Source organism: Barbus barbus (genome assembly GCF_936440315.1).
Source record: "Barbus barbus genome assembly, chromosome: 42".
In the NCBI taxonomy this organism is placed as follows: domain Eukaryota; kingdom Metazoa; phylum Chordata; class Actinopteri; order Cypriniformes; family Cyprinidae; genus Barbus; species Barbus barbus.
The window spans coordinates 6,496,524-6,568,612 of record NC_136720.1 but is presented as its reverse complement, the minus strand read 5'-3'; the positions used below and the strand labels follow the sequence as shown (position 1 = coordinate 6,568,612).

General features: G+C 40.1%; 1 protein-coding gene across 2 annotated transcripts; it reads left to right on the top strand.

The window, feature by feature from the left end:
- Positions 1 to 25,576: 25,576 nt before the first annotated feature.
- On the top strand, positions 25,577 to 50,471 carry LOC306861152 (cysteine-rich with EGF-like domain protein 2). Of its 2 annotated transcripts, XR_013783453.1 has the most exons (12): positions 25,577 to 25,934; positions 26,370 to 26,452; positions 26,664 to 26,774; positions 28,771 to 28,862; positions 29,611 to 29,787; positions 32,025 to 32,123; positions 38,225 to 38,308; positions 38,843 to 38,938; positions 40,747 to 40,830; positions 41,058 to 41,153; positions 50,191 to 50,301; positions 50,453 to 50,471. XR_013783453.1 is itself a non-coding variant. In XM_079403261.1 (11 exons), the coding sequence occupies exons 1-11, from the start codon at positions 25,806 to 25,808 to the stop codon at positions 48,399 to 48,401; spliced, it is 1,131 nt and encodes a 376-aa protein (XP_079259387.1). In that variant the 5' UTR covers positions 25,577 to 25,805; the 3' UTR covers positions 48,402 to 49,114. The 2 variants fall into 2 exon arrangements, 1 of the variants encoding a protein (XP_079259387.1); XM_079403261.1 differs by lacking the exons at positions 50,191 to 50,301; positions 50,453 to 50,471 and adding an exon at positions 48,322 to 49,114.
- The last annotated feature ends 21,618 nt before the right edge of the window (positions 50,472 to 72,089 follow it).

The window sequence follows — 72,089 nt, the reverse complement described above, 5'->3', positions numbered from 1 at the left end:
AGCAGTCGAAGGCGGGGGCCTCGACGACCCAATCCCTGGACACAGAAGCTAGCTCTAGGGACGTGGAATGTCACCTCGCTGGCGGGGAAGGAGCCTGAGATTGTGCGTGAGGTTGAGAGGTTCCGACTAGAGATAGTCGGGATCACCTCTACGCACGGCTTGGGCTCTGGAACCACACTCCTCGAGAGAGGATGGACTCTTCACCACTCTGGAGTTGCCCATGGTGAGAGGCGGCGGGCTGGTGTGGGTTTGCTTATAGCCCCCCAGCTCAGCCGCCATGTGTTGGAGTTCACCCCGGTGAACGAGAGGGTCGTTTCCCTGCGCCTACGGGTAGGGGATAGGTCTCTCACTGTCGTGTGTGCCTACGGGCCGAACGGCAGTGCAGAGTACCCGGCCTTCTTGGGGTCTCTGGGAGGGGTGCTGGAAAGTGCTCCAACCAGGGACTTCAATGCCCACGTGGGTAGCGACAGTGACACCTGGAGGGGCGTGATTGGGAGGAACGGCCCCCCTGATCTGAACCCGAGTGGTGTTCAGTTATTGGACTTCTGTGCTAGTTACAGTTTGTCCATAACTGTAACTAGCATTCTGTGCTAGTTACAGTTTGTCCATGTCCTGGTGCCAATGCACGTGGCACCAGGACACCCTAGGCCGTAGGTCGATGATCGACTTTGTGGTCGTTTCATCTGACCTGCGGCCGTATGTCTTGGACACTCGGGTAAAGAGAGGGGCGGAGCTGTCAACTGATCACCACCTGGTGGTGAGTTGGATCCGATGGCGGGGGAGGAAGCTGGACAGACTTGGCAGACCCAAGCGTACTGTGAGGGTCTGCTGGGAACGTTTGGCCGAGTCTCCTGTCAGAGAGATCTTCAACTCCCACCTCCGGCAGAGCTTCGACCGGATCCCGAGGGAGGCTGGAGATATTGAGTCCGAGTGGACCATGTTCTCCACCTCCATTGTCGAAGCGGCCGCTCGGAGCTGTGGTCGTAAGGTCTCCGGTGCCTGTCGAGGCGGCAATCCCCGAACCAGGTGGTGGACACCGGAAGTAAGGGATGCCGTCAAGCTGAAGAAGGAGTCCTATCGGGCCTGGCTGGCTTGTGGGACTCCTGAGGCAGCTGACGGGTACCGACAGGCCAAGCGAACTGCAGCCCGGGTGGTTGTGGGGGCAAAAACTCGGGCCTGGGAGGAGTTCGGTGAGGCCATGGAGAAGGACTATCGGCTGGCCTCGAAGAGATTCTGGCAAACCGTCCGGCACCTCAGGAGAGGGAAGCAGTGCCCTACCAACGCTGTTTACAGTAGAGGTGGGGAGCTGCTGACCTCGACTGGGGATATCGTTGGACGGTGGAAGGAATACTTTGAGGATCTCCTCAATCCCGCCGTCACGTCTTCCATTGAGGAAGCAGAGGCTGAGGGCTCAGAGGTGGACTCGTCCATCACCCAAGCTGAAGTCACCGAGGTAGTCAAGAAACTCCTCGGTGGCAGGGCACCGGGGTTGGATGAGATCCGCCCTGAGTACCTCAAGTCTATGGATGTTGTGGGGCTGTCTTGGATGACACGCCTCTGCAGCATCGCGTGGCGGTCGGGGACAGTGCCTCTGGGGTGGCAGACCGGGGTGGTGGTCCCTCTTTTTAAGAAGGGGGACCGGAGGGTGTGTTCCAACTACAGGGGGATCACACTTCTCAGCCTCCCTGGGAAAGTCAGGGTACTGGAGAGGAGAATACGGCCGATAGTAGAACCTCGGATTCAGGAGGAACAGTGTGGTTTTCGTCCGGGCCGTGGAACACTGGACCAGCTCTATACCCTCTACAGGGTGCTGGAGGGTTCATGGGAGTTTGCCCAACCAGTCCACATGTGTTTTGTGGATTTGGAGAAGGCATTCGACTGTGTCCCTCGCGGCGGCCTGTGGAGGGTGCTCCGGGAGTATGGGGTCCGGGGTCCTTTACTAAGGGCTGTCCGGTCCCTGTATGACCGAAGCAGGAGCTTGGTTCGCATTGCCGGCAGTAAGTCAGACTTGTTCCCGGTGCATGTTGGACTCCGGCAGGGCTGCCCTTTGTCGCCGGTTCTGTTCATAAGTTTTATGGACAGAATTTCTAGGCGCAGCCAGGGGCCGGAGGGTGTCAGGTTTGGTGACCACACGATTTCGTCTCTGCTTTTTGCAGATGACGTTGTCGTGTTGGCTTCATCAAGCCAGGACCTTCAGCAGGCACTGGGACGGTTTGCAGCCGAGTGTGAAGCGGCTGGGATGAGAATCAGCACCTCCAAATCCGAGGCCATGGTCCTCAGTCGGAAAAGGGTGGTTTGCCCACTTCAGGTTGGTGGAGAGTTCCTACCTCAAGTGGAGGAGTTTAAGTATCTTGGGGTTTTGTTCACGAGTGAGGGAAGGATGGAACGGGAGATTGACAGACGGATCGGTGCATCTTCTGCAGTAATGCGGTCGATGTACCGGTCTGTCGTGGTGAAGAAAGAGCTGAGCCGCAAGGCGAAGCTCTCGATTTACCGGTCAATCTACGTTCCTACTCTCACCTATGGTCATGAGCTTTGGGTCATGACCGAAAGGACAAGATCCCGGATACAGGCGGCTGAAATGAGCTTTCTCCGCAGGGTGGCTGGGCGATCCCTTAGAGATAGGGTGAGAAGCTCGGTCACTCGGGAGGAGCTCAGAGTAGAGCCGCTGCTCCTTCACATTGAGAGGGGTCAGCTGAGGTGGCTCGGGCATCTGTTCCGGATGCCTCCTGGACGCCTTCCCGGGAAGGTGTTCCGGGCGCGTCCCACTGGGAGGAGACCCCGGGGAAGACCTAGGACACGCTGGAGAGACTATGTCTCCCGGCTGGCCTGGGAACGCCTCGGTGTCCCCCCGGAAGAGCTGGAGGAAGTGTCTAGGGAGAGAGAAGTCTGGGCATCCCTGCTTAGACTGCTGCCCCCGCGACCCGGCCCCGGATAAGCGGAAGAAGATGGATGGATGGATGGTGTCAAGACTCAATTTAAATTTCAGAATTTCAATTTAAATATTATTTTGATGCATTACATTATTAAATTTAATTGGATTAAAAAATGACTCCTATTCACGGGACTATTATGAATGGATGATTGTTTTTAGATATGGTAATGGGTGATTGTGTTCATGTGCCTAGCCTGTCCACTTTGTTTTTCAACGCAGATACGCTATATTCTGTGAATGTGCGAAACGTATTAGACGGCACTCACAAAATGAGTTTATGATTATGAAAATAAATTCAAGTAACATGATTACAAAATACCTGTTTGCAGTATAAAGCTGCATAACGGACTGTTTTTGTACACCAGGAGCCTCGCACATTAAAGGTAAAAGTGTCCCGGCCACTGTTGCGATAAAAAAAAAGTGTATGCGCACAAAATGCAGCCACTACTGTAACTCACGGATGAATAATAATAATAATAATAATTCGTTATATTTATATAGCGCTTTTCTGGGTACTCAAATCGCTTTTACAATGTGAGTGTCACGGTTCACTCATTCATTGTTTCCTCCTTGTCCCGTGTATTGTCATGTGTGTGCGTGTAGTACGTGTGTGGGCGTGGCCGAGCCATCACCATTCACTACACTCAGCTGAGCTTCGTTAGCAGCACCAGCTGCAGCTCCTTAACTCACCCATAAATACTCACCAGTTTCTCCTCTCCTTTGTCAGATCGTTTTGGATGTCTCCCTGCGTTTGTTCTGTGACTTTCACGTGTCCTCCGTCCTCCGTCAATTCGTCTGATGTCAAGGTGTTCGTCTGGTGTTGGTGTGTGTCTACGTTCGTGTTGGGGATTCCCACTCATCGCCACGGATCCGTCTCGTCACCACCACCCTGCTGTGTTGCCCATCCGGTCCCTGTGCCATCAGCCATCAGTCATCAGTCATCAGTTGTCAGTCATCAGTCGTCATTGCTTCCTGATTGTCTGTTATCTGTCTGGCTACAATTTCACCTGCAATCGCTTCCTCATCTCTCCGGGTCATGACAGAACGATCTGACCATCCCATGGAAGCGGCGGGCGCTTCAGCCACAGCATTAGAGACATTTATTTTGCAAAGCATCGACAGAATGAACTCTCAAGAGGCGAGCCTGAGTAACACTGGCCGTGCTATTCAGGCTCTGGTGACACAGGTGTCCGAGCTCACCCAGCAATTCCAACAGCTGCGAGCTCCCACTGCGCCACCCACACCACCCATTGTCTGAGCTTTACGCCGGGGAACCCAGATTTTGCAGGGCATTCCTGACACGGTGCTCCATGCACTTTGCTCTGCAAACCAGAACATACAGCACAGAGCAGAGCAAAGTGGCATTTGTGTTGACCCTGCTGACTGGAAGGGCAGCACTATGGGGAACAGCGGTGTGGGAGAACCGGGATCCTTGCTGCACCTCGTTTCAGGCACTATCCGAGGAAATGAAGCGAGTTTTCGATCGGGCCGTCACCGGAAGAGAGGCGGCCAGAATTCTCGGAGTGTCGCTGGAACGAGGAGGCGCAGTGGGATATGTTCCTGCATGGGCTGACTGACCGCGTCCAGAGAGAGATCTACGTCCTGGACCTCACCACCACACTCAATGAGTTGATAGACTTGGCCCTTAGAGTGGACGCACGGCTCACCAGAGCGGAGCGACGCGTCCCGGCCAGCCGAGTCCCTGGTGGGTCTGAGAGTCACTGAGTCAACGACGGGGACGTGGTCAGTCCCACCCACAATCACGAACCCATGCAGGTAGGGCGAGCTCGGCTTTCCCGGGAGGAGAAGGAGAGGCGGAGATGCCTGTCTTTGCTTGTATCGTGGAGGGGCAGGTCACTTACGGGACAGATGCCCGGTAAAAGACCAAGCCCGATAGTAAGTATGAGGTTACTATCGGGTGGGATCTCCGCAGAGAAGACCTCATCCACATCATCGACCCTCCTTCCGGTTAGACTGAGATGGGCAACACATTCACTCAACTGTCAGGCTCTACTGGATTCCGGGGCTGAGGGTAATTTTATGGACCAGACATTTGCACACAAACTTCAAATCTCCACCAAGTCCCTTACTCACAAGATTTCTGTTCACGCCCTCAACGGTCACGAATTACCCCCCATTTCCTCCACCACGGAACCCATCACTCTCATCACGTCAGGCAATCATTCAGAGACTATCTCCTTCTTAATCATGGACTCCCCCCTTGCACCCGTCGTGCTCGGCCACCCCTGGCTCCTCAATCACAACCCCAAAATAGACTGGCGTCAGAAATCCGTCCTAGCTTGGAGCAAGAATTGTTATGAGTCCTGTCTGGTGTCTGCCTGTCCGTTGATTTCTGTTTCTGTGTTTCAGGAGGAGGCGATGGATCTGTCTAACGTGCGAGTACCAGGACCTGAGGGAAGTGTTCAGTAAGTCTCGAGCAGCTTCTCTTCCTCCGCATCGTCCTTACGACTGTGCCATAGATTTACTGCCAGGTACGTCTCCGCCTAAGGGCAAGTTATATTCGCTTTCTGTTCCAGAAAGGGAGGCTATGGAGAAATATATTTCTGATTCTCTAGCTTCCGGGTTTATCCGCCCTTCCTCTTCTCCGGCGGGGGCGGGGTTCTTTTTTGTGGGGAAGAAGGATGGGTCCCTGCGTCCTTGTATTGACTACCGAGGGTTGAACAACATCACAGTAAAGAATACTTATCCTTTGCCATTGATGTCTTCAGCCTTCGAGAGGTTGCAGGGAGCATCCATTTTCACAAAATTGGATTTACGTAATGCCTATCATTTGGTCCGCATAAGGAAGGGGGATGAGTGGAAGACTGCTTTTAACACCCCTAGGGGGCACTTTGAATACTTGGTCATGCCCTTCGGGCTGTCCAACTCCCCGGCGGTCTTCCAGGCACTCGTCAATGACGTGCTGCGAGATATGGTAGATCAGTTCATATATGTCTACCTGGATGACATATTGATTTTTTCTTCGTCTCTCCAGGAACATGTGCAGCACGTCTGGCGAGTGCTTCAGAGGTTGCTAGAGAATGGGCTTTTTGTCAAGGCGGAGAAATGCGCTTTTCATGCACAGTCTGTTCCTTTTCTGGGGTACATCGTGTCGTCCGAGGGAATGCGCATGGATCCTGAGAAAGTTAAGGCTGTGGTGGAGTGGCCAAGCCCTGATTCCCGTAAGGCCCTACAGAGGTTTCTGGGCTTCGCCAACTTCTACCGGCGTTTTATTCGCAACTTCAGCCAACTAGCCGCGCCTCTGACTGCCTTGACCTCCCCCAGAACTACGTTCAGGTGGTCTAACACAGCCGAGGCTGTGTTTACCAAACTCAAGGGCCGCTTTGTTTCAGCCCCCATCCTCATAGCCCCTGATTCCTCACGTCAGTTTGTGGTGGAGGTCGACGCGTCAGAGGTGGGGGTAGGCGCAGTGTTATCCCAGCGCTCTTCCGCAGACGGCAAGATGCATCCCTGCACGTTTTTGTCCCATCGTTTATCACCGGCCGAACGCAATTACGACATTGGTAACCGAGAGTTGTTGGCAGTCAAGTTAGCCTTGGAAGAATGGCGCCACTGGTTGGAAGGATCGGGGTACCTTTTATCGTCTGGACCGATCACAGGAATCTAGAATATATTAGAACGGCTAAAAGACTGAACTCCAGGCAGGCTCGGTGGGCACTTTTTTTTGGACGTTTTGATTTCTCCCTCTCGTACCGCCCAGGTTCCAAGAACATCAAACCTGACTCTTTATCACGCGTTTTTGACAATTCCGAACGCCCGTCTACTCCCGAGTGCATTTTACCCGAGACTCTTTTTGTCTCCACACTCACATGGGAGGTCGAGTCGAAGGTCAAAACGGCCTTAGAAGGGGTAATGCCTCCGCCCGGTTGCCCACCGAATCGGTTATTTGTGCCGGAGGGATTACGGTCCGACGTTATTCAGTGGGGGCATTGTTCCAACGTGGCTTCCAGGAGTCATCCAGGAGTCAATCGCACTAATTTTATAGTTAAGCAACGATTCTGGTGGCCACGTATGGCTCGCGACATTCACAGTTTTGTTTTGGCTTGCTCGGTTTGTGCCACTGGTAAGACTTCCAATCGACCCCCAGATGGGTTACTTCAACCGCTGCCCGTCCCTTCGAGACCCTGGTCCCATATTGCGCTAGATTTTATTACCGCCCTCCCGCCCTCTCAGGGCAACACGGTCGTTTTGACCGTGTGGTGGACCGGTTCTCGAAGGCGGCCCATTTCATACCCTTGCCCAAATTACCCTCAGCCAAGGAGACAGCGTTGACAGTCGTAAACCACGTCTTTCGCTTACATGGCCTCCCGGTGGACGTGGTTTCCGACAGGGGACCCCAGTTTGTGTCCAAATTTTGGCGAGAGTTTTGTAAATTACTGGGAGCGACTGTTAGTCTGTCCTCAGGGTTTCATCCCCAGAGCAATGGCCAAACCGAGAGAGCCAACCAAGATTTGGAAAGGGCGTTGAGATGTTTGGTCTCCAAGAATCCTTCCTCTTGGAGTCAGCAACTGTCTATGGTGGAGTACGCCCACAATGCGTTACCAGTGTCGTCCACGGGCCTATCTCCGTTTGAATGTAGTTTAGGTTACCAGCCACCAATTTTTCCCAGTCTGGAATCCGAAGTCGCGGTCCCCTCCGCCCACGCCTTTGTCCAGAGGTGTCACCGCACTTGGACTAGAGCCCGTGAGACTCTACTCCAGGTGGGGGCGCGCACCAAGGCTAAAGCCGATCGCCACCGGTCGAAGCCTCCCGTTTACGTCGTTGGTCAAAAAGTGTGGCTTTCAACCAAGAACATTCCTCTCCGCTCCGTTTCTAATAAACTTGCTCCCAAATTCATTGGCCCGTTCACTGTCACCAAGATCATTAGTCCGGTGGCAGTCCGCCTCAACCTTCCTCCGGTGTACAGGAGGATTCACCCCGTCTTTCATGTATCCAAAATTAAACCCGTGTTTCATTCTCCCATTAATCCGCCAGCCCGGGTTCCCCCCCCGCCGCGACTCGTAGACGGGGAACCCACATTTTCGGTAAATCGTATACTGGACTCAAGGCGGAGGGGACGCGGATTTCAGTACTTGGTGGACTGGGAGGGTTACGGTCCGGAGGAGAGAAGTTGGGTACCTGCGAGAGACATACTGGACCACTCTCTGATCGATGATTACAATCGACAGGTAGGGGAACCTGGGAACGCCAGGAGGCGTTCTTAGGGGAGGGGTACTGTCACGGTTCACTCATTCATTGTTTCCTCCTTGTCCCGTGTATTGTCATGTGTGTGCGTGTAGTACGTGTGTGGGCGTGGCCGAGCCATCACCATTCACTACACTCAGCTGAGCCTCGTTAGCAGCACCAGCTGCAGCTCCTTAACTCACCCATAAATACTCACCAGTTTCTCCTCTCCTTTGTCAGATCGTTTTGGATGTCTCCCTGCGTTTGTTCTGTGACTTTCACGTTTCCTCCGTCCTCCGTCCTTCGTCTGATGTCAAGGTGTTCGTCCGGTGTTGGTGTGTGTCTACGTTCGTGTTGGGGATTCCCACTCATCGCCACGGATCCGTCTCGTCACCACCACCCTGCTGTGTTGCCCATCCGGTCCCTGTGCCATCAGCCATCAGTCATCAGTCGTCAGTCATCAGTCGTCATTGCTTCCTGGTTGTCTGTTATCTGTCTGGTTACAATAAACCTTTGTTTCACCTGCAATCGCTTCCTCATCTCTCCGGGTCATGACAGTGAGGGGGGGATCTCCTCATCCACCACCAGTGTGTTGCATCCACCTGGATGATGCGACGGCAGCCATAGCACACCAGAACGCCCACCACACACCAGCTTATTGGTGGAGAGAAGACAGAGTGATGAAGCCATTCAGTAGATATGGGGATTGTTAGGAGGCCATGATGATCAGAGGCCAATGGGCGAATTTGGCCAGGATGCCAGGGTAACACCACTATTCTTTTTCGAAGGACATCCTGGGATTTTTAATGACGTAATTGTCAGGGCCTCGGTTTAACATCTCATCCGAAGGATGTGCTTTTTGACAGTATCCCCATTACTATACTTGGGCGTTAGGACCCACACAGACCACAGGGTGAGCACCTCCTGCTGGCCTCACTAACACCTCTTCCATCAGCAACCTAGTTTTCCCAGGAAGTCTCCCATCCAGGTATTAACCAGACTTAACCCTGCTTAGCTTCAGTGGGAAACCAGTCTTGGGCTACAGGGTAAATAAAATACATGGCTGCTGGTAAATAAAGGCTGTAATACTAATGTTGTCCAACAGAGGAAAGCCACAGGATAAGAAATCTTCTAATCTTTTCCCCATCTGAATGATTCAACATGTACTATAACATGAATAAACATGTAGTAAATAGACAAACACATTCATATCTCTTTGTCTTTAAGCATGTTTCATTGAAAATTGTTGCATTTGAAAAATCCTTTGGGGCTGTCGTGGCCTAATGGATAGAGAGTTGGACCTGTAACCCGAAAGTCATGGGTTCAAGTCTCAGGTCTGGCAGGAATGGTGAGTGGGGGGAGTGATCAGCGCGCTCTCCACCCTCAATACCACAACTGAGGTGCCCTTGACCAAGGCACTGCACCGCCAACTGTTCCGTGTGTGTGTGTGTGTGTGTGTGTGTGTGTGGGGGGGGGGTTTATGAGGACACAAATTTGTATAATGACATGGGTATGACAGAGGTATTACAATATGAAGGTGGTTTATGAGGACACTGCCTATGTCCCCGTAATTCAAAAGGCTTAAGAAACATGCTAAATGGTGTTTTTTTGAAAATCTAACAATGCACAAAGTCTCCTGTGAGGGCTAAGTTTAGGTGTAGGGTTGGTGTAGGGCAATAGCACACACAGTTTGTTCAGTATAAAAACCATCACGCCTATGGAGAGTCCCCATAAACCACAAAAACCAACATGTGTGTGTGTGTGTGTGTGTGTGTGTGTGTGTGTTTGCACTTGGATGGGTTAAATACAGAGCACAAATTCCGAGTATAAGTCACCATACTTGGCCACATGTAGGTCACTTCACTTACTTTACATTTGATGAACCTGACTTACTTTACTGACCTGCACATTTATATTTATATTTTTTATCTTTTATTTTATTTTATTATTTTATTTTTTCTACTTTTCTTTTTCTTAATATTTGTATACTTTATAATTGCACTGTCCTTGGAGCGGACCTGACCTACATTTCACTGCTGGTTATACTCTGTATAATTGTGTATGTGACAAATAAAAATCTTGAATCTTGAATGAAACAGCTATATTGCAATTGGTTTGACCATTTGTATCAGCCATTGGTGCTTGGACCCCAACGACCACTGCTTGCAGCTTTTTAAATCTTTTTCTTTCTTTCTTTTTAATGCACAATTTTTAAATTTTCCTGAATTGGCGAGTCTATTGGTTTGGCTTTCTGATAGCATTAACAATCACATCCTCTATTTTGACTGTTTTCAAGTCTTATTAGGTTTGAAATTACCCAGATTGTTTTGGATAGTTTGTGGAGTGCCAAAACTGTTGCCACAAACCGATTGAGGTACAGAAAATCTACAGTGGAGTCGAACTGAGCTCAGTCTTTCCTGGCTAGCCACTAAATACTTTCATTTTCAGGTCTAAGATGCATGAACTGTTTTCCCCTTCATATTTACCACAATATTTTGATAATGCCCAAATAATGAATGAGAACACATACTACCCACACTCTCCCATTGATGCATAGTTTTGTGCATTCTCTGACATATGCACTCCTCAATTCTTTACTCCTTATTTTATATAATTTATGCTACCCTATGTTTCTTAATGGACAGGAAAGTCAAATCACCTTTTTTTATATAGCACTTTATACAATACAGATTGCTTCAAAGCAGCTTTACAGTGGCAAACAAGGGGGGGTGGGATGATTCAGTGGTGCAAACAAAATTAAATTCTGCTGTAAAGCAGCTCTAAAAAAGACAATAGTAAACAGTCATTATTCAGTTGAAATCAGTTCAGTGTTGAAAAGTGTCAGCTTTGCTCATGTTTTACATGGATATCATTAAAGTTAAAGTTGATGTCATCTGATGATTCCCTACTAGCAGTTAAAAAAGGGAAATCCTGTCAAAAATCAGAATCAAACTTGGAAAAATAAATAAATAAATAGTGCATTTAGTGCATATTAATTTATTGTTTTCTGGTATGGCAGCATCACTTGTGCTCATCATACTTCCAGATCAATACAACAATTCTCATCTGACCTTCACTATATTTGAATTAATGACTATTATTTCTGTTTGTAGCTTTCACACAGTTTAATACATAGTGCTAACTATTTTATATGATATAAATTAAAGAAAATAATTAAAATAATTGACAGCATAAAAAGCACGCAGTTCTTAACATGCTGATTATTAATCACGCAGGTTTTAATTTTATGGTGCTTATAAAAAGACAGATCGTCTGCAACTTAATTACATATATTTATAATTCAGCCTATTTTGGACACACAAATACTAATCTCAGATAATTCGGACAGCATGCGAATTGTGATGTAGGCTTACAAATATCTTTTTTTTTTTTGATTGTCCCGTACGTGGCGGCATTTCATTGGCTCACAAGTTGATGGCCAGGAGAACTCTCCAATTACATAAAGACACAATGTTACCGCAAGGCTGACGCGGGCTCTCCGCATCTCGCGCCAAACTCAAGCTCGGTCTGTCAGCTGCCTGCTCTAGGGAAAAATGGCGGAAACTTCAGTGAGAAATCGGAAAGGATCGGCGGTGAGGCACGACTGCTCCGTGAATGGAACAGAGAGGATTGAGTGGGGGGATAGTGAAGGGAGTATGGAAGTAGAAAGCGAAGAGGAAAGTGATAAATCTTTAGGAAATGGATGGAAAGAAGTAAGGAGAAATCGGGGAGAAAAACGAAAGAAGAGGAGCGATGTAGAAGAGTCTGATGACAAGAGTAGAGAGAGCATAATATGCATTGTTAGGTTTGGAGATCAGATTGGGGTAAGCAAAATTAATCCATTAAAATTGACCAAGATAATAAATAGAGATATAGGAAATATTGAGTTCGCTAAAGTTCTTTCTGATGGAAATTTGCTAGTTGGATGTAATAAAGAAGAACAAGCAAATAAGGCTCTCAAATTAAAAGAGGTAGGAGGGATTAAAGTTGTCAGCACAAACAGAGTTGGAGATAAAAGTAAAAGTAAGGGGAGAAAAGGGATCATTTTTGGTGTTCCTCTCAATATAGGATTGGAAGAGTTGAAAGATAATTTAAAGGGAGGGATGATAGAAAATGCGCGAAGAATAAAATCAGGTGCAGATGGAAACAGAAGAGACACTGAAACAGTAGTAATAGAGTTTCAAGGGAATGAAATTCCTAAAAGAGTAATGTTGGGTGTGATGAGTTATATTGTAAGAGAGTATATACCAGGTCCAGTGAGATGTTTTAAGTGTCAAAGGTTTGGGCATGTTGCTAAAAGGTGTGTGGAACAGTGTAGATGTGCTCGCTGTGGAGGAAATCATGAATACGGCAAGTGTGAGGAAGGAGTACAACCAAAGTGTTGCAACTGTGGGAAGGATCATAGTGCAGCATTCAGAGGATGTGAAGTAATGAAAATAGAGATGGACATTCAGAAAAGGAGGGTGGAGAAGAAGATAACTTATGCGGAGGCAGCAAAACAAGTTAAAGGACAAGCTAGAGAACAAAGAGGTCAGCCAGGAGTTTCAGATGAAGGAAATAAAGAAGTTCCAGGAGAAATAATGATGATTGAAAAGAAGAAATTAGTAACATTTATTGCAGGAGTTATAAATAGTACAGCTGGGATTGAATCAAAAACACAAAAGACACAGTTAGTTGTTATAGCAGCAATACGTCATCTTGGAATGAAAGGCTTGACTTGGGAAGAAGTTCGAGATGAACTTCAGATAAGATCAAGTCAAGAAACTAGATTGGACACATAAATGATAACAATATTTCAGTGGAATGCAAGATCTCTTATAGCAAATGGTAACGAGTTCAAGCATTTTATTGAAGAGTTAAGTATTAAACCAGATGTAGTATGTGTTCAAGAAACTTGGATGAAAAGTTGTTTAGATTTTGTTTTAAAAGGGTATAGTATAGTAAGGCGCGATAGAGAAGAAGGGAATGGTGGTGGGTGTGCAACATTTATTAGACAAGAAATATCATATAGAATACTGGGAAAAGGAAGGGATCAAGAATATATTGCTGTGGGGATATGGGGTAGAAGTCAGGAGATAATTATCATAAATTATTATAATCCATGTGTAGCCTGTCGATTTAGACAATCAAGTTTAATTTGATATTTTTTTACGGGTAAGGAAAAATGTTTTATAAACTGTTAACTTCAGCAAAACTTGTTTTCAATGTTCTATTTTCAATGGTTCCGGTCGGTAGTTCCTATTAATTGTTGTATGTGGGGCTTTAATTAGTGGCACACCAAAGGAAAATATATCGCTTCTCCTTTAAGCGTTCGCGCTCAGACGCATGGTGTATGCAGATGGGGAAGCAGAGGTAGTTTTTCTCTCTCATATTTGTCTTGCATTTATTGTATTTTTGTAATGTAATCACTATGATTATGATGTTAAAACACTGTTAAGAGTTTATTTCATAATGTGTATCAGTGTGATTAGCTTATTTTCTTTGAAAGTGGTTCTTTTAACGGTGCTAAAGTTAGCGCCTCATTTTCACGTGCATCTTTCAATGCAGGAATGAGAGAGTAGGCCTTGCGATGTCTGTGTACTAATCTTGCCTCACTACTCTGTTTAAGGTATGTTGTTTCGATTTGTGATTATTAATTTGACTGTTTACTATGTAATTTGTGAATTTAATTTGATAATAGTGTACCTCAGTATATATTAGAACTATTTTCACATTAATTGCCTTGTGGTGTACTTCATGCAATGAGACTGTTTGCGTGGGGAAAAAAAAATGCTTTATTATACACAGTGGTTCAACAATAAGATTTTGATGCAGTTAAGAGATTACAGTATATGTGAGAATATGTGCCTCTCTGAATTTAAAGCATAATTGTATGTTAACCTTTACAATTATGTTAAGCATTCTCCATTTATATTTCCTATGTGTGCTATCCTGTTATGTGAGGAGATTCAGCGCCGACATTTACACGTTAAATGCTATGTATCGCTTCTCCTTTAAGCGTTCGCGCTCAGACGCATGGTGTATGCAGATGGGGAAGCAGAGGAATGAGAGAGTAGGCCTTGCGATGTCTGTGTACTAATCTTGCCTCACTACTCTGTTTAAGGTGAATAAATTCCACGTGTCCATTACCCCATTTATTGTGTGGTCGTGTTTCCATGGTGTCCGGAGGTTACCACTTGAAGTCTGCTACATAAAACTGGTGCCGTGACCCGGATCCACTTGGTCAGCTGCAGCCGATCGCCGGGGTCAAGCAGTGTGCTGTGACGTGTGCATGCTGTTCCGCGTGGCCAGAGGATCTACGCAGCGGATATTCAAGTGACGTTATTCAGACTTTCATACACACACAACACAAGCTTACCTGTCCACAGAGTCCCATTTAATTCCAGACTGTGTCGTACACTTTAAACGTGTGTGCATTTCAGACATTTGCACATATTGGACGTTGAACATTTATATTTACCTTCCCTTGAAGAATGTGAGTTCTTCTTAAATTCTATATTTTCATTGGGTGTTTTGCGTATCTGTAACCACTGCATATTTACCTAATTCACAAATTTGTGTTAATTCATTTGGGTTTCAATTTTGTCTTACCATTCAAAATGGCCGGAAGAGGTCGAGACACTTCTGATATATTCACTCCATTAGCTGGGAGGGGTAGAGGTCTGTATAGTGTAAGAGAGAATACGGGGGCACTACCAAAACTGTTATTCCCAAGTACCTTGTCAGAGCCAGAGGTAAATCCTCATCCAGAGTTAGCACAGCCAACGTGTTCCACCCCATCTGATCCCAGCCCCAACGTCACACAGCAGCTACGAGAGTTAATAGGAGAGCTGGGTAGTCAGATTGGTGAGTCCATAATCAGCCATTTGCTAGCCAGTCAGAGTGTAGTCAGCCCGTTACTTACAAGTCCACCAGAGCTGACCAAGAATGTGCTCCAACCTGAATCCCCCAAAGTCAACTTTATAGTGAGGTCTGACATCAAAGAACCACCCATGTTCAAAGGAGACAAGAGTGACAAGTACACAGTACAAGAGTGGATAGATGTTGTAGAATTGTACTTGCAGAAAAGCAGTTGCCCCGAAGCGGAGAAAGCCGACACTGTCATGAGTCACCTCTTAGGAAGGGCTAAAAATATAATCAAAGTGGGACTAAAAAGCACAGCTTCTTCTAGTCCAGCTAGTGTTGAGAAAATTTATGACATGTTGAGACACTACTTTAGCGATCACCCTGTGTCACTTTTACCATTGGCAGATTTCTACGCAACACAGCCTAAAGCTAAGGAAAGCCCCGTAGACTATTGGGTGAGATTGAACTCCGCAGCTGAACGAGCCAATGGTCACTTAGAACGTAGTGGGGGTAACATGGAGAACATGAGTGCGGAAATAGCCATGATGTTCATACGAAACTGCCCTGACCCAGAACTGTCCAGCGTGTTTAAATGCAAGCCTATGAGCAAATGGTCAGTCGAAGAGATACAGGAGGCTATTGATGAACATCAGAGGGAAAGTCAGTCTTGCAGAGTTCCCAGTACAGTTATGCCTCGCACCTTTCAAGTATCGACAGCTACCACAGTCCCTAGCGTGGAAGTCGTGGAAGGTGAGATCACTGCTATCAATGCCGCAGCATGCACTCCAAGTAACCATCTTAAGACGGGTGATGCAGTCAATCCTGATGCATTAGAACGTGTCCTCAGCATGTTAGAGAGAGTGCTTGAGCGGACTAGTCAGCCAGCACATAGGCCTTCAAGGCCCTTCCAAACACATGGAGCTCGCATTCTGTCTTGTCGCATCTGTGGGGACACAGCACACTCCACTCGCTCACACTGCATGCGAGAGAAGCGGTGCTTTATCTGCATGAGGGTTGGACACCAGCGTAAAGACTGTCCTAACGTTACAGAACCAGCTTCCCAGCCGAACATGGTGTCTCACGCACAGGAAAACTACCCTGCTCGCATTGGGGAGGGGACTATGTGAGCAAGAGTAGTGAAACCCTCAGCAGCGAAGATGATCTTTTGAAATATGAAGAAAGCTGCAAAGCAACTCCTGATAAAAGTGTCTTATATCAAAATGTGATGAAGTTGGAAAGAGCTGACAGCCTGTTTTACACCGATGTTGTCTTTTCAGGGGCCCAAGTTACATTGCGTGCACTGCTTGACAGTGGGTCTATGGCCTGTACCATGAATGTGGAGGCTGAACGCAAGTTGAAGAGTGCAGGAGTTGTGCTTGCACCCAGTGAAATGCACCCCGACATCATCCTTGTTGGTTGCGGTGGTGTCAGCATTCAGCCTGAGAGTATTCACCAGCTTGAAATGGAAGTGTATGGACATGCGGTTAGTGTTCCCACTCTCGTCGTTCCTGGTCAGCGAGACGAAATGATCTTGGGCACTAATGTTATCAAATACATCATCAGCCAGATGAAGAGTACACACGGGTATTGGCGTGTTCTAAATCGACCTGAAAGTTCAGGAGATGAAGATATTATGCAGTTTTTGGACATGTTGTCTGGCCTCCACAGGTGGAAAGGTACTGAAATGCCCAGCAAGATAGGAACGGCTAAGCTCACCCAAGCCATAGTGCTGTGTCCTCAGCAAGAACACCTCGTCTGGGGACGGCTACCCGCTACCGCACCTGTTTCTGAGGGAAGTGCTGTCCTTGTCGAACCTGCAAAGTCACAGCCTCATAAGAACATTGTCATTGGGCGAGTGGTAGCATCCATGAGTGATGACAGAATGGTGCCAGTCAAGGTGCTGAATGCTACAGACAAGCCCATAACATTGCGGAGGAACACCAAGTTGGCTGACGTATTCCCTTGTGTAGCTTTGGAGGACTTGGACATCGGTCCCCAGCACTTAGCCAGTTATGAGCTGAAAGTCATGAACCAAACTACAGGTGTTGCAGTCGCTGACAGTACGTCCCCTGATTCAAATTTCTGCGATAGACTGAGCAAATTCGGTCTAAGCGACCTTGATGTTGAGTCTTGCCAGGTGTCACCGCATTGGAAGGAACAACTTGTGCAGCTGATATGCAAATATGAGGATGTGTTCTCAAAGAGTAAACTAGACTGCGGCAAAGCGAAGGATTTCTTTCACCGTATACATCTTGCAGATAGTCGCCCCTTTAGACTGCCTTACCGACGTGTGCCACCAGCACATTACCACAAGCTCAGACATGTTCTTTCAGAAATGGAGGAGCTTGAGATAATTCGTAAATCCTCTAGTGAGTGGGCCTCCCCGCTGGTGCTCGTCTGGAAGAAAAGCGGAGATCTACGCATTTGTGTCGACTATCGATGGCTGAATGCCCGCACTACTAAAGATGCCCATCCTTTGCCACACCAGGCAGATTGTCTAGCTGCGCTTGGCGGCAATGCCATATTCAGTGCTATGGATCTTACCTCAGGATTCTACAATATAGAGATGGCTGAGGAAGATAAAATATTCACTGCGTTTACGACACCAATGGGACTCTATGAGTTCAACCGGCTCCCTCAAGGTTTGTGCAACAGTCCTGCAAGTTTTATGCGTCTCATGATGGGCATATTCGGGGACCAGAACTTTCTCACTATACTCTGTTACCTAGACGACCTTCTAGTATTTGCACCAAATGAGAGTGTGATGATGGAGAGGCTTGAGCTGGTGTTCAGCCGCCTGAGAACCCATGGTCTAAAACTTGCCCCAAAAAAGTGCCACCTGTTACGTCGGAGTGTACGGTTCCTAGGTCATGTTATTGATGAGAGAGGGGTAACTGCTGATCCCGACAAAGTTCAAGCCATTACAGCGATAACCGAAACGGACCTTATGATGGAAGATGGGGTTACGCCATCTCAAAAAAAGATAAAGTCGTTCCTGGGTATGGTTATGTTTTATCAACGATTCATACAGAACTGCTCTAGCATAGCTAAACCCTTGTTCGCACTGACTGCTGCACCGAGGGGACAAAAGAATAGTAGAACAAAGCCATCTGCCTTCAGGAAGCTGAACCCAAGCGATTGGAAGAGGGAACAGCGTGACTCCTTTAATCAGCTAAAGTCAGCCCTTTTGGAGTCAGTGGTGCTTGCACACCCAGATTTCAACCGCCCATTCATCCTGTCAACAGACGCCTCTTTGGATGGATTGGGCGCTGTACTTTCTCAAGTCCCGGAAGGCGAAACTAGAGCACGTCCTGTCGCTTTCGCTAGTAAGGCCCTTTCACGTGCCCAAAGCAATTACCCTGCTCACCGTTTGGAGTTCCTTGCCTTAAAGTGGTCTGTCTGTGACAAGTTCAGCCACTGGCTGAAAGGCCATTCCTTCACCGTCTGGACGGATAATAATCCGTTAACTTACATCTTGACGAAGCCGAAGCTTGATGCGTGTGAGCAGAGGTGGGTCGCCAAGTTGGCACCATATGACTTTAGTATCCAGTACATCCCCGGGAACAAGAATGTGGTGGCAGATGCCATGAGTCGACAACCTTTTGTCCAAGGACGTGCAAGTCGGAGGTTGGTAACAGAACCTTACACGAAACTGTTGGAGGAGGCCAATCACTTCAAAGAAGACGTAGTACAGCATGCTTTCAGAATCAGTGCTAAGTGTCAGAATGTCGAACCTCCATTCTCTGACCATGAGCCAAATGGTTTCTCGTTCTCCTCGGATGAAGTGTCGGCCATACTGATGAACCAGGTAGAGTGGAGTGCAGGGCCAAAGGGAGAAGTGCATTGTTGGCTGGTTCAGGATGTGCAAAATTTGGTTCCAGCTGGTCAAAGTGCGCTGCCAGTGTTTACACTGAAAGAGCTTCAGGATAAACAGTCAGAAGATCCTGTTTTGGCTCGAGTTCTTTCTTATGTCTCCCGTGGCAGGAGGCCATCAAGACGTGAGAGGACAAAAGATTCGCTAAAGATCCTGAAGACTCTTAAACAGTGGGAGAGATTGAAAATGTTGGATGGGGTTTTGTATCGTCTGTGCAAAGATCAGCTAACAGGGAAGAAACGTTGGCAGTACGTCGTCCCAGCTTCACTCACCCAACAAGTCCTGCAAGGAGTACATGATGATGCTGGTCATCAGGGCCAGGCCAGAACACTTCATTTGACCAGGGAAAGATTCTTTTGGGTAGGCATGGAGCGAGATGTCAGAGAGCATGTCAGATGCTGTAAACGCTGCGTGGTGAGCAAGACACCTGAGCCAGAAGCAAGAGCCCCACTCGAGAGTGTTAAGACAACCAGGCCTCTAGAGTTGGTGTGTATAGACTTTTGGTCTGCAGAGGATTGCAGAGGTGGAAGTGTTGATGTGTTGGTGATTACAGACCATTTCACTAAGATGGCACATGCCTTTGCATGCAGGAACCAATCAGCCAAGCAAGTAGCTCGCCAACTGTGGGACAGATATTTCTGCATCTATGGATTCCCAGAGAGGATCCATTCAGATCAGGGTGCAAACTTCGAGAGTGAACTGATCAAGGAGTTGATGCAGCTTGCGGGTGTCAAGAAGTCGAGAACGACGGCTTATCATCCTATGGGGAATGGTCACACTGAGCGGTTTAATCGCACACTAGGCAGTATGATACGAGCCTTACCCCCAAGAGTTAAACAAAAGTGGCCTCAGATGTTACAAACGCTGACGTTCACCTATAACTGCACCGCTCATGAATCAACTGGTTACGCACCATTCTATCTGATGTATGGAAGGATCCCTCGACTGCCAATAGATGTTATGTTCCATAGTGTTGGAAGAGATGACGACATCACAGACTATGGCAGCTACATTGCAAAAATGAGAGATGATCTCAAGGAGGCTCTTAACCTTGCTCAGGCTAATGCTAGTGCAAGTCAGCAACGACAGACTGAATTCTACAACAGGAGGGTAAAGGGATGTGACATTGAGGAAGGAGACCGAGTACTGTTAGCCAACAAGAGTGAAAGAGGACGGAGAAAACTGGCTGATAAGTGGGAATCGGTGCCCTATGTGGTGGTTTCTAAAGACCCCAGATGTCACACTTATCGTGTTAAGAATATCAGTACAGGCCAAGAGAAGATAGTACACCGTAACCTTATTTTGCAAGCCAACTTTCTGCCTCTTGGGGAAGGCGAAAATGAAGATGAGTCTTTCCACAATGACTCGCTAACCAGCCAGGAGCAGTCAGGTGAAGCTACGACACAGAATTCTGCACCGGGGAGTGACCTTCCTGAAACAGAGCGTACTGCTGAGTGGGTGGCTTCCTTACCTGACACAGATGATTCGGTAGAAGAGCGATTAGATGCAGGAGGACAGGAGAGTGTAATGGATCCTGGAAAGCCTGAAAGTAATTCATACGACTCTGAACCAGGGTCTGAAATCAATTGCCCTCAGTTCGACTCTCGAGTCATCCCATCAAATCCAACCGACTCACAAGACCAAGTACGTTCAGTTGATGCAATGCCGGGTGCTAAAAAGCAGTTGAGATCCACCAGCACCTTGTCCATTTCCAGCGCTCCTCCTAATGTGTCTGAAATAGTGACCCAGGTACGGACACGGGTTGGTAGGTTAGTTAGACCTGTGAATAGACTGATTCAGAATATGACTCAGAAAACAACTCACAACGCAGTCAAAGATGTTTCTAAGTCCCTTTTGTTTTAAGTTACATGGGCCTAGTTATAAGAATGTGAGGCAACAAAAAGAAAAGGGTAATTTAAGTCATATTGAGTGGTGTATACGGCACCTCTTTAGCAAAAGAATATCTGAGAGCCTGATCAACTTTCTTTTGTTCTTTTTCCCGTGAGTGTCGGGTGACATGTATGTTGCATGACAGAATGGTGTTGTCAGTGACAAATTAATTGCCTTATTTGCTCCCTTATTCAACTGACAAAATGTAAGCACAAGTTTTGTGAAGTTAAGGAGGGAGTATGTAGCCTGTCGATTTAGACAATCAAGTTTAATTTGATATTTTTTTACGGGTAAGGAAAAATGTTTTATAAACTGTTAACTTCAGCAAAACTTGTTTTCAATGTTCTATTTTCAATGGTTCCGGTCGGTAGTTCCTATTAATTGTTGTATGTGGGGCTTTAATTAGTGGCACACCAAAGGAAAATATATCGCTTCTCCTTTAAGCGTTCGCGCTCAGACGCATGGTGTATGCAGATGGGGAAGCAGAGGTAGTTTTTCTCTCTCATATTTGTCTTGCATTTATTGTATTTTTGTAATGTAATCACTATGATTATGATGTTAAAACACTGTTAAGAGTTTATTTCATAATGTGTATCAGTGTGATTAGCTTATTTTCTTTGAAAGTGGTTCTTTTAACGGTGCTAAAGTTAGCGCCTCATTTTCACGTGCATCTTTCAATGCAGGAATGAGAGAGTAGGCCTTGCGATGTCTGTGTACTAATCTTGCCTCACTACTCTGTTTAAGGTATGTTGTTTCGATTTGTGATTATTAATTTGACTGTTTACTATGTAATTTGTGAATTTAATTTGATAATAGTGTACCTCAGTATATATTAGAACTATTTTCACATTAATTGCCTTGTGGTGTACTTCATGCAATGAGACTGTTTGCGTGGGGAAAAAAAAATGCTTTATTATACACAGTGGTTCAACAATAAGATTTTGATGCAGTTAAGAGATTACAGTATATGTGAGAATATGTGCCTCTCTGAATTTAAAGCATAATTGTATGTTAACCTTTACAATTATGTTAAGCATTCTCCATTTATATTTCCTATGTGTGCTATCCTGTTATGTGAGGAGATTCAGCGCCGACATTTACACGTTAAATGCTATGTATCGCTTCTCCTTTAAGCGTTCGCGCTCAGACGCATGGTGTATGCAGATGGGGAAGCAGAGGAATGAGAGAGTAGGCCTTGCGATGTCTGTGTACTAATCTTGCCTCACTACTCTGTTTAAGGTGAATAAATTCCACGTGTCCATTACCCCATTTATTGTGTGGTCGTGTTTCCATGGTGTCCGGAGGTTACCACTTGAAGTCTGCTACACATGTAAAAAATTGGAGCTAGAGAAGCTAAAGGAAGTACATGGTCAAGATAGTCAAAGAGTGATATGGTGTGGGGATTTTAATGCACATAATACCCTATGGGGAGGAAATTACATTAATGCCAATGGTCAAGTAGTTGAGGAATTAATAGAGGAAAGGGAGTTGGTGTGTTTAAATGATGGGAGGGGTACAAGGATAGATGTTTGTAAGGGAAGGGAGTCAGTATTGGACTTAACACTAGTTTCGAGTAATCTGGCCAGTAAGTGTAATTGGGAAGTTTGGGGGGAATCTAGCATTGGGAGTGATCACTACCCAATAGTTATAACATTGAATATTGAGATGGAGAGAGCAGAAACGCAAAGAGGAGGAAAATGGATATTTGAAAAAGCAAATTGGGATAAATTTGAGGAAATGTGTGAGGAAAAAATGGATGCAATTGATTCAAATCAAGATATTGACATCTTTAACGGAAAAGTGTGTGCAGCAATATTAGAGGCAGCATCAGAATCAATTCCAAAAAGCAAAGGAAATATAACAAAAAAAGCTGTTCCTTGGTGGACAGACCAGTGTAGTAAAGTTGTGAGAGATAGAAACAAGGCTTTTAAACTTCTTAAGAAGACACATAATTATAATCATCTAATTTTATTCAAAAAAGCTCAAGCAGTTGTGAGGAAAACTATCAGGCAAGCTAAAAGAGGAAGTTGGAGAGATTTTTGTAGTGGAATTGGAAGGACAACTCAAGTAGGTGAAGTGTGGAATATGATTAAGAGAATGAAAGGTATTAAGAAAGAGTGGGATTATCCAGTGTTGGAGTCAGAAGGAGAAATAGGTATAACAGATAAAGACAAAGCAGCAATGCTAGTAAAAACATTTGCAAAAATACATGGGTCAGGGAACTTAAGTGAGGAAGGTAAGAGGAGGAGAGAAATAACAAAGAGAAGAAATATGGAAGAATTGGTAAGGAATAGGGGAATGGAAGATCAGCCAATTAACTTCCCACTCAACAGAGATGAATTGGTGAGAGCTATTTGTAATAAAAATAAAAAATGTTCATCTCCAGGTAAGGACCAGGTCGGATATATAATGATGAGACATCTGAAGGATAGGGCTCTGGGGAAACTTTTAGAGTTATATAATAGAGTATGGGAGGACGGAAGACTTCCTAAAGTTTGGAAAGAAGCAATAATAATACCAATAAGAAAGCCAGGAAAAGATCCGTCAAAACCCTCTAATTACAGACCGATAGCTCTGACGTCGAATATTTGTAAAATTATGGAAAGGATTATTACGGAAAGGTTGACTTATTTACTGGAAAAAAGAGGATTACTGTCAAATTACCAAAGTGGTTTTAGAAAAGGAAGAGGAACAATGGATTCTATTATATGTTTAGAAAATGAAATTAGACAAGCACAGTTAAATAAAGAATCAGTAATAGCAGTATTTTTGGATGTTGAGAAGGCTTATGATATGATGTGGAGAGAGGGGCTATTGATAAAATTAAGAATGATGAATATTGGTGGAAAAATATACAACTGGATAAAAGATTTTTTGGAGAATAGAAGCATCCAGGTAAGAATAGGAAATGAAGTATCGAATGTATTCCAGATAGATAATGGTACTCCTCAAGGGAGTGTAATAAGTCCACTATTGTTTTCCATAATGATCAATGATGTGTTTAATCAAGTAGAACCAAAGGTAGGTAAGTCTCTGTTTGCAGATGATGGAGCTCTCTGGAAGAGAGGAAGGAATATTTTGTATATTAATAGGAAGATACAAGAGACTGTAAGGAAAGTGGAAGAATGGGCTTATGATTGGGGGTTTAAATTCTCAGTGGAGAAAACTAAAACACTAATTTTCTCTAGGAAGAGGGTCGTTCCAGAAGTGAGTTTGAAGATGTATGGGGAAACTTTGGAAAGGGTGAATGTATTTAAGTTTCTAGGTATGTATTTTGATGCAAAACTTACTTGGGGTGAACATATAAATAAAATAGTAGAGAAATGCCAGAAGGTGATAAACATCATGAGATGTGTAAGTGGAGTGGAATGGGGGGCAAGTTTTTCTTCTTTAAAAATAATTTATATAGCACTGATCCGGTCAGTGCTTGACTATGGTTGTGGAGTTTATGGATCGTCGTCAAAAAACCAGTTAGATAAACTAAATAAAATTCAAGCTCAAGCGATGAGACAGTGTTGTGGAGCAGTAAAGACTACACCTATACCAGCGTTACAAGTCTTGGTAGGAGAGATGCCATTAGAAATTAGAAGGAAACAATTAACGGTCAATTACTGGGCGAATCTCCAGGGGCATAAAGATGATCATCCTACAAAATTGGTGGTACAGAATTGTTGGGAGCAGAATGAAGGATGTAGAACAAGCTTTGGGTGGAGTAGTAAAATATATGCAGAACAAATACAAGTAAATAACATCAAGATGAGCCCAACAGTTTTTATTCAGGAAAACGAACCATGGATATATGTAACGCCTCAAGTAGACCTGCATCTGTTAGAGGTTAAAAAAACAGAAAGAGAAGCTGACCTGGCATCTGTGTTTTTAATATATACCAGAAAGCAATACCCTCAGCATATACAAGTGTATACAGATGGATCAAAAGATCCAGAAAGTCAAATAACTGGGTCTGCTTTTTTAGTCCAAAACAGCGGCTACCAGGGTATCAATGGAGTAAAGCGAACTTCTAATCATTTGTCAGTTTATACAGTAGAAATGATAGGAATGCTGTTGGCATTGCAGTGGATAGAGGAACACAAACCTGGGAATGTTTTAATTTGTTCTGACTCAGTTGCAGTCTTAAAGAGTTTGATATCTTTTAAATCAAGTCACCAAGATATTCTCTTTAGTATTCTACAAATTCACTCAAGAATTGTTCAAAATAAAACATTAGTCAGGTTTATTTGGGTCCCAGCACATATAGGAATAAAGGGAAATGAAGAAGTGGATAAATTAGCAAAGCAAGCATTACGGAGAGAAACAATAGAGATACAAGTCCCATTAAGTAAATCAGAGATTAAGGTTTTAATCTGGAATGAAGTGAATAAAGAATGGCAAATTAAGTGGAACAATGGGGAAAAGGGTAGATTCCTTTATAGTTTAATAAATAAAGTAAATCAAAATATAAAGTGTATAGGAAAGTCAAGGAAAGAGGAGGTCATCTATAACAGAATACTATTAGGGCATTCAAATTTAAATGGCAATCTTAAAATATTAGGGAAGCATCCAAATGGATTATGTGAATACTGTAATGTTGAAGAAACAATACCTCATGTATTTATTGATTGTAGGAAGTATGAGCAAGAAAGAGGAAGAATGATAGAACAATTAAGTAAAAATAGAAGTCAGGATTTAAATTTTAAGGTATTAATAAAATGGGCGAGTGAAGTAAACAATAAAGCTTTCTATGATTTTATTAGAGAGACGGGATTGATTAACAGAATATAAAAATCTGTTCCACACTCCGGAGCAGAAGGTGGCGGTAATGCACCTATTTTCGTTGGTTGCCAGCCGCCGTTAAAAACCAAGAAGAAGAAGAAGAAGAAGGCTGACGCGGAAATCCGAATGTCTAGCTGGTGAGAGGGCGGCATGGAAATTTCTGAAAATGACAATCTACATATCGTTATAATAAGCGTGTCATAATTTCAGACACTAGATGTTGATTCAGAGCATCTTAACTGGGTGGATACAATCTAGAAAAACAGTGTTTTCTTACTGGGCAACCTTTGAGCTAGACAAGAAAGCATGTTACGCTCATATAGTATTTTTCTCTTGAGTTGTATTATTTTGTTTCTACCACTTGGATCTGTGAATACAAAGGACTTTAACGCATTATGCTCAACATGCAGACAATTAGTCGACAATTTTGACAAGGTATGTCTGTATGTTTCTATTTATCTTTCTATTTATCTATCGATCTATCTTGAAGAAAAATAGCATCTTTAAAGCAATTAACTTTATTAAATAAAGTTTGTTAGTTATAAAATGGTAAAACAATACATTTTCCGTTCAAAACTGTGCAAAAAGTGTCTGAACGTTGTCATACCTTAGTACATGTCCATATGTGACACATGTAAACTAGAGGGAAACTGATTTCATACATAAACTACATATCATATTCGAACCAGTTATTTCTGCACAAATGGTTCAGAAAAGTGTTATTTCTTAGAGTCTCTTGCATCACTTGTTTACAAATATTACATTGATATCATATAGTATTGACATTTAGACCTGTTTAAATGTGATGTACTGTAAATGTCTGAATACTTATTAGGGTCACTTTAGATATAACGTATTCATTTTTGCCAGGGTCTGGAAAAAACAGCAAAGCAAAATTTTGGTGGTGGAAACACAGAATGGGAAGAGCGAAAACTCTCCAAATATGAATTGAGGTGAGAAGTAAGAAAATTTGATAATGTGACACACAACATCTTAAAGCAATATTTACTTGCATGCACTAATGAAATATTTAAATGCACTTCTTCTAGTTCATTATCTTGACCCAGACTGGTTGCAATTCATAAATGTGTGTGTGTGTGTGTGTGTGTGTGTGTGTGTGTGTGGTTTTTTTTTTTTTTTTTTTTTTTTTTTTTTTTTTTTTAGTGAGATTAGGTTGACGGAGATACTGGAGGGCTTGTGTGACAGCAGCAGTTTTGAGTGCAACCACATGTTGGAAGAAAATGAGGAACACTTTGAGACGTGGTGGTTCAAGAGGTCAGAAACTCAAATGGAGAATTTATAGCATAATACCTGAAGACTTCATTCTCAAGGCTGAGGTATACTTCATTTTTCTGCGTGCCGTTATGTCTTGTGCACTGTTGAATAGGCAAGCCTTTCTCAGCATACTTCATTTGACCGTGCATGGGCTGTTTTTTACTGCATCTCTGGTGGCCAGTATAAGTATACTGCTCTGAAAGACAAAGTAGCAGCATCCATATACTAGGGTAGGGTGACCAACTGTCCTGGTTCCTCCTCTCCTGTTCCTCCCAGAATTGGAAGATACAGGTGCATCTCAATAAATTAGAACGTTGTGGAACAACTCCAATTGTGAAACTCATGTATTAAATTCAGTGCACACAGACTGAAGTAGTTTAAGTCTTTGGTTCTTTTAATTGTGATGATTTAGGCTCACGTTTAACAAAAACCCACCAATTCAAACTCAACAAATCTCAACAAATTAGAATACTTCATAAAATCAATTAAAAAAAACATTTTTTGTGACTTTTTGGCCTTCTGGAAAGTGTTCATTTACTGTATATGTACTCAATACTTGGTAGGGGCTCCTTTTGCTTTAATTACTACCTCAATTCGGCGTGGCATGGAGGTGATCAGTTTGTGGCACTGCTTATATGGTATGGAAGCCCAGGTTGCTTTGATAGCAGCCTTCAGGTCATCTGCATTGTTGGGTCTGGTGTCTCATCTTCCTCTTGACAATACACCATAGATTCTCTATGGGGTTCAAGTCAGGCGAGTTTGCTGGCCAATGAAGCACAGTAACACCATGGTCATTGAACCAGCTTTTGGTACCTTTTGGCAGTGTGGGCAGGTGCCAAGTCCTGCTGGAAAGTGAAATCAGCATCTCCATAAAGCTTGTCAGCAGAAGGAAGCATGAAGTGCTCTAAAATTTCCTGGTAGATCGCTGCGTTGACTGTGGACTTCAGAAAACACAGTGGACCAACACTAGCAGATGACATGGCAGCCCAAATCATCACTGACTGTGGAAACTTCACACTGGACTTCAAGCAACATGGATTCTGTGCCTCTCCACTCTTCCTCCAGACTCTGGGACCTTGATTTCCAAATGAAATGCAAAATTTACTTTCATCTGAAAAGAGGACTTTGGACCACTGAGCAACAGTCTAGTTCTTTTTCTCCACAGCCCAGGTAAGATGCTTCTGACGTTGTCTCTGGTTCAGAAGTGGCTTGGTAGCCCTTTTCCTGTAGACGTCTGAGCGTGGTGACTCTTGATGCACTGACTCCAACTTCAGCCCACTCCTTGTGAAGCTCTCACAAGTGTTTGAGTTAGCTTTGCTTGACCGTATTCTCAAGATTGCAGTCATCCCTGTTGCTCGTGCACCTTTTCCTACCCAAATTCTTCCAATCAACTTTGCATTTAATATGCTTTGATGCAGCACTCTGTGAACAGCCACACCTTTTAGTAATGACCCTCTGTGATTTACCCTCTCTGTGGAGGGCGTCAATGTTCGTCTTCTGGATCATTGCCAAGTCAGCAGTTTTCTCCATTATTGTGGTTTCAAAGAACAAGAGATGCCCGGAATTTATACTGTAGGGATGGTCATTAATTGAAACTCAAATGTAAATATTCTAATATTTTGAGATACAGATTTTTGACATTCATGAGCTGTAAGCTCTAATCTTCAAAATTAAAACACAAACTTTTGAAGTGATTTACTTTACATGCAATGAATCTAAAATATATGAAAGTTTCACTTTTTGAAATAACTTGGAAGAAAAAATGAACTTTTTCACAACATTGTAATTTATTGAGATGCACCTGTATGTGCATAAGGACAGTCTGTGTGGATCCTCTTGATGACATAATTTATGCCTTGCACACTGTGCGATACAATATGGCACGCAGACAATGTCTGTATACTTTGGGCTTCAGTCTCATTGTTGAAAGTATCCATTTAATCAAATTAATAAAAAGAAATCTAACTTTTCTATCTTGTTTGCATTTTTGTTGCAGGAAAACAAAACACCCTGATCTGTTCAAGTGGTTTTGTATAGAGACCAACAAACTGTGCTGTCCAAAAGGCTTATTTGGTCCTGACTGCAACAGTAAGTGAACTAAGTGTTGAATTAACACATTTTTAATAAATATACAAATGCTTAGCCAAAGCATTGCAAGTCCACAGTCCTTTGTAGATATTTAACGTGTTTTTGCATTACTGTGACCGTAACAAACTACAGCATTGAAGAGGGACAACACAATTAGTACTTACAATTCTCTGTTCCATTAAACTTGATTCACGTAGCCAGCTATAAGCTATGGAGCCCTTAAGGGGACGTGCTGATGGAAATCATTGAGATTGAGGAAGCTATATTGCAGTGCTTTTGCATGCAAAATTGACTGGGGTAATGCAATCCTTTTACTATCAAAAACAAAACTTTTTTTTTTTTTTTTTTTTTTTTTTAAACAAATGCAAAGTTTCTTGGGGTAACGTAAGCATTGTGTGAGGGAATGCAAAAAGTAATTTTTCCTCTTGTTACATTTCACACTGACTACCACAGATTTTCAAACCAATATGGAAATAAAGCTTACCACTGAAAATCAGCTTAAAAAGTTGGTTGATGGAACTCCATCCTTATGTCTTCTGTTGCACCCCTTTACGGCAACACTGTGAATCCAATGCATACAGTATATGCTTTGTACAAGGCATTGTGCTGTGATTATAGAACACATGGATTTAAGCTTGTAAAGCTAGAAGCATTTCCATTCATGTACACGCATTGTTGCAGACTTTAAGGCACTGTTTTGAGATTATGAAAATTTGTAAAATTGTCTTTTGTTTTGCATTATTTTAAGCTTGCATTGGAGGAGCTGACAAACCATGCCATGGTAACGGCAAATGTGATGGAGATGGAACAAGGGCTGGAAATGGGAAGTGCAGTTGTGATGAGGGATATGAAGGGGAGTTGTGTCTGGACTGCAGTGATGGTTATTTTAGTGCACAGAGGAATGATACATTCTCCTTGTGCAAAGGTACACATCAAATAAACTTGATGAACATCTTATGTTTCATAGTTATTACTAGGGGTGTGCAGTGGAGCTAATATCTGTATTTGTAGCAGTCTAAAAAAAATTTGTATCCGTATTCTGATAAAACTAGAAATAGGGGAGACTTCACTGGGAGTTCGTAAAATTACATTAGAAGTCTGTTTTAAATGTAGTTTTGTCTCTTTTATAGCTTTCATTTGACAGACATGCCTTGTTGTATAAAAGATAATGTGTATATACAGGTGCATCTCAGAAAATTTGAATATGGTGAAAAGTTCTTTTTTTTTTTTTCTTGTAACTTATTTCAAAAAGTGAAATTTTCATATTTTAGATTCATTACATGTAAAGTAAAACACTTCGTTTTTTTTTTTGATGATTAGAACTTACAGCTCATGAAAGTCAAAAATCAGTATCTCAAAATATTAGAATATTTCCTGATCAATCAAAAAAAAAAGGATTTGCAAAACAGAAAAGTTCAAGTTCTTTAAAGTATGTTCATTTATGCACTCAATACTTGGTCTGGGCTCCTTTAGCACAAATTCCAGCATCAGTGAGGTGTGGCATGGAAGCGATCAGCCTGTGGCACTGCTGAGGCACTATTGAGCCTTCAGCTCATCAGGATTGTTGGATTGACTGTTTCTCATCTTTCTCTCGAAAATATCCCATAGATTCCATATGGGGTTCAGGTCAGGCATGTTGGCTGGCCAATCAAGCACAGTAATATCATGGTCAGCAAAGCACTTGGAAGTGGTTTTGGCACTGTGAGCAGGTGCTAAAATCCCGCTGGAAAAGGAAATCAGTATCTCCATAAAGCTTGTCAGCAGATGGAAGCATAAAGTGCCCTAAAATTTCCTGGTAGACGGCTGCATTGACTTTGGACTTGATAAAACGCAATGGACCAACACCAGCAGAAGACCCCAAATCATCACTGACTTCGGAAACTTCACACTGGACTTGGACCTTGATTTCCAAATGAAAAGCAAAATTTACTTTTATCTGAAAAGAGGACGTTGGACCTCTGAGCAACAGTCCACTTCTTTTTCTTCTCAGCCCAGGAAAGACGATTCTGTCGCTGTTTCTATTTCAGAAGTGGCTTTGTAGCCCTTTTCCTGAAGATGTCTGAGCGTGGTGACTCCAGCTTCAGTCCACTCCTTGTTAAGCTCTCCCAAGTGTTTGAATCGGCTTTGCTTGACCGTATTCTCAAGCTTGCGGTCATCCCTGTTGCTTGTGCACATTTTCCTACCCAATTTCTTCCTTCCAGTCAACTTTGCATTTAATATGCTTTGATACAGCACTCCTTGAACAGCCACCCACAAGAGTAATGACCCTCTGTGACTTACCCTCTTTGTGGAGGGTGTCAATGATCGTCTTCTGGACCATTGCCAAGTCAGCAGTGTTCCCGATTATTGTGGTTTCAAAGAACAATTCACCATATTCAAATTTTCTGAGCTGCACCTGTATATCAATATATGCCAATATTATTCTTGTTGTTGTTGTTGTTGTTTATTTTTTCAGAAGAACTTTGTTTACAGTGTTATGTCTGGACAATTGTCCACAACCTCAAATACTTTTTCTGAAATAGTTAGAGAATAATATTCAGTGGCTGAAAACTACAAATAACTCTTACTATGCATAATACAAATCTGAACAAATAGAAAATACATTAAATTATGGACCCGCTCTAAAAGAAATTGAGACAGAACGTATATCACATCGATTTTACATGATTCCGTATCTTAATTCATATTACTTAAGCTCTGATTTCTGAAAGACAGCAACACTGCTATTTTATTTGCAATTGTGCTGTTCATTTTATTCAAAGAGTTTGCATTCATTCAATTTACACACCCGTTCTGTAGTGAATTTAGAAGTTTATGTATAATATTGTAGTATCCCTGGCTCACCTGTTATCCAGCAAGCACAAGTCGTGACAAATATTTTTTTCTATTATTTGTTAGAATTCATTATTCGTTTTTAAGCTATTGTCTGTTCCTTTCCAAATGAGGTATTCAGCTTTGAGCACACCCCCTAGTTATAATATTTGTTATATCCATATACGCTGGGGTCTAAAAGTCTAAGACCACCTTGAAAATATAGATTTCAAATCGGAAATCTGGAAGAATTTTGAGAAATCTAAAAAAACAAACAAACAAAATTGTTATTTGAAATGTAAGATTTTGAGATCATATATAATTTTTGACATTTATTTTTTATTTTTTGAGAGTGTCATGAATCTTGTGTTGGCTGCACTGGAGGAACCAATCAGGATTGTAAAGAATGTAGGAATGGCTGGGAGAAAGACCAAGAAGGAGCATGCATTGGTAAGAAAATAAATAATAATTTAAATGCCTGAAAAACACATGGAAAATAATAAAACTTTAAAATCCTTTAACATAGTGAAGTCATTTACATAGTGAATGCATTTTAATAGTTCTGTTCTAAAATATTTCATGGTGTAGATATAGATTAGGGATAGTTTGCAGTCATCCTTTCATTATTCTGACCAGTTTGTTTATGTTTGACACTCCTATACTATTTATCTAATAGGTATTGTGTTTTTCTTATTGGAGACATTTTTACAACAATTTGTACACAATTATATTATAACACAATCTGTTTGTTCAAAGTATTGTTTTCTGACATCCCAATTGAAAAGCACCTCTGAACTCTTTGGGTGAAGGAATAAGAAAAGAAAAAAGAAAATTATTTGCCTTTGTTCCAGCTGCAGATTTCACCCAGGAACCACCTTTCACAGATTTTGTTGTCCTATTAGTCTCAGAACATCTCCTGGTAGTGGGCCAGTGGTCATGGACATCTTGCCACCTCTGCAACTCCCATCTTACATTCCCATCCAGACATTCCTTCTTTACAAGTCTGATGCAGTACAATGGCTTAACCACTTTCTACCCTTATTGTCAAACTCGGCTCCTGGAGGGCCAGTGTCCTGCAGAGTTTAGCTCCTGCAGTTTAACTCTGCAGGACAGTGGTCCTCCAGGAGCTGAGTTTGATACCACTGTTTTAACACTTTTTCTTATCGATGCCAGAAACATACTATTCCTGCGCCAAGGTGGTCTTGCAGCTAGCCAACATGTGTTGTGAGTTTGACCTTGAAGCCTCGTGGGGGGACAGTTATCCTCTGTGGCGTACCACCACAATTGGTGGTTACTCTGATTACTTGGCTTTAGTAGGCTGTTGCAGATGGATTCAACATCCTTGCTGTTGCTGGCTTACTGCTCTAATCAGATCTCCTTCTTCTGTCCTACTCCTATCACCACCATTGCTTTCCTCTGCCTCCTAGAGGCTGCTGACCACCATTTAGGGCTAAGACATTCCTGCCTGGGTTCTTCTAAAAATCTGTTGGTGCTTCAATCGCAAAGCTTTGGCCTTTGTTGGCCTTGCACCTGCATTAACCTGACAGCTTTTGCAACCACATCGGGCGATGATAGTGTAAATTAGTAACGCCATACTTTGAATATTCCTGAAAGATGACACAATTTTATCCAAGACTATATTCCAGAAAGAAAGGTTTGCTTATCATCACATACTGTATATCTAAAACTCTCAGCTGATTAACCCAAAAAATGCTTGCTCAAGGCATGCCAGTTCCAAAACTGCAAGTAAATTTAGTCAACCCAGAGTATGTTCATGGTGAAGGCATTTTTAACAGAGTGCCAAATCAATAATTATAGAAACAGACTCTAATAAGAAGCACACTACATTCTTAGTGCAAATATTTGATCTTTTAATCAGTTTTTATTAATATGAAAAATAATTGTTTTTTTTTTAATGCAAATTATGAATAAAAAAAGTAAGCTTGATTGTACTAAAAACTCTATCTCAGTCTGTGCTCGCAAAGATAGTATGGCTGTATAAGTCTTTTTGTTTAGCCATGTAGTATGTTGAGATTTCTTTTTCTATAATAAAAATACATATGATTTATCATGTAGAAAATGTTCCGGGGTCCGGGGGAAAAGTCTCGGGGTCAGAAAACCTTAAAATAATTTCAAAGAGCACCTACTTCACCACATGTTGTTTGGAAGGGTTTCAAGAAAAATTCTCCTTGTTCATCCAAAAACAAACTCCAGCATATTCAGCTATCAGACACGTCTGGAACTTCAAATGGGACTGGCTTCTATGATCAGATGAAACTAAAAAATTTGCTTTTTAGCAGCAAACACTCAAGATGGGTTTGGTGAACATAGGGATAAAAAGTGCCCCATGTGTACAATGAAATATACTGCTGTATTTTTGATGTTGTGAGCCTATATTTCTGCTGGAGATGCTGGACATCTTGTTTAGACACATGGCATCATGGATTATATCAAATACCAACAGATAAAAAAATCAAAAAGTGACTGGCTCTGTTAGAAATCTTATAATGGGCCATGTTTGGATCTTCCAACCGTACAATAATCCAAACACAAACCTCAAAACAACAAAAAAATTGGTCACTGAGCACAAAACCAAGCTTCTGCTATGACCATTCCAGTCCTCTGACCTGAACCCAGTAGAAAATGAGTGGGGTGAACTGAAGAGAAGTACCAACATGGAGCTGGGAATCTAAAGGATCTGGAGTGATTCTGGATGAAGGAATGATCTCTGATCTCTTTCCAGGTGTTCTCTAACCTCATGAGGCATTATAGGTGAAAATTTAGAGTTGTTAAACTGGCAAATGGAGGTTTCAAAAAGTATTGAATAAAAGGGTGCCGTTAATTGTGTCCAATGTGTATTAGAGAAAAACATTTATTTCATAATGATATTTCACCCCATTTTAAATTGTTATTATCAAATAAAAGGTTAGATTTGTGGGGGGGGGGTTTAATAAAGAGCAAAAGAACTGACAATGCAGATTAATTTTCACAGCCTTCTTTGATCATATTTACCAAGGGTGCCGATATTTTTGGCCATGACACTATATATATATATATATATATATATACATTATATATATATATATATATATATACACATTATATATATATATATATATATATATATATACACATTATATATATGTATATACAGTATCTCACAGAAACGAGTACACCCCACACATTTTTGTAAATATTTTATTATATCTTTTCATGTGACAGCACTGAAAAAATGACACTTTGCTACAATGTAAAGTAGTGAGTGTACAGCTTGTATAACAGTGTAAATTTGCTCTCCCCTCAAAATAACTCCATACACAGCCATTAATGCCTAAACCACTGGCCACAAAAGTGAGTACATCCCTAAGTGAACATGTCCAAATTGGGCCCAGAGTGTCAATATTTTGTGTGGCCACCATTATTTTCCAGCACTGCCTTAACCCTCTTGGGCATGGAGTTCACCAGGGCTTCACAGGTTGCCACTGGAGTCCTCTTCCACTCCTCCATGACGACATCATGGAGCTGGTGGATGTTAGAGGCCTTGCACTCCTCCACCTTCCGTTTGAGGAAGCCCCACAGATGCTCAATAGGGTTTAGGTCTGGAGACAGGCTTGGCCAGTCCATCACCTTTACCCTCAGCTTCTTTAGCAAGGCAGTGGTCATCTTGTAGGTGTGTTTGGGTTCGTTATCATGTTGGAATACTACCCTGCGGCCCAGTCTCTGCTTCAGTATGTCACAGTACATGTTGGCATTCATGGTTCCCTCAATGAACTGTGGTCTCCAGTACCGGCAGTACTCATGCAGCCCCAGACCATGACACTCCCACCACCATGCTTGACTGTAAGCAAGACACACTTGTCTTTGTAATCCTCACCTGGTTGCCGCCACACACGCTTGACACCATCTAAACCAAATAAGTTTATCTTGGTCTCATCAGACCACAGGACATGGGTCCAGTAATCCATGTCCTTAGTCTGCTTGTCTTCAGCAAACTGTTTGCGGGCTTTCTTGTGCATCATCTTTAGAAGAGGCTTCCTTCTGGGACGACAGCCATGCAGACTAATTTGATGCAGTGTGCGGCGTATGGTTTGAGCACTGACAGGCTGACCCCCCCACCCCTTCAACCTCTGCAGCAATGGTGGCAGCACTCATATGTCTATTTCCCAAACACAACCTCTAGATATGACGCTGAGCATGTGCACTCAGCTTCTTTGGTCGACCATGTCGAGGCCTGTTCTGAATGGAACCTGTCCTGTTAAACTGCTGTATGGTCTTGGCCACCGTGCTGCAGCTCCGTTTCAGGGTCTTGGCAATCTTCTAGCCAACGCCATCTTTATGTAGAGCAACAATTCTTTTTTTCAGATCCTCAGAGTTTGCCATGAGGTGCCATGTTGAACTTCCAGTGACCAGTATGAGAGAGTGAGAGCGATAACACTAAATTTAACACACCTGCTCCCCATTCACACCTGAGACCTTGTAACACTAACGAGTCACATGACACCAGGGAGAGAAAATGGCTAATTGGGCCCAATTTGGACATTTTCACTTAGGGGTGTACTCCCTTTTGTGTCAAGCGGTTTATACCTTAATGGCTGTGTTGTTATTTTGAGGGGACAGCAAATTTACACTGTTATACAAGCTGTATACTCGCTACTTTACATTGTATCAAAGTGTCATTTCTTCAGTGTTGACATGAAAAGATATAATAAAATATTTACAAAAATGTGAGGGGTGTACTCCCTTCTGTGAGATACTGTGTGTGTGTATGTGTGTGTGTGTGTGTGTGTGAGACCCTGGACCACAAAACCAGTTATAAGGGTCAATTTTTCAAAATTGACATTTATACATCATCTGAAAGCTGAATAAGTTTTCCATTGATGTATGGCTTGTTAGGATCGGACAATATTTGGCTGAGATACAACTATTTGAAAATCTGTAATCTGAGGGTGCAAAAAAATTCTAAAAACTGAGAAAATTGCCTTTAAAGTTGTCTAAATGAAATTCTTAGCAATGCATATTACTAATCAAAAATTAAGTTTTAATATATTTACGGTAGGAAATTTACAAAATATCTTCATGGAACATGGTCTTTACTTAATGTCCTAATGATTTTTGGCATAAAAGAAAAATAGATAATTTTGACCCATACAATGTATTTTTGGCTATTGCTACAAATATACCCCAGCGACTTAAGACATGTATGTGTGTGTGTGTGTATATATATATATATATATATATATATATATATATATATATATACATACACAGTGTGTACGGAAAGTATTGAGACCCCCTTAAATTTTTCACAGTTCATTTTTTTCCTCATTAATGTACACACAGCACCCCATATTGACAGAAAAACACAGAATTGTTGACATTTTTGCAGATTTATTAAAAAAGAAAAACTGAAATATCACATGGTCCTAAGTATTCAGACCCTTTGCTCAGTATTTAGTAGAAGCACCCTTTTGATCTAATACAGCCATGAGTCTTTTTGGGAAAGATGCAACAAGTTTTTCACACCTGGATTTGGTGATCCTCTGCCATTCCTCCTTGCAGATCCTCTCCAGTTCTGTCAGGTTGGATGGTAAACGTTGGTGGACAGCCATTTTTAGGTCTCTCCAGAGATGCTCAATTGGGTTTAAGTCAGGGCTCTGGCTGGGCCATTCAAGAACAGTCACGGAGTTGTTGTAAAGCCACTCCTTCGTTATTTTAGCTGTGTGCTTAGGGTCATTGTCTTGTTGGAAGGTAAACGTTCGGCCCAGTCTGAGGTCCTGAGCACTCTGGAGAAGGTTTTTGTCCGTTCAGGCAGTTCCTTTGACCTCATGATTCTCATTTGCTCTGACATGCACTGTGAGCTGTAAGGTCTTATATAGACAGGTGTGTGGCTTTCCTAATCAAGTCCAGTCAGTATAATCAAACACAACTGGACTCAAATGAAGGTGTAGAACCATCTCAAGGATGATCCGAAGAAATGGACAGCACCTGAGTTAAATATATGAGTGTCACAGCAAAGGGTCTGAATACTTAAGACCATGTGATATTTCAGATTTTCTTTTTTAATAAATCTGCAAAAATGTCAACAATTCTGTGTTTTTCTGTCAATATGGGGTGCTGTGTGTACATTAATGAGGGAAAAAAATGAACTTAAATGATTTTAGCAAATGGCTGCAATATAACAAAGAGTGAAAAATTTAAGGGGGTCTGAATACTTTCCGTACCCACTGTAAATATATGTGTATATATATAAATATACATAAATTATAAAGCACTATTATAAACTATAGCCATGTTTATTTTACTGTTTTTTTACTTATTTAATTCTTAACTCACACAAAGTGGACCTGCATTTAAAGTTTTTTTTTGTTTGTTTTTTTTGCAACAGGACCGTGTGTATGTTTTTACGATATATATGAATTATGTGTTGTGAGCTTTAGTGACAATTCAAGTACTTTGTGCATTAACTGTACATTTTTGCTTATTTTGATATGTATTTCTAAGGCCCATACATTTGTCTTTACCTGTATTGGTCCTGTGTTTTTCCATTACAGACATCAATGAATGCACCATAGAGCCAATTCCATGCAAAGATAACCAATACTGCCTAAACACGGATGGATCTTTCTCCTGTAAAGGTTTGTTTAAATACAGTGTTAGCAAAGATTAATTTTAATTTGGAAACCCATATGAAATTACCAAAATCTAATTTCATGTTATGAGAAATTTTATTTCACAACAACAATACATTTTGATATAGCTATTTATTTTATTTTTGTTATTAAAAATATCACTTACTGCTCTTGACTGAATCAGTTTTGAATCTTTAGAAAGAATCAGTTCATATTTGATTCATTCAGTGAAGACTATTCAGTGTTTTGCTTATACACATGCTGTGTGTGAGTACCGCATTGAGTTCTTTTTCACTCCCTATTGCATTTAAAAACTTTATTAAACATCTTGCACATCCCGAATTCGCAATTGCATGCTGTCTGAGACAGCAAAATCTCTAACAATGGATACTTTATACCATCATCACGGTATATACAGTCATACACAAATAAGTACTGAGTAATATTAATTTCCAACATTTGATTACTGTAGGTTTAGGATTAAGGTTAGTAACTGTCAATTATGCATAAATAAATTGTTACTTTTATTTTATATCCCAGAATGTGATATCAGATGCTCTGGTTGCAAAGGACCTGGTGCAAGTAACTGCCTCACCTGTGCTGATGGCTATAAGGATGAAGAAAGCACCTGCACAGGTATCACTTTTCTTTAGGGAAGAGCTTGAATGGCAGTGACGAGAGTTTTTGCTCTTTCATGTGCTTGTAGATATGTGAGCAACTGATGCAGTGTATATACCAGGAACACTGGGAGTGTGTGGATGAAGGAAGCCTTATGTGATGCTATACTAAATACTAAATAGAGCACTGTTTTTAAACAGCTCATCCAGAAATGAAAATTCAGTAACACTTTAAATTAGGGAACACTGTTCACTATTAACGAGTTGCTTATTAGCATATATGTTACAAGCATACTGGCTGTTTATTAGTACTTATGCAGAATTATATGTGCTTCATTCAAGATTCAAGATTTTTATTTGTCACATACACAATTATACAGAGTATAACCAGCAATGAAATGTAGGTCAGGTCTGCTCGAAGGACAGTGCAATTATAAAGTATACAAATATTAAGAAAAAGAAAAGAATAAAATAAAAGATAAAAATATAAATATAAATGTGCGGGTCAGTATGTTGTCGACTTAAATAGTAATAAGAGGAATGTGCAAAAAGTTGTACAGGGTATTTAATTAGCAGCAATATGACGTAGAAAAAATTATGAATAGCTTATTGATATGGTGATATTTACATGGAGTCATGTGATGTTATGACACAGAGTTAGAATTTAGGAGCCTGATGGCCTGGGGGAAGAAGCTCCTTCTAAGTCTCTCAGTTTTTGCCATCAGGCTACGGAAGCGCTTGCCAGATGGAAGCAAAGTGAATAGTCGGTTACCAGGGTGATTTGAGTCCTTGACGTATGCTTCATTAACGTATTCTAGATCCCTTAACCCTACACCATACCTAAACATAACAACTACATTACTAATATCAATAAGCTATGGAAGCCCGTTTCCGCCACTGAATAAAAAATAAAAAAGGTAATTGCGACTTTTTATCTCACAATTTTTTTTTCTCAGAATTGCATGATACAAATTCGCAATTCTGACTTTTTTTCTCAGAATTGCATGATATAAACTCGCAATTCTGACTTTTTTTCTCAGAATTGCGAGATATAAAATCACAATTGCGAGTTAAGTCAGAATTGTGAGTCGCAATTCTGAGAACATATTCGTTTGTTTTTTTCCCCCTTCAAAATTGGACTTCATAACTCGCAATTGCGAATTTATATCGCAATTTTGAGAAAAAAAGTCAGAATTGCGAGGAAAAAAAAAGTCTTTATATCTTTACATCTTTATCTTTATATCCTCTAACTTTATATCTCGCAATTCTGACTTTATAACTCGCAATTGCGAGTTTATATCTCACAATTCTGTGGAAAAAAAAGGTCAGAATTGTGAGAAAGTCGCAATAACCTTTTTTTATTTCATATTCAGTGGCGGAAACGGGCTTCCATAATAAGCAGCAAATTTCGAGTTTATTGAGGGAAACTTGCAAAAAGAAAAGAAGGCCTTTACATGCAGATCCATTTTGTTTGAGTTAAGAATAAAATAAATAAATAACAGTTAAATAAACATCGTTATATTTTGTAATAGTATACACACAAAACACTTACTGTATATCTTAATCATAAAGCAATATTATAAAATATAGCAATGTTTATTTTACTGTTATTTTATTCCTAAGTCGCACAAAGTAGATCTACATTTAAAAAAAAAAAATTATCTTGCATCAGGACGTGTGTGTGTGTTTTGGATCGTAAACCTTAAGTGACAATTCAAGTACTTTATGCGTTAACTAACTAACTTCATGCATTTTTGGCTATTTATGCATTTCTAAGGCCCATAGATTTGTCTTTACCTATATTGGTCCTGTGTTTTTCTATTACAGACATCAATGAATGCACCGAAGATCTAGCTCTGTGCAAAGATAACCAATACTGCCTAAATACTGATGGTTCTTTCTCCTGTAAAGGTTTGTTTCAAATGCAGTGTTAACACAAAGATTTGTTTTATTTTGGTAACCTTTTATGTGTCATTGTAACAGTGTAATTACACAAATAAGTAATGAGTAATATTAATTTCCAACATGTGCTTAGTGTAGGTTTAGGGTTAGCTTAGTGTTAGTAACTGTAAATGATGCATAATTACGTCAAACAAGGACACTGTAAAATTAAATTTTACCCTTATTTTATACCCCAGAATGCGATACCAGATGCTCTGGTTGCAAAGGACCTGGTGCCAATAACTGTCTCACCTGTGCTGATGTCTATAAGGATGAAGAAGGCACCTGCACAGGTATCACTTTTCATCGGGGAATAGCTTGAATGGCAATGACTGTAGTTTTAGGTCTTTCGTGTGCTTGTGGATATGTGAGCAACTGGAGGCAGTGTATACACCAGGAACACCAAGATTGTGTTAAGATTAATTTTTATGTGACGGTGTGCTACTGGTTTTAGAGCACATTCTAGTAAATGAAAATACACTGTTTACACAGCTCATCCAGAAATGAAAATTCACTTTAGAATAGGGAACACCTATTTACTAGTAACTAGTTGCTTTTTGGCAACTAGTTACTAGCATACTGGCTGTTTATTAGTACTTATAAACAGGGGAGCTCCCCTGCTTATAAAGCACATTTTATTCTGCCTTGTTCTACATGAAAATATTCTAGATCCCTTAACCCTACCTACCTTAACATAGCTACCACAAACCTTATTTACTATCAGAGGCAGACAGTAGTGAAGTATTTTTACTCTGCTGTAAAAGTACTTTTCAAGTGTCTAAGTTTAAATATTTCTCTTTAGAAAACATTCCAAAGCATAATATTGTACTTTTTACTGCACTACGTTTCATATTAAATATCATTTAATACTTAATTACATTAGAAATCTAGTACTTGAGTGAAGTAAAAATACTTCACTACTGTCCACCTCGGTTTACTATCAATAAGCAGCAAATTAGGAGTTTATTGAGGGGGAAACTAGTAAATATCCATAAATCGATCCATGCTGCTTATCCGGAACCGGGTCGCTGTGGCAGAAGGCTGAGTAAGGATGCATTTTCCATTGGCACTTTCTCCAGCTCATCCTGGTTGATTCCAAGGCGTTATAATCCCTCCATCATGTCCTGGGTTTTCCTGGGGTCAGTTCCCAGTTGGACATGCCCAGAACACCTCTACTGGAAAGCATCCAGGAGGCATCCTGACCAGATGCCTGAACCAATCTCGACTAGCTCCTTTCAACTCGGAGAAGCAGCAGCTCTACTCCGAATCTCTCCCGGATGTCCAAGCTTTACATCCTTTCTCTAGGGGGCATCCTAGACACCCTATGGAGAAAACTCATTTCAGCTGCTGGTACCCATAATCTCGTTCTTTCTGTCATTACCCAGAGCTCATGATCATAGGTGAGGTTTGGAATGTTGATCGACTGGTAAATTGAGAGCTTCGCCTTCAGGTTTAGCTCTCTCTTCACCATAACAGCCCAGTACAGCGGCCGCATTACTGCTGCCACTGCATCAATCCTCCTGTCAATGTCATGCTCCAACCTACCTTCACATGTGAACAAGACCCCAGTATACTTCAACTCCTTTACTTAGGGAAGCAACTCACTCTCTGCCCGAAGTGTGCAATACACCCTTTTCCTGCGCAGAACCATGGCCTCAGATTTAGAGGTGCTCATTTCCACTAGTTCACACTCAACAGCAAACTGCCCAAGTAAATGCTGAAGGTCACAGCTTAGTGAACAGGTTTAACAATCATCCGGAATATCTTTTTTCAGCACTCTGACATAGGCTTTCCCTGGCAGACTGAGAAGTGGGATCCCTCTATAATTGGAGCTAGAGGTCGGCCGATAGTGGATTTTTACCAATACGTATAATTGAGTTGGACCACACTGGCCGATAACTGATTAATCAACTGATAATTAATTTCCAAGACCGTGGCATCGAGTCAGGGATTGGTCAATATTCCCACCCCCACTTGCTCACCCTGAGCAACACCAGAGAAGGAGAGAGTCCAATCCCTATCCAGGAGTTTGGTTCCAGAGCTGTGCATAGAAGCGAGGCCAATTACATCTAGCTGGTAATGCCCAACCTCCCACATTAACATCAGCTCCTTTCCCAGGTCACATTCCATGTACGAAAAGCTAGTTTCTGCAGCCAAAAGCTAGTCCTCCTTGTCTAACCAATCTAACCAATGAGATGGACCCATGACGACATGGGTCAGAGCCCGGGCAGGGTCTCACTGTTCTTTTTCATCAAATCTAATAGTGAATGTGTTCCATAATCTGAATTGTTACAGAAAATTCTGTAATCATTTACTTAGCCTTATGTTGTTCCAAACCCATGTAGTTTTGTTCTGCAGAACACAAATTGTGATCATTTAAAGTGCCCCATTATACCCCATTATTACCTTTCATGTAGTGTGTGATCTTTGAAACTTTGCAGACCTTTTGCATTCACAAACAGATATATCAATGATTATTTATTAAAGATGGGGCAGTACCCACTTTGGTGTGGAACGCTCCCGTACTTTTGTTGTTTTTGTTTGTTTGTTCTGTGTTTAGTCATTTTCCTACTGTCAGTTTTACCAGAGACGAACTACTGGACATAAGGCAACACACACCGGACAATTTTTTTCCGGTTTTTGATTATTCAGACGCTTTGTTGGATGTTTTGGTCGGAGGGGCAGCGGTCCTAGTCAAACGCGCGCTCAGACGGAAAAGAGGGAAGCGCGCCGGCGCGCTGGTTAAACTCCGCGAACGCGGAAGCGTCTCCCTGAACGCAGCAGAGAAAAGAGTCCATTGTTGGGATGGCTGAGGTCCTTCACTATCTTCCTGGCCCTGGCCAGGCACCGCTTGCTGTAGATGTCCTGCAGGTCAGGGAGCTCGGTGTGAATGGTACGTTCCACTGAACGCACCACCCTCTGGAGGGCTCGTCTGTCCTGCATAGTGCAGTTCCCGAACCAGGAAGTGATGCTGCCCGTCAGGACGCTCTCGATGGTGCAGGTGTAAAAAGTCTTAAGCACCCGAGAGGGAAGTCTAAAGTCCCTTAAGCGTCTCAGATGGTACAGACGCTGCCTGGCCTTCTTCACCAGGGTGCTGGTATGACAGGACCAAGTCAAGTCCTGCGTGATGTGAACACCCAGGTATCTGAAGCACCTGGGTGTTCAGTAATGCATGGATACGTATTGTATGTTTCAGTAATGCATGGATACGTATTGTACGTTTATTTACGCTTTGATTTGAATGGAAACAGCGTATCCATGCGTTACTGATGACAGAGAATAGCGTATGCACTTTGAGTCCATCGGATGATCTCCAAAATGGCGTTACGCTGACACAGAGAGACAGAGAGGTGACGAATTGTTGAATAAATGTCGTTATTTTCATTTTCCATGCGTACAAAAGTATTCTCGTCGCTTCATAAAATTCAGATTGAACCACTGATGGCAGATGGACTATGTTGACGATGTTTTTTTATACTTTTATAAAAATAACACACACCGGACAATTTTTTTCCGGTTTTTGATTATTCAGACGCTTTGTTGGATGTTTTGGTCGGAGGGGCAGCGGTCCTAGTCAAACGCGCGCTCAGACGGAAAAGAGGGAAGCGCGCTGGTTAAACTCCGCGAACGCGGCTTCCGAACTGCGCTCCCAAGCATTCATCTAGCGAATCTCCGATCCCTTCCTAACAAAATGGATGAACTACTTCTCCTCACCCACACAAATAAGGACTTTACAAACTCTGCTGCATTGTGCTTCACTGAAACCTGGCTGAGTGAAAACATCCCGGATAACATGCTTCATTTGCCTGGATATCAGCTGTTCAGATCAGACCGCATCACGGAGCTAACGGGGAAAACGAGAGGTGGTGGACTATGTTTCTACATAAATGAAGGTTGGTGTTCAGATGTAACAACTCTGAAGAAGATGTGTTCTCCTAATTTGGAGGCCTTCTTCATAAACTGTAAGCCGTTCTATTCACCCCGAGAGTTTTCCTCCTTCATTCTCGTGAATGTGTACGTGCCTCCGGACGCGTGCGTGAGCGCCGCGATGCAACAGCTGGCTGAACAAATATCTGAAACAGAGCAAAGGTACCCGGACTCTTTTTTAATCATTCTTGGAGATTTTAATAAAGCAAATCTCTCCCGCGAACTGCCAAAATACAGACAGCACGTTACATGTCCCACCAGAGACATAAATATATTGGATCATTGTTACACAATAATTAAAGATGCATATCACTCTGTCCCACGGGCAGCTCTGGGGCTCTCTGATCACTGTTTGGTTCATCTCATACCGACCTATAGGCAAAAACTCAAATCTTCGAAGCCTGTATTAAGAACCGTTAAGAGATGGACTAATGAAGCAGAGCAAGATTTAAAAGCTTGTTTTGACCTCACTGATTGGACTGTTTTTGAAGCCGCTGCCACCGATCTGGATGAACTCACAGAGACTGTAACATCATATATCAGTTTCTGTGAGGATATATGCATCCCCACCAGGACATTCTTATCATTCAATAATGATAAACCGTGGTTTACTGGGAAACTCAAACAGCTTCGTCAGGCCAAAGAGGACGCTTACAGAAGTGGGGATAAAATCTTGTATAACCAGGCCAGGAACAGACTAACAAAGGAGATCAGAGTGGCTAAAAAGAACTACTCTGAGAAGTTGAAAAAAGAACTTTCAGCCAACGATCCGGCGTCGGTATGGACTGGTCTGAGGAACATCACCATGTACAAGACACCACCCCCACAGTCTGTGGAGAATCAACAACTGGCTGACGATCTCAATGTGTTTTACTGCCGATTTGAAAAGGCCAGATTGACACCCAGCACCCGCTCTGATCTGCACTTCACACATTCACCTTCCCCCCCTGCAACCCCCCTTACTCCCTCCCCCACCATTCTACCTGCGTTTAAAGTCTGTGTAGAGGATGTGAACCGGGTCTTCAGAAAACAGAAATCTAGGAAAGCTTCAGGACCAGACGGTATTTCACCTGCCTGTCTAAAAGTCTGTGCTGACCAACTGGCCCCCATCTTTACACAAATCTTCAACAGATCTCTGGAGCTGTGTGAAGTTCCCCGCTGCTTCAAACGCTCCACCATCATTCCCGTCCCCAAAAAGCCCAAAATCACTGGACTTAATGACTACAGACCTGTCGCACTCACGTCTGTGGTCATGAAGTCACTTGAGAGACTGGTCCTGGCCTACCTGAAGGACATCACTAGACCCTTGCTGGATCCTCTTCAGTTTGCCTATAGAGCAAACAGGTCTGTGGATGACGCTGTCAATATGGGACTGCATTACATCCTGCAACACCTCGACAAACCTGGGAATTATGCAAGGATCTTATTTGTGGACTTCAGCTCGGCCTTCAATACCATCATACCTGACCTTCTCTCAGACAAACTGAGACAGCTCTCTGTGCCCTCCTCCATCTGTCGGTGGATCACCAGCTTCCTGACAGACAGGCAGCAGCTAGTGAGACTGGGCAAACTCACATCCAGGACTCTCACCATCAGCACTGGCGCCCCTCAGGGTTGCGTTCTCTCCCCACTGCTCTTCTCCCTCTACACGAATGACTGCACATCAAAGGACCCCTCTGTCAAGCTCCTGAAGTTTGCGGACGACACTACAGTCATAGGCCTCATCAAGGATGGTGACGAGTCTGCTTACAGACAGGAAGTTGAGCAGCTGGCTGTCTGGTGCAGTCTTAACAACCTGGAGCTGAACACGCTCAAAACTGTGGAGATGATAGTGGACTTCAGGAGAAACCCCCCTGCTCTCCCCCCACTCACCATCATGAACAGCACTGTGACTTCAGTAGAGTCATTCAGATTCCTGGGCACCACCATCTCCCAGGACCTGAAGTGGGACAATCACATTGACTCTATTGCGAAAAAGGCCCAGCAGAGGCTGTATTTCCTCTGCCAGCTAAGGAAGTTCAACCTGCCTCAGGAGCTGCTGAAACAGTTCTACTCTGCAATCATCGAGTCTGTCCTATGTTCTTCTATAACTGTTTGGTTTGGTTCAGCTACCAAAACAGACATCAGAAGACTACAACGGACAGTTAGGACTGCTGAGAGAATTATCGGTGCCCCTCTGCCCAGCCTCCAAGAACTTTACACCTCCAGAGTGAGGAAAAGGGCTAAGAAAGTCACTCTGGACCCCTCACACCCAGCTCACTGTCTCTTTGTACTGTTGCCCTCTGGCCGGCGCTACAGATCACTGAGCACCAGAACAGCCAGACACAAGAACAGTTTTTTCCCCCAGGCCGTATCCCACCTGAACAACACATAACACACCCCGGTACTGTACATCTGTAAATAACCCATCAAACCTTCATCTGCACATAGGACACATGCACATTCACAGTTCTGTCTATGGTCATGTCTCTTTTCTGTATATTTTTATTTTATTACTATTGTTATTCTTAATTATTGTATATTCTCTTCATTAGTGTTCTTTATCACCTTAATTATATGTTGTCTGCACTATGTTTGTACTTTCTGTACTGGAAGCTTATAACACCAAGACAAATTCCTTGTGTGTGCAAACACACTTGGCAATAAAGCTCTTTCTGATTCTGATTCTGATTCTGATTCTGATTTATTTGGACCATCTTGTTCTTATGCTTCACAACTTCTAAGTATGATTAATTATTTCTGTATGCAAAATATATACTCCAGAAGGTTCAAAATGCATAGTTTTGTTGCATACGGTAGCACCTGTAGCCATCTGTGTGGAGTGTGGAGCAAGATTTGTTTCGCAAACTTTTATGCAAGTAATTCATGATAGTGCTTGGTTAACATACTGTTATTGTTTTGGTAAGCATTTACTATTCAGCTGTTATTACTGTTCGTATGAAGTTGCTCAGGAAGGTTCAGGAGCTGACATTCAGATATAGTATAGTTTTGTTTTCCAGTGGTAAATCAATCACAACAGACCCAGCCATCTGACCAATCGGAGCAGAGAAGGCACTCAGAAAAGAGACTGTATCTTTAAACAAATCATTTTAGACACTGTGAGAAAAGAACTGATGCTACAGTGTATGTTATAAGGGGAAGCAGTTTCATTATTGCAGTGATTAATGTTACTGGCATGCTATATGTTGGCAACAATTCTTTGAACCCTAACTGATGCACCTTGATAATTGATGAACCCTAAAATGAATGCAATTCTTTATAAATGCTGTGATGTTGCATAAGGATGCTGGTACAATGCCATGACAAATTCACACTGTGATCAAATCTAAAGCTAGTGTAGTTGGGTTGTACCACCATTGAGGACCTTTTCAGAGGACAATCAACATTTTATACTAGTTATATCAACAAATTATACAAGTTATAGTAAGAGGACAGATTTACACCCTATAAATAAATTCTTAACTCCCCATTGTTACACAGAAATTCATACTTTTGTAATATTGTATTTGTGTGTGTGTGTGTGTGTGTCATCAGAAGAGAATAAGGAAGTGCCTGCCTTTGATTCTGATGGTTCCCAAATTGGTGACTCACCCGAAAAACATGAGGACCTCTGAAGTCATATGGCTTGAATGCAGAAAACAGGACACAATATTTGCCTAGGGACCACTAATGTCTGCAGTGTATAAATACTGTTTATTATTCTTCTGGAACAATCAAGAGTGAAAGGCACTTAAAGAAACAGCACTTTTTAATTTGTGGAACATGTTTTTGCAGTAGACGTGGTCACCACTTTCTCAGTAAGCAACATTATACTTAAAGGGATACTCCACCCCAAAATACAAATTTTGTCATTAATCACTTACCCCCATGTCGTTCCAAACCCGTAAAAGCTTCGTTCGTCCTGGGAAACACAATTTAAGATATTTTGGATGAAAAACGGGAGGCTTGTGACTGTCCCATTGACTGCCAAGTAAATTATACTGTCAAGGCACAAAAAAGTATAAAAAACATGCCATCAGTGGTTCAATCTGAATTTTATGAAGTGATGATAATACTTTTTGTACGCAAAGAAAATAAAAATGACATTTATTCAACAATTCGTCACCTCCCTGTGTCATCGTAGCGCCATTGTGCGTACGCTATTCTCGGTCATCAAATTCAAATTCAAATTTTATTTGTCACATACATATACATACATAGTACTACATGTAGTGAAATGTATTGTACGACTGTCCAACAAATTGTCCAACAAAATTAAGAAAAACCTCAAGTTTACAAAATACAAATAGAAAAAGTACAGTAAACATATATACAGAAATAAACTAGCAATAAAATAAAATAAAAAATAGATATGAAGAATAAAAATAGAATATGATTCTAGATAGATTCTATAAAAAGTAAAGTGTATGTCAGTGATAAAGTGTCCGTGTGCTGTGCAGTAAAGTGTATAAGTGAGTAAAAGGAATACTAAAGACAAAAGACAAATGGTATGTAAGTCCCACTCATTTATCCTTACGTAACCTTCTACAAATTAGTGTAGATTGTATTTGAAAGTGTGCAAAGTGGAAGTGTGGGGTGATGTGCTTAGAGTGGAGAGTGGTTAAGACTCCGAATGGCCTGCGGGAAGAAGCTCCTCCTCATTCTCTCTGTGTTCGCCTTCATGGAGCGGAAGCGTCTCCCTGAACGCAGCAGAGAAAAGAGTCCATTGTTGGGATGGCTGAGGTCCTTCACTATCTTCCTGGCCCTGGCCAGGCACCGCTTGCTGTAGATGTCCTGCAGGTCAGGGAGCTCGGTGTGAATGGTACGTTCCACTGAACGCACCACCCTCTGGAGGGCTCGTCTGTCCTGCATAGTGCAGTTCCCGAACCAGGAAGTGATGCTGCCCGTCAGGACGCTCTCGATGGTGCAGGTGTAAAAAGTCTTAAGCACCCGAGAGGGAAGTCTAAAGTCCCTTAAGCGTCTCAGATGGTACAGACGCTGCCTGGCCTTCTTCACCAGGGTGCTGGTATGACAGGACCAAGTCAAGTCCTGCGTGATGTGAACACCCAGGTATCTGAAGCACCTGGGTGTTCAGTAATGCATGGATACGTATTGTATGTTTCAGTAATGCATGGATACGTATTGTACGTTTATTTACGCTTTGATTTGAATGGAAACAGCGTATCCATGCGTTACTGATGACAGAGAATAGCGTATGCACTTTGAGTCCATCGGATGATCTCCAAAATGGCGTTACGCTGACACAGAGAGACAGAGAGGTGACGAATTGTTGAATAAATGTCGTTATTTTCATTTTCCATGCGTACAAAAGTATTCTCGTCGCTTCATAAAATTCAGATTGAACCACTGATGGCAGATGGACTATGTTGACGATGTTTTTTATACTTTTTTGTGCCTTGACAGTGTAATTTACTTGGCAGTCAATGGGACAGTCACAAGCCTCCCGGTTTTCATCCAAAATATCTTAAATTGAGTTCTGAGGACGAACGAAGCTTGGTTTGGAACGACATGGGGGTAAGTGATTAATGACAAAATTAGCTTTTTGGGGTGGAGTTATCCCTTTAAGATACTGTACATTCACAGCTCTTTTTTTTTTTTTTACTTCTATGCCCCCCCCCCCCCCCCCCCCCCCCCCCCCATTTTTGTTGTTTGTTTGTCTTGAAAGTGAAATAAAATCAAGATTGAAAAAATTATCAATTGTTTCTTTTTTTTTTTTTGGTGATTTGTATTTTTATTTGAAATAATAACATTACAAATGTTGGATGACAGCATAAGTACCAAGAAAGAAGAGAAATTAAAGAAAATAAAAAAATTACAGGGAACAAAACACACAAGTACAGTAAGTGATTAATACTTCAGGGTAACTGAAAAGGAACATACAAATAAACACCAGCAGCAAATTACCACACCGGATAATGCATCATTAATTTAAAACAATTCTTTTAGAGCTTGGGCTATACTACTCCAATAAGTGACAGTTTGTATTCTAGCCCCATTAATCCTAGCAGTGCTGCATTCTAAACAAACAATATAATGAAAAAACAGCAACCAGAATCTTCTAGGAGCCATGTCAGGTGTGAACCACTGCTGTGTAATTGTTTTTTTAGCAGCAGTGAAACCGGACATTAACAATCTTCTCTGAACTAATGTAAAGTATCCTTGTCTTATGTTGTTAAATGATGATTCTTCCTATAGGAGCAAGGTCAAACTGCAACTTTGTGATGTGTTTTAGTACTTGAACTACGTTTCCAAAAATTGGATATGACTGAACAGTCCCAAAACATATGCAAAAAAGTACCTTTGGAGTTATTGTTACACAGACTGCAATTAGGATTTGATGAGAGTTTCATCACGTATTGCTTATATCGGGTACAATACATTTTGTGTACTGTTTTGAAATGAATAAGAATGTGCGAGGGGTTTTTGGAGGTAAGACAGAGATTTGACCAAACTGTATTCCAATCAGGACTATAGCCCAACCATGAGAGTTCTCTCTCCCACACAGCTAATATCTTCAGGGTCTTATATGAACATTCAAGTAGTTGCTTATAGATCAAGGACTGTGCCCTGAATTTTTCCAGTGTTTTTGAGTCACTTTAACAATGGGTTATCATCTAGAATAGAATTCCAAGGTACCCCATATGCTTTCATTGCATTTCATTGACCTTAACTTCAAGTACATAAAAAAGGAGGTACCTGGCAAGGAATAATCTGCTTGAATATCCTGAAATGAGCGCAGTCCACAACCATTGAATATCTCACCAAATGTGAGCACACCTTTTGAGGACCAAGGGGGGTAAACGAAAGGCTGATTACCAGATAATAGGCAGGTATTATTCCAGAGAGGAGACTGACGCTTTTTTAAAGATTTTTTTTAACGTGACCGGTAATCTTTTCTGCATTAAACCAAGCTTTTAAAGTAGTTGAAATAATATTTCCAAACTTCTGATGTAAACTTCTTGAGCCTACAGCAGTAAAAGGTAGGTCTTGAAGTCTATGGGGAAGAACAGGGTCAGACTCAATGCTTCTCCAGGGTACTTTGGAGTGAGTGTCTACCCAGATACCCTAATTTGGAAAGCAAGGTAGTAAAGCATTAAATTAGGAAGAGCAAGACCTCCATGTGGTTTTGCACGCTGTAATACTGAAAGACTGACTCTCGGACGCTTTCCACCCCAGATGAATTTAGAGATTAATTTCTTTAAAATATTTTGGGGAAGGAAAAAAAGGGAGCATGAAAAATAAAAAGTTAACTCTGGGTAAAATGTTAATTTTAACCGTGCTAATTCTAGCTGGCATTTACATTTTTAAGTTGTCCCACCTCTGTATGTTCCGTTTAATTTTCTGACTGACTTCAGAAAAATTCGTCTGAGCAATCCTAGGCAGGGAATCAGCAATTTTAATACCAAGATAGGTACATGAATTAGCAAAGACAAGACCACTAGGTAGAGAGGCTGCTTTAGTAATACTATTAAGTGCCATTAAGGATGACTTATCCCAATTTATTTTATAACCAGACATAGTGCTAAAGGAGTTGAACAAATGCAAAACCTCTGGTAGAGAGGTATTTAAGGCTGAAAGATAAAGCATAATATCATCAGCATACAATGAGTTCTGATGATGCGAGTTGTTGATGGTTATAGGTGTTATTGTTTGGCTTTGTCTAAGAACTTGTGCGAGAGGCTCTAGTGAGAGTGCAAATAAAATTGGTGATACGGGACAACCTTGCCGGCAACCTCTTTGAAGTGGGAAAGGTTGCGATTGACAGAAACCTGTTGTCACAGAAGCAGAAGGACCTTTATATAACAATCGTATAATATTTAGGAACTTAGGACCAAATCCAAATCGTTCCAGAACTGACCATAAATAGTCCCATTCAAGTCTATCAAACTCTTTGAGAGCGTCCAAAGTAAAAATAGCGGAGTTAGCATTAGTAGTCTGACCGTGATCAATTATGTGTAATAATCGGCGTATGTTATCTGATGCTAAACGGCCCTTCAAGAAGCCAGTCTGGTCATCATGGATCAGATTGTCAATAAATGGTTACAATCGTAAAACCAATGCCTTGGCTAGGATCTTGACGTCAGCTGATATCAGAGATATTGGATAGCTAGAACAACTCAGTGGATCTCAGTGGATAAAAAACATTTTGTAACTTCCCACAACATCTGTGGATTATGGCAGTGGGAGTTCATTTCCAAAAAAAATATTAACTCTTGTTTAAGTTGGTCTAGGAAGGAGATGTCGTATAATAATGTATTATTAAAGCGCCATCTATTGACTTTAGAGACTTTAGCACCTATAGCGATATTACAAATAACTGGCGAATGATCCGAAATCAAAATAGGTAAAATATCAATAGTACTGATCTATTGGACCAGGGAAGGATCAACCAGAATATAATCAATCCTAGTGAACGATTTGTGACGGGTACAGTAAAATGTGTAGGCTGTAGTATTACCGTTTTTAATACGCCATGGGTCTGCAAGATTAAGCTCTGCAATTAAGCTATTAAGAGCTACTGACAAGGGCGTTGACACAGTAGAATCAGCGGAGGAACGGTCTAACTCAGGGTGAACACAAGCATTGAAATCCGCACCTAAAATAATGTGATAGTCATTGAAATGAATCAAGGTTCCAGAAATGTTATCCATAAATTGGTGGTCACATTCGGTGCATATATAGAGGTTAAGAGGACTTTGGTATGATTAATTCTAATAGCTGCATATACGAACCGGCCACAATCATCTTTCCCCATAGAATCCACAGACAAACTTAATGATCTCTTATACAGGATTAAAACGCCTTTAGATTTGTTAAGCACACATGAACTTGCCAACATCTTATAATATTTATTTTGAAAGCGATGAACATCTCCGTCTTTTAAATGGGTTTCTTGGAGTAGTGCGATGGACACATCTCTCTGTCGCAAAAACTCCAAACAACGAGTGCGCTTTACCGGCGAGTTTAACCCCCTCACATTACAACTTAGAATATTAAAAGTAGACATATCATATACAGGCAAAATGACAAGTGGAGTGTAGGAAAGTCCAGGCCTCGAAAACCTGAAAACCATTTGGAGAAAATTGTACATTAAAGTTAGTTGCTGCCGCGAACAAAACACAGATGAACATAAACCAAACTATGTACATACATTTTGCCAGCCGCGAGGGTATAACGTATCCTCCGGGTAGCGTAAGGCTGCAGTTTACAAGAGCCGTGACTGTTCAATTGCGGTGATCCAACCACTACTAAAGAGAGATTATTATGTAATACTATGAGATTATTATGTAATATTATGATTATTATGTAATATTATGTACTTGTTATGTAATATATTGTAATACAGATTGTTTGAAAATAAATCACAAAATGAATTTCTATATAAAATCTCAACCTGCTCAGAGATTTAGTAGCCTAGAAAAATAAAATAAAGGGGGACATACCTCGGAAACCAAGAATGTCCATAACCTATTTTGTGGCCAAAGAAGATATGAAAACAAAATAGCAAATGAAAAAGGTGAAATAAATGGCTTACAACACCATATACAGTACTCTCGCTGTATAGTTTTATCTCTATGAGTGGCGGATTGCTCCATTTAGACTGCTTGTCTGAGTAGATGCGATGTGTGCGTTCGATTTTAATTTCTGTGTCCGCGATGGAAGGTATCCATTTGGGCAGGTTCGCCTTTAAAAAGGCGATGCAGTCATCTCCCTCAACACCTTCTCTGAGGCCGACTAACCTTACGTTTGCAATGCAATGCAGAAGACAGATTTTCATGTGTTTAGAGTTTTTCTGCAGAGCAAGTAATATTAACGCTTCAATGCACAGAATCACTAATTTAGAGCTTCTAAGAACACCAATGCTGTGTTTAGTGCAACTAAGCGAATGAAGAGAAAGCAAGGCCACAGATGCTGAAAAGCTTCTTTCGCAGTGAGAGAAAGTTGGTTTATGCAATTTTAAGAGTAAAGCTTAAGTACATGAAAGATGTTTTTTCTGAAGAAATGTAATGTAATTTGCAATGCAGAAGACAGATTTTCATGTTTTGGAGTTTTTCTGCAGAGCAAGTCATATTAGAATTTCAATGCACAGAATCAATGTGAATTAATGTGCATAGGAACACTAATGCTTTGTTTAGTGCAACTAAGCAAATGAAGAGAAATCAAGGCCACTGATGCTGAAAAGATTCTTTCTCAGTGAGAGAATGTTGGTTTATACAATTTTAACAGTAAAGCTTAAGTACATGAAAGATGTTTCTTTCTCATGAAATGTAATTTGAAATGCAGAAGACAGATTTACATGTTTTGGAGCTTTTTTCAGAGCAAGTCATGTTAGAGCTTCAATGCACAGAATCACTAATTTAGAGCTTCTAAGAACACCAATGCTGTGTTTAGTGCGAATGAAGAGAAGGCAAGGCCACAGATGCTGTAAAGCTTCTTTCGCAGTGAGAGATTGTTGGTTTATGCAATTTTAAGATTAAAGCTTAAGTACATGAAAGATGTTTTTTTCTCATGAAATGTAATGTGATTTGCAAGGCAGAAGACAGATTTTCATTTTTTGGAGTTTTTTTGCAGAGCAAGTCATGTCAGAGCTTCAACGCATAGAATCACTAGTTTAGAGCTTCTAAGAACACTAATGCTATGTTTAGTGCAACTAAGCAAATGAAGAGAAAGCAAGGCCACAGATGCTGAAAAGCTTCTTTCTCAGTGAGAAAAAGTTGGTTTATGCAATTTTAAGAATAAAGCTTAAGTACATGAAAGATGTTTTTTTTCTCATGAAATGTAATGTGATTTGCAAGGCAGAAGACAGATTTTCATGTTTTGGAGTTTTTCTGCAGAGCAAGTCATATTAGAGCTCCAATGCACAGACTAAATGTGAATTAATGTGCATATAACACTAATGCTGTGTTTAGTGCAACTAAGCAAATTAAGAGAAAGCAAGGCCACTGATGCTGAAAAGTTTCTTTCTCAGTGAGAGGAAAGTTACTCAATGCAATTTTAAGAGTAAAGCTTAAGTACATGAAAGATGCTTTTTTCTCATGAAATGTAATGTAATTTGCAATGCAGAAGAAAGATTTTCATGTTTTGGAGTTTTTCTGCAGAGCAAGTCATATTAGAGCTCCAATGCACAGAATAAATGTGAATTAATGTGCATAGAGCGTCTAAGAACACTAATGCTGTGTTTAGTGCAACTAAACAAATGAAGAGAAAGCAAGGCCACTGATGCTGAAAAGCTTCTTTCTCAGTGAGAGAATGTTGGTTTATACAATTTTAACAGTAAAGCTTAAGTACATGAAAGATGTTTCTTTCTCATGAAATGTAATGTGATTTGCATGGCAGAAGACATATTTTCATTTTTTGGAGCTTTTTGCAGAGCAAGTCATGTCAGAGCTTCAACGCATAGAATCACTAGTTTAGAGCTTCTAAGAACACTAATGCTATGTTTAGTGCAACTAAGCGAATAAAGAGAAAGCAAGGCCACAGATGCTGTAAAGCTTCTTTCGCAGTGAGAGAATGTTGGTTTATGGCAATTTTAAGAGTAAAGCTTAAGTACATGAAAGATGTTCATTTTCTCATGAAATGTAAAGTACTTTGCAATGCAGAAGACAGTTTTTCAAATTTTGGAGCTTTTTGCAGATCAAGTTATTTTACAGCTTCAATGCACAGAATAAATGTGAACTAATGTGCATAGAGCGTCTAAGAACACTAATGCTGTGTTTAGTGCAACTAAACAAATGAAGAGAAAGCAAGGCCACAGATGCTGTAAAGCTTCTTTCGCAGTGAGAGAATGTTGGTTTATGCAATTTTAAGAGTAAAGCTTAAGTACATGAAAGATGTTTTTTTCTCATGAAATGTAAAGTAATTTGCAATGCAGAAGACAGTTTTTCAAATTTTGGAGCTTTTTGCAGATCAAGTTATTTTACAGCTTCAATGCACAGAATCAATGTGCATAGAGCGTCTAGAGACGCTGTGTTTAGAGAAAGCAAGGCCACAGATGCTATAAAGCTTCTTTCGCAGTGAGAGATTGTTGGTTTATGCTATTTTAAGAGTAAAGCTTAAGTACATGAAAGATGTTTTTTCTCATGAAATGTAATGTAATTTGCAATGCAGAAGAAATATTTTCATGTTTTGGAGTATTTCTGCAGAGCAAGTCATATTAGAGCTCCAATGCACAGAATAAATGTGCATAGAGCGTCTAAATACATTTATGCTGTGTTTAGTGCAACTAAGCGAATAAAGAGAAAGCAAGGCCACAGATGCTGAAAATCTTCTTTCTCAGTGAGAGAAAGTTGGCTTATGCAATTTTAAGAGTAAAGCTAAAGTACATGAAAGATGTTTTTTTCTCATGAAATGTAATTTAATTTGCAATGCAGAAGAAAGATTTTCATGTTTTGGAGTTTTTCTGCAGAGCAAGTCATATTAGAGCTTCAATGCACAGAATAAATGTGAATTAATGTGCATAGAGCGCCTAAGAACACTAATGCTGTGTTTAGTGCAACTAAGCAAATGAAGAGAAAGCAAGGCCACGGATGCTGAAAAGCTTCTTTCTCAGTGAGTTGGTTTATGCAATTTTAAGATTAAAGGTTAAGTACATGAAAGATGTTTTTTTCTCATGAAATGTAATGTAATTTGCAATGCAGAAGAAAGATTTTCATGTTTTGGAGTTCTTCTGCAGAGCAAGTCATATATTAGAGCTCCAATGTACAGAATAAATATGCATAGAGCGTCTAAATACGTTTATGCTGTGTTTAGTGCAACTAAGCGAATAAAGAGAAAAAGGCCACTGATGCTGAAACTCTTCTTTCTCATTGAGAGAAAGTTGGTTTATGCAATTTTAAGAGTAAAGCTTAAGTACATGAAAGATGTTTTTTTCTCATGAAATGTAATGTAATTTGCAATGCAGAAGAAATATTTTCATGTTTTGGAGTTTTTCTGCAGAGCAAGTCATATTAGAGCTCCAATGCACAGAATAAATGTGCATAGAGCGTCTAAATACATTTATGCTGTGTTTAGTGCAACTAAGCGAATAAAGAGAAAGCAAGGCCACAGATGCTGTAAAGCTTCTTTCGCAGTGAGAGAATGTTGGTTTATGGCAATTTTAAGAGTAAAGCTTAAGTACATGAAAGATGTTTTTTTTCTCATGAAATGTAAAGTACTTTGCAATGCAGAAGACAGTTTTTCAAATTTTGGAGCTTTTTGCAGATCAAGTTATTTTACAGCTTCAATGCACAGAATAAATGTGAACTAATGTGCATAGAGCGTCTAAGAACACTAATGCTGTGTTTAGTGCAACTAAACAAATGAAGAGAAAGCAAGGCCACAGATGCTGTAAAGCTTCTTTCGCAGTGAGAGAATGTTGGTTTATGCAATTTTAAGAGTAAAGCTTAAGTACATGAAAGATGTTTTTTTCTCATGAAATGTAATGTAATTTGCAATGCAGAAGACAGTTTTTCAAATTTTGGAGCTTTTTGCAGATCAAGTTATTTTACAGCTTCAATGCACAGAATCAATGTGCATAGAGCGTCTAGAGACGCTGTGTTTAGAGAAAGCAAGGCCACAGATGCTATAAAGCTTCTTTCGCAGTGAGAGATTGTTGGTTTATGCTATTTTAAGAGTAAAGCTTAAGTACATGAAAGATGTTTTTTTCTCATGAAATGTAATGTAATTTGCAATGCAGAAGAAAGATTTTCATGTTTTGGAGTTTTTCTGCAGAGCAAGTCATGTCAGAGCTTCAACGCATAGAATCACTAGTTTAGAGCTTCTAAGAACACTAATGCTATGTTTAGTGCAACTAAGCAAATGAAGAGAAAGAAAGGCCATGGATGCTGAAAAGCTTCTTTCTCAGTGAGAGAAAGTTGGTTTATGCAATTTTAAGATTAAAGCTTAAGTACATGAAAGATGTTTTTTTCTCATGAAATGTAATGTAATGCACAGAATAAATGTGAATTAATGTGCATAGAGCGTCTAAGAACACTAATGCTGAGTTTAGTGCAACTAAACAAATGAAGAGAAAGCAAGGCCACAGATGCTGTAAAGCTTCTTTCGCAGTGAGATAATGTTGGTTTATGCAATTTTAAGAGTAAAGCTTAAGTACATGAAAGATGTTTTTTTCTCATGAAATGTAATGTAATTCACAGAATAAATGTGAATTAATGTGCATAGAGCGCCTAAGAACACTAATGCTGTGTTTAGTGCAACTAAGCAAATGAAGAGCAAGCAAGGCCACGGATGCTGAAAAGCTTCTTTCTCAGTGAGTTGGTTTATGCAATTTTAAGATTAAAGGTTAAGTACATGAAAGATGTTTTTTTCTCATGAAATGTAATGTAATTTGCAATGCAGAAGAAAGATTTTCATGTTTTGGAGTTCTTCTGCAGAGCAAGTCATATTAGAGCTCCAATGTACAGAATAAATATGCATAGAGCGTCTAAATACATTTATGCTGTGTTTAGTGCAACTAAGCGAATAAAGAGAAAGCAAGGCCACTGATGCTGAAACTCTTCTTTCTCATTGAGAGAAAGTTGGTTTATGCAATTTTAAGAGTAAAGCTTAAGTACATGAAAGATGTTTTTTTCTCTTGAAATGTAATGTAATTTGCAATGCAGACGAAAGATTTTCATGTTTTGGAGTTTTTCTGCAGAGCAAGTCATATTAGAGCTCCAATGCACAGAATAAATGTGAATTAATGTGCATAGAGCGTCTAAGAACACTAATGCTGTGTTTAGTGCAACTAAACAAATGAAGAGAAAGCAAGGCCACAGATGCTGTAAAGCTTCTTTCGCAGTGAGAGAATGTTGGTTTATGCAATTTTAAGAGTAAAGCTTAAGTACATGAAAGATGATTTTTCTCATGAAATGTAATGTAATTTGCAATGCAGAAGACAGTTTTTCATATTTTGGAGTTTTTTGCAGAGCAAGTTATTTTACAGCTTCAATGCACAGAATCAATGTGCATAGAGCGTCTAGAGACGCTGTGTTTAGAGAAAGCAAGGCCACAGATGCTATAAAGCTTCTTTCGCAGTGAGAGATTGTTGGTTTATGCTATTTTAAGAGTAAAGCTTAAGTACATGAAAGATGATTTTTCTCATGAAATGTAATGTAATTTGCAATGCAGAAGAAAGATTTTCATGTTTTGGAGTTTTTCTGCAGAGCAAGTCATATTAGAGCTCCAATGCATAGAATAAATGTGCATAGAGCGTCTAAATACATTAATGCTGTGTTTAGTGCAACTAAGCGAATAAAGAGAAAGCAAGGCCACAGATGCTGTAAAGCTTCTTTCGCAGTGAGAGAATGTTGGTTTATGCAATTGTAAGAGTAAAGCTTAAGTACATGAAAGATGTTTTTTTCTCATGACATGTAAAGTACTTTGCAATGCAGAAGACAGTTTTTCATATTTTGGAGCTTTTTGCAGAGCAAGTCATTTTACAGCTTCAATGCACAGAATGAATGTGCATAGAGCGTCTAGAGACGCTGTGTTTAGAGAAAGCAAGGCCACAGATGCTGTAAAGCTTCTTTCGCAGTGAGAGATTGTTGGTTTATGCAATTTTAAGAGTAAAGCTTAAGTACATGAAAGATGTTTTTTTCTCATGAAATTTTATATAATTTGCAATGCAGAAGAACGATTTTCATGTTTTGGATTTTTCTTCAGAGCAAGTCATATTAGAGCTCCAATGCACAGAATAAATGTGAATTAATGTGCATAAAGCGCCTAAGAACAGTAATGCTGTGTTTAGTGCAACTAAGGAAATTAAGAGAAATCAAGGCCACTGATGCTGAAAAGATTTTTCTCAGTGAGAGAATGTTGGTTTATACAATTTTAACAGTAAAGCTTAAGTACATGAAAGATGTTTCTTTCTCATGAAATGTAATGTGATTTGCAAGGCAGAAGACACATTTTCATTTTTTGGAGCTTGTTGCAGAGCAAGTCATGTCAGAGCTTCAACGCATAGAATCACTAGTTTATAGCTTCTAAGAACACTAATGCTATGTTTAGTGCAACTAAGCAAATGAAGAGAAAGCAAGGCCACGGATGCTGAAAAGCTTCTTTCTCAGTGAGAGAAAGTTGGTTTATGCAATTTTAAGATTAAAGCTTAAGTACATGAAAGATGTTTTTTCTCATGAAATGTAATGTAATTTGCAATGCAGAAGAAAGATTTTCATGTTTTGGAGTTTTTCTGCAGAGCAAGTCATATTAGAGCTCCAATGCATAGAATAAATGTGCATAGAGCGTCTAAATACATTAATGCTGTGTTTAGTGCAACTAAGCGAATAAAGAGAAAGCAAGGCCACAGATGCTGTAAAGCTTCTTTCTCATTGAGAGAAAGTTGGTTTATGCAATTTTAAGAGTAAAGCTTAAGTACATGAAAGATGTTTTTTTCTCATGAAATGTAATGTAATTTGCAATGCAGAAGACAGATTTTCATGTTTTGGAGTTTTTCTGCAGAGCAAGTCATATTAGAGCTCCAATGCACATAATAATTGTGAATTAATGTGCATAGAGTGTCTAAGAACACTAATGCTGTGTTTAATGCAACTAAGCAAATGAAGAGAAAGCAAGGCCACAGATGCTGTAAAGCTTCTTTCGCAGTGAGAGAATGTTGGTTTATGCAATTTTAAGAGTAAAGCTTAAGTACATGAAAGATGTTTTTTTTTCTCATGAAATGTAAAGTAATTTGCAAGGCAGAAGACAGATTTTCATGTTTTGGAGTTTTTCTGCAGAGCAAGTCATATTAGAGCTTCAACGCATAGAATCACTAGTTTAGAACTTCTAAGAACACTAATGCTATGTTTAGTGCAACTAAGCAAATGAAGAGAAAGCAAGGCCATGGATGCTGAAAAGCTTCTTTCTCAGTGAGAGAAAGTTGGTTTATGCAATTTTAAGATTAAAGCTTAAGTACATGAAAGATGTTTTTTTCTCAGGAAATGTAATTTAATTTGCAATGCAGAAGAAAGATTTTCATGTTTTGGAGTTTTTCTGCAGAGCAAGTCATATTAGAGCTTCAATGCACAGAATAAATGTGCATAGAGCGTCTAAATACATTAATGCTGTGTTTAGTGCAACTAAGCGAATAAAGAGAAAGGGAGGCCACAGATGCTGTAAAGCTTCTTTCGCAGTGAGAGAATGTTGGTTTATGCAATTTTAAGAGTAAAGCTTAAGTACATGAAAGATGTTTTTTTCTCATGAAATGTAAAGTACTTTGCAATGCAGAAGACAGTTTTTCATATTTTGGAGCTTTTTGCAGAGCAAGTCATTTTACAGCTTCAACGCATAGAATCACTAGTTTAGAGCTTCTAAGAACACTAATGCTATGTTTAGTGCAACTAAGCAAATGAAGAGAAAGCAAGGCCATGGATGCTGAAAAGCTTCTTTCTCAGTGAGAGATAGTTGGTTTATACAATTTTAACAGTAAAGCTTAAGTACATGAAAGATGTTTCTTTCTCATGAAATGTAATGTGATTTGCAAGGCAGAAGACATATTTTCATTTTTTGGAGCTTTTTGCAGAGCAAGTCATATTAGAGCTCCAATGCACAGAATAAATGTGAATTAATGTGCATAAAGCGCCTAAGAACAGTAATGCTGTGTTTAGTGCAACTAAGGAAATTAAGAGAAATCAAGGACACTGATGCTGAAAAGATTTTTCTCAGTGAGAGAATGTTGTTTATACAATTTTAACAGTAAAGCTTAAGTACATGAAAGATGTTTCTTTCTCATGAAATGTAATGTGATTTGCAAGGCAGAAGACATATTTTCATTTTTTGGAGCTTTTTGCAGAGCAAGTCATGTCAGAGCTTCAACGCATAGAATCACTAGTTTAGAACTTCTAAGAACACTAATGCTATGTTTAGTGCAACTAAGCAAATGAAGAGAAAGCAAGGCCATGGATGCTGAAAAGCTTCTTTCTCAGTGAGAGAAAGTTGGTTTATGCAATTTTAAGATTAAAGCTTAAGTACATGAAAGATGTTTTTTTCTCAGGAAATGTAATTTAATTTGCAATGCAGAAGACAGTTTTTCATATTTTGGAGCTTTTTGCAGAGCAAGTCATTTTACAGCTTCAATGCACAGAATGAATGTGCATAGAGCGTGTAGAGACGCTGTGTTTAGAGAAAGCAAGGCCACAGATGCTGTAAAGCTTCTTTCGCAGTGAGAGATTGTTGGTTTATGCAATTTTAAGAGTAAAGCTTAAGTACATGAAAGATGTTTTTTTCTCATGAAATTTTATATAATTTGCAATGCAGAAGAACGATTTTCATGTTTTGGATTTTTCTTCAGAGCAAGTCATATTAGAGCTCCAATGCACAGAATAAATGTGAATTAATGTGCATAAAGCGCCTAAGAACAGTAATGCTGTGTTTAGTGCAACTAAGGAAATTAAGAGAAATCAAGGCCACTGATGCTGAAAAGATTTTTCTCAGTGAGAGAATGTTGGTTTATACAATTTTAACAGTAAAGCTTAAGTACATGAAAGATGTTTCTTTCTCATGAAATGTAATGTGATTTGCAAGGCAGAAGACATATTTTCATTTTTTGGAGCTTTTTGCAGAGCAAGTCATGTCAGAGCTTCAACGCATAGAATCACTAGTTTAGAGCTTCTAAGAACACTAATGCTATGTTTAGTGCAACTAAGCAAATGAAGAGAAAGCAAGGCCACGGATGCTGTAAAGCTTCTTTCGCAGTGAGAGAATGTTCGTTTATGCAATTTTAAGAGTAAAGCTTAAGTACATGAAAGATGTTTTTTTTCTCATGAAATGTAAAGTAATTTGCAAGGCAGAAGACAGATTTTCATGTTTTGGAGTTTTTCTGCAGAGCAAGTCATATTAGAGCTCCAATGCACATAATAAATGTGAATTAATGTGCATAGAGTGTCTAAGAACACTAATGCTGTGTTTAATGCAACTAAGCAAATGAAGAGAAAGCAAGGCCACTGATGCTGTAAAACTTCATCCGCAGTGAGAGAAAGTTGGTTTATGCAATTTTAAGAGTAAAGCTTAAGTACATGAAAGAGGTTTTTTTTCTCATGAAATGTAATTTAATTTGCAATGCAGAAGAAAGATTTTCATGTTTTGGAGTTTTTCTGCAGAGCAAGTCATATTAGAGCTTCAATGCACAGAATAAATGTGAATTAATGTGCATAGAGCGCCTAAGAACACTAATGCTGTGTTTAGTGCAACTAAGCAAATGAAGAGAAAGCAAGGCTACGGATGCGGAAAAGCTTCTTTCTCAGTGAGTTGGTTTATGCAATTTTAAGATTAAAGGTTAAGTACATGAAAGATGGTTTTGTCTCATGAAATGTAATGTAATTTGCAATGCAGAAGAAAGATTTCAATGTTTTGGAGTTCTTCTGCAGAGCAAGTCATATTAGAGCTCCAATGTACAGAATAAATATGCATAGAGCGTCTAAATACATTTATGCTGTGTTTAGTGCAACTAAGCGAATAAAGAGAAAGCAAGGCCACTGATGCTGAAACTCTTCTTTCTCATTTAGAGAAAGTTGGTTTATGCAATTTTAAGAGTAAAGCTTAAGTACATGAAAGATGTTTTTTTCTCATGAAATGTAAAGTAATTTGCAATGCAGAAGACAGTTTTTCATATTTTGGAGTTTTTTGCAGAGCAAGTTATTTTACAGCTTCAATGCACAGAATCAATGTGCATAGAGCGTCTAGAGACGCTGTGTTTAGCGAAAGCAAGGCCAAGATGCTATAAAGCTTCTTTCGCAGTGAGAGATTGTTGGTTTATGCTATTTTAAGAGTAAAGCTTAAGTACATGAAAGATGTTTTTTCTCATGAAATGTAATGTAATTTGCAATGCAGAAGAAATATTTTCATGTTTTGGAGTTTTTCTGCAGAGCAAGTCATATTAGAGCTCCAATGCACAGAATAAATGTGAATTAATGTGCGTAGAGCGTCTAAGAACACTAATGCTGTGTTTAGTGCAACTAAACAAATGAAGAGAAAGCAAGGCCACAGATGCTGTAATGCTTCTTTCGCAGTGAGAGAATGTTGGTTTATGCAATTTTAAGAGTAAAGCTTAAGTACATGAAAGATGTTTTTTTTCTCATGAAATGTAAAGTAATTTGCAAGGCAGAAGACAGATTTTCATGTTTTGGAGTTTTTCTGCAGAGCAAGTCATATTAGAGCTCCAATGCACATAATAAATGTGAATTAATGTGCATAGAGTATCTAAGAACACTAATGCTGTGTTTAATGCAACTAAGCAAATGAAGAGAAAGCAAGGCCACTGATGCTGTAAAACTTCATCCGCAGTGAGAGAAAGTTGGTTTATGCAATTTTAGTAGTAAAGCTTAAGTACATGAAAGAGGTTTTTTTCTCATGAAATGTAAAGTAATTTGAAAGATTTTCATGTTTTGGAGTTTTTCTGCAGAGCAAGTCATGTCAGAGCTTCAACGCATAGAATCACTAGTTTAGAGCTTCTAAGAACACTAATGCTATGTTTAGTGCAACTAAGCAAATGAAGAGAAAGCAAGGCCATGGATGCTGAAAAGCTTCTTTCTCAGTGAGAGAAAGTTGGTTTATACAATTTTAACAGTAAAGCTTAAGTACATGAAAGATGTTTCTTTCTCATGAAATGTAATGTGATTTGCAATGCAGAAGAAAGATTTTCATGTTTTGGAGTTTTTCTGCAGAGCAAGTCATATTAGAGCTTCAATGCACAGAATAAATGTGAATTAATGTGCACAGAGCGACTAAGAACACTAATGCTGTGTTTAGTGCAACTAAGCAAATGAAGAGAAAGCAAGGCCACGGATGCTGAAAAGCTTCTTTCTCAGTGAGTTGGTTTATGCAATTTTAAGATTAAAGGTTAAGTACATGAAAGATGGTTTTGTCTCATGAAATGTAATGTAATTTGCAATGCAGAAGAAAGATTTTCATGTTTTGGAGTTCTTCTGCAGAGCAAGTCATATTAGAGCTCCAATGTACAGAATAAATATGCATAGAGAGTCTAAATACATTTATGCTGTGTTTAGTGCAACTAAGCGAATAAAGAGAAAGCAAGGCCACTGATGCTGAAACTCTTCTTTCTCATTGAGAGAAAGTTGGTTTATGCAATTTTAAGAGTAAAGCTTAAGTACATGAAAGATGTTTTTTTCTCATGAAATGTAAAGTAATTTGCAATGCAGAAGACAGTTTTTCATATTTTGGAGTTTTTTGCAGAGCAAGTTATTTTACAGCTTCAATGCACAGAATCAATGTGCATAGAGCGTCTAGAGACGCTGTGTTTAGAGAAAGCAAGGCCACAGATGCTATAAAGCTTCTTTCGCAGTGAGAGATTGTTGGTTTATGCTATTTTAAGAGTAAAGCTTAAGTACATGAAAGATGTTTTTTCTCATGAAATGTAATGTAATTTGCAATGCAGAAGAAAGATTTTCATGTTTTGGAGTTTTTCTGCAGAGCAAGTCATATTAGAGCTCCAATGCATAGAATAAATGTGCATAGAGCGTCTAAATACATTAATGCTGTGTTTAGTGCAACTAAGCGAATAAAGAGAAAGCAAGGCCACAGATGCTGTAAAGCTTCTTTCGCAGTGAGAGAATGTTGGTTTATGCAATTTTAAGAGTAAAGCTTAAGTACATGAAAGATGTTTTTTTCTCATAAAATGTAAAGTACTTTGCAATGCAGAAGACAGTTTTTCATATTTTGGAGCTTTTTGAAAAGCAAGTCATTTTACAGCTTCAATGCACAGAATGAATGTGCATAGAGCGTCTAGAGACGCTGTGTTTAGAGAAAGCAAGGCCACAGATGCTGTAAAGCTTCTTTCGCAGTGAGAGATTGTTGGTTTATGCAATTTTAAGAGTAAAGCTTAAGTACATGAAAGATGTTTTTTTCTCATGAAATTTTATATAATTTGCAATGCAGAAGAACGATTTTCATGTTTTGGATTTTTCTTCAGAGCAAGTCATATTAGAGCTCCAATGCACAGAATAAATGTGAATTAATGTGCATAAAGCGCCTAAGAACAGTAATGCTGTGTTTAGTGCAACTAAGGAAATTAAGAGAAATCAAGGCCACTGATGCTGAAAAGATTTTTCTCAGTGAGAGAATGTTGGTTTATACAATTTTAACAGTAAAGCTTAAGTACATGAAAGATGTTTCTTTCTCATGAAATGTAATGTGATTTGCAAGGCAGAAGACATATTTTCATTTTTTGGAGCTTTTTGCAGAGCAAGTCATGTCAGAGCTTCAACGCATAGAATCACTAGTTTAGAGCTTCTAAGAACACTAATGCTATGTTTAGTGCAACTAAGCAAATGAAGAGAAAGCAAGGCCACGGATGCTGAAAAGCTTCTTTCTCAGTGAGAGAAAGTTGGTTTATGCAATTTTAATAGTAAAGCTAAAGTACATGAAAGATGTTTTTTTTCTCATGAAATGTAAAGTAATTTGCAATGCAGAAGACAGTTTTTCATATTTTGGAGCTTTTTGCAGAGCAAGTTATTTTACAGCTTCAATGCACAGAATCAATGTGCATAGAGCGTCTAGAGACGCTGTGTTTAGAGAAAGAAAGGCCACAGATGCTATAAAGCTTCTTTCGCAGTGAGAGATTGTTGGTTTATGCTATTTTAAGAGTAAAGCTTAAGTACATGAAAGAGGTTTTTTTCTCATGAAATATAATGTAATTTGCAATGCAGAAGAAAGATTTTCATGTTTTGGAGTTTTTCTGCAGAGCAAGTCATATTAGAGCTCCAATGCATAGAATAAATTTCCATAGAGCGTCTAAATACATTAATGCTGTGTTTAGTGCAACTAAGCGAATAAAGAGAAAGCAAGGCCACAGATGCTGAAAATCTTCTTTCTCAGTGAGAGAAAGTTGGTTTATGCAATTTTAAGAGTAAAGCTAAAGTACATGAAAGATGTTTTTTTCTCATGAAATGTAATTTAATTTGCAATGCAGAAGAAAGATTTTCATGTTTTGGAGTTTTTCTGCAGAGCAAGTCATATTAGAGCTTCAATGCACAGAATAAATGTGAATTAATGTGCATAGAGCGCCTAAGAACACTAATGCTGTGTTTAGTGCAACTAAGCAAATGAAGAGAAAGCAAGGCCACGGATGCTGAAAAGCTTCTTTCTCAGTGAGTTGGTTTATGCAATTTTAAGATTAAAGGTTAAGTACATGAAAGATGGTTTTGTCTCATGAAATGTAATGTAATTTGCAATGCAGAAGAAAGATTTTCATGTTTTGGAGTTCTTCTGCAGAGCAAGTCATATTAGAGCTCCAATGTACAGAATAAATATGCATAGAGCGTCTAAATACAGTTATGCTTTGTTTAGTGCAACTAAGCGAATAAAGAGAAAGCAAGGCCACTGATGCTGAAACTCTTCTTTCTCATTGAGAGAGAGTTGGTTTATGCAATTTTAAGAGTAAAGCTTAAGTACATGAAAGATGTTTTTTTCTCATGAAATGTAAAGTAATTTGCAATGCAGAAGACAGTTTTTCATATTTTGGAGTTTTTTGCAGAGCAAGTTATTTTACAGCTTCAATGCACAGAATCAATGTGCATAGAGCGTCTAGAGACGCTGTGTTTAGAGAAAGCAAGGCCACAGATGCTATAAAGCTTCTTTCGCAGTGAGAGATTGTTGGTTATGCTATTTTAAGAGTAAAGCTTAAGTACATGAAAGATGTTTTTTCTCATGAAATGTAATGTAATTTGCAATGCAGAAGAAATATTTTCATGTTTTGGAGTTTTTCTGCAGAGCAAGTCATATTAGAGCTCCAATGCACAGAATAAATGTGAATTAATGTGCGTAGAGCGTCTAAGAACACTAATGCTGTGTTTAGTGCAACTAAACAAATGAAGAGAAAGCAAGGCCACAGATGCTGTAAAGCTTCTTTCTCAGTGAGAGAATGTTGGTTTATGCAATTTTAAGAGTAAAGCTTAAGTACATGAAAGAGGTTTTTTTCTCATGAAATATAATGTAATTTGCAATGCAGAAGAAAGATTTTCATGTTTTGGAGTTTTTCTGCAGAGCAAGTCATATTAGAGCTCCAATGCATAGAATAAATGTGCATAGAGCGTCTAGAGACGCTGTGTTTAGAGAAAGCAAGGCCACAGATGCTATAAAGCTTCTTTCGCAGTGAGAGATTGTTGGTTTATGCTATTTTAAGAGTAAAGCTTAAGTACATGAAAGATGTTTTTTCTCATGAAATGTAATGTAATTTGCAATGCAGAAGAAAGATTTTCATGTTTTGGAGTTTTTCTGCAGAGCAAGTCATATTAGAGCTCCAATGCACAGAATAAATGTGAATTAATGTGCGTAGAGCGTCTAAGAACACTAATGCTGTGTTTAGTGCAACTAAACAAATGAAGAGAAAGCAAGGCCACAGATGCTGTAAAGCTTCTTTCGCAGTGAGAGAATGTTGGTTTATGCAATTTTAAGAGTAAAGCTTAAGTACATGAAAGAGGTTTTTTTCTCATGAAATATAATGTAATTTGCAATGCAGAAGAAAGATTTTCAAGTTTTGGAGTTTTTCTGCAGAGCAAGTCATATTAGAGCTCCAATGCATAGAATAAATTTCCATAGAGCGTCTAAATACATTAATGCTGTGTTTAGTGCAACTAAGCGAATAAAGAGAAAGCAAGGCCACAGATGCTGAAAATCTTCTTTCTCAGTGAGAGAAAGTTGGTTTATGCAATTTTAAGAGTAAAGCTAAAGTACATGAAAGATGTTTTTTTCTCATGAAATGTAAAGTAATTTGCAATGCAGAAGACAGTTTTTCATATTTTGGAGCTTTTTGCAGAGCAAGTTATTTTACAGCTTCAATGCACAGAATCAATGTGCATAGAGCGTCTAGAGACGCTGTGTTTAGAGAAAGCAAGGCCACAGATGCTATAAAGCTTCTTTCGCAGTGAGAGATTGTTGGTTTATGCTATTTTAAGAGTAAAGCTTAAGTACATGAAAGATGTTTTTTCTCATGAAATGTAATGTAATTTGCAATGCAGAAGAAAGATTTTCATGTTTTGGAGTTTTTCTGCAGAGCAAGTCATATTAGAGCTCCAATGCACAGAATAAATGTGAATTAATGTGCGTAGAGCGTCTAAGAACACTAATGCTGTGTTTAGTGCAACTAAACAAATGAAGAGAAAGCAAGGCCACAGATGCTGTAAAGCTTCTTTCGCAGTGAGAGAATGTTGGTTTATGCAATTTTAAGAGTAAAGCTTAAGTACATGAAAGAGGTTTTTTTCTCATGAAATATAATGTAATTTGCAATGCAGAAGAAAGATTTTCATGTTTTGGAGTTTTTCTGCAGAGCAAGTCATATTAGAGCTCCAATGCATAGAATAAATGTGCATAGAGCGTCTAAATACATTAATGCTGTGTTTAGTGCAACTAAGCGAATAAAGAGAAAGCAAGGCCACAGATGCTGAAAATCTTCTTTCTCAGTGAGAGAAAGTTGGTTTATGCAATTTTAAGAGTAAAGCTAAAGTACATGAAAGATGTTTTTTTCTCGTGAAATGTAATTTAATTTGCAATGCAGAAGAAAGATTTTCATGTTTTGGAGTTTTTCTGCAGAGCAAGTCATATTAGAGCTCCAATGTACAGAATAAATATGCATAGAGCGTCTAAATACATTTATGCTGTGTTTAATGCAACTAAGCAAATGAAGAGAAAGCAAGGCCACTGATGCTGTAAAACTTCATCCGCAGTGAGAGAAAGTTGGTTTATGCAATTTTAATAGTAAAGCTTAAGTACATGAAAGATGCTTTTTTTCTCATGAAATATAATGTAATTTGCAATGCAGAAGAAATATTTTCATGTTGTGGAGTTTTTCTGCAGAGCAAGTCATATTAGAGCTCCAATGCATAGAATAAATGTGCATAGAGCGTCTAAATACATTAATGCTGTGTTTAGTGCAACTAAGCGAATAAAGAGAAAGCAAGGCCACAGATGCTGAAAATCTTCTTTCTCAGTGAGAGAAAGTTGGTTTATGCAATTTTTAGAGTAAAGCTAAAGTACATGAAAGATGTTTTTTCTCATGAAATGTAATGTAATTTGCAATGCAGAAGAAAGATTTTCATGTTTTGGAGTTTTTCTGAAAAGCAAGTCATATTAGAGCTCCAATGCACAGAATAAATGTGAATTAATGTGCATAGAGCGTCTAAATACATTAATGCTGTGTTTAGTGCAACTAAACAAATGAAGAGAAAGCAAGGCCACAGATGCTGTAAAGCTTCTTTCGCAGTGAGAGAATGTTGGTTTATGCAATTTTAAGAGTAAAGCTTAAGTACATGAAAGAGGTTTTTTTCTCATGAAATATAATGTAATTTGCAATGCAGAAGAAAGATTTTCATGTTTTGGAGTTTTTCTGCAGAGCAAGTCATATTAGAGCTCCAATGCATAGAATAAATGTGCATAGAGCGTCTAAATACATTAATGCTGTGTTTAGTGCAACTAAGCGAATAAAGAGAAAGCAAGGCCACAGATGCTGAAAATCTTCTTTCTCAGTGAGAGAAAGTTGGTTTATGCAATTTTAAGAGTAAAGCTAAAGTACATGAAAGATGTTTTTTTCTCATGAAATGTAAAGTAATTTGCAATGCAGAAGACAGTTTTTCATATTTTGGAGCTTTTTGCAGAGCAAGTTATTTTACAGCTTCAATGCACAGAATCAATGTGCATAGAGCGTCTAGAGACGCTGTGTTTAGAGAAAGCAAGGCCACAGATGCTATAAAGCTTCTTTCGCAGTGAGAGATTGTTGGTTTATGCTATTTTAAGAGTAAAGCTTAAGTACATGAAAGAGGTTTTTTTCTCATGAAATATAATGTAATTTGCAATGCAGAAGAAAGATTTTCATGTTTTGGAGTTTTTCTGCAGAGCAAGTCATATTAGAGCTCCAATGCATAGAATAAATGTGCATAGAGCGTCTAAATACATTAATGCTGTGTTTAGTGCAACTAAGCGAATAAAGAGAAAGCAAGGCCACAGATGCTGAAAATCTCTTTCTCAGTGAGAGAAAGTTGGTTCATGCAATTTTAAGAGTAAAGCTAAAGTACATGAAAGATGTTTTTTTCTCGTGAAATGTAATTTAATTTGCAATGCAGAAGAAAGATTTTCATGTTTTGGAGTTTTTCTGCAGAGCAAGTCATATTAGAGCTCCAATGCACATAATAAATGTTAATTAATGTGCATAGAGTGTCTAAGAACACTAATGCTGTGTTTAATGCAACTAAGCAAATGAAGAGAAAGCAAGGCCACTAATGCTGTAAAACTTCATCCGCAGTGAGAGAAAGTTGGTTTATGCAATTTTAATAGTAAAGCTTAAGTACATGAAAGATGCTTTTTTTCTCATGAAATATAAT

Coding starts and splice junctions, on each gene's coding strand:
- LOC306861152 (XM_079403261.1), top strand. CDS start 25,806: ATGTTACGCTCATATAGTATTTTTCTCTTGAGTTGTATTATTTTGTTT. Junction 25,935..26,369: donor TAGTCGACAATTTTGACAAG/GTATGTCTGTAT, acceptor CATTTTTGCCAG/GGTCTGGAAAAAACAGCAAA. Junction 32,124..38,224: donor CCAAGAAGGAGCATGCATTG/GTAAGAAAATAA, acceptor TTTCCATTACAG/ACATCAATGAATGCACCATA.